Source organism: Helianthus annuus, unplaced genomic scaffold, assembly GCF_002127325.2.
Source record: "Helianthus annuus cultivar XRQ/B unplaced genomic scaffold, HanXRQr2.0-SUNRISE HanXRQChr00c010, whole genome shotgun sequence".
Taxonomy (NCBI): domain Eukaryota; kingdom Viridiplantae; phylum Streptophyta; class Magnoliopsida; order Asterales; family Asteraceae; genus Helianthus; species Helianthus annuus.
The window spans coordinates 15377-85946 of NW_023395526.1; the positions used below are offsets into that span (position 1 = coordinate 15377).

At 38.2% G+C, this 70570-nt stretch overlaps 4 protein-coding genes and 1 long non-coding RNA gene across 5 annotated transcripts; 3 read left to right on the top strand and 2 right to left on the bottom strand.

Annotated features, from left to right (window-relative positions):
* Window positions 1-10853: 10853 nt before the first annotated feature.
* On the top strand, window positions 10854-11635 carry LOC110924528. Its single transcript, XR_002584347.1, has 3 exons — window positions 10854-10982; window positions 11059-11112; window positions 11206-11635. It is a non-coding gene; the product is annotated as an uncharacterized LOC110924528 (long non-coding RNA).
* A 9572-nt stretch (window positions 11636-21207) lies between these two features.
* LOC110925755 (cation/H(+) antiporter 17) lies at window positions 21208-24838 on the bottom strand. The gene is made up of 3 exons (XM_022169605.2): window positions 24650-24838; window positions 22800-23801; window positions 21208-22722 (listed from the first exon to the last, which is right to left on the bottom strand). Exons 1-3 carry the CDS (start codon window positions 24836-24838, stop codon window positions 21535-21537), a joined length of 2379 nt encoding a protein of 792 aa, XP_022025297.1. The 3' UTR covers window positions 21208-21534.
* A 19472-nt stretch (window positions 24839-44310) lies between these two features.
* On the top strand, window positions 44311-48423 carry LOC110922067 (F-box/kelch-repeat protein At3g61590). Its single transcript, XM_022166387.2, has 2 exons — window positions 44311-44583; window positions 47032-48423. The coding sequence occupies exons 1-2, from the start codon at window positions 44581-44583 to the stop codon at window positions 48265-48267; spliced, it is 1239 nt and encodes a 412-aa protein (XP_022022079.2). The 5' UTR covers window positions 44311-44580; the 3' UTR covers window positions 48268-48423.
* A 1892-nt stretch (window positions 48424-50315) lies between these two features.
* LOC110925981 (uncharacterized protein At5g41620) lies at window positions 50316-54900 on the top strand. Its single transcript, XM_022169765.2, has 3 exons — window positions 50316-50942; window positions 52076-52201; window positions 53387-54900. The coding sequence occupies exons 1-3, from the start codon at window positions 50508-50510 to the stop codon at window positions 54734-54736; spliced, it is 1911 nt and encodes a 636-aa protein (XP_022025457.1). The 5' UTR covers window positions 50316-50507; the 3' UTR covers window positions 54737-54900.
* Window positions 54817-57039, bottom strand: LOC110925982. The gene is made up of 6 exons (XM_022169766.2): window positions 56734-57039; window positions 56474-56640; window positions 55706-55808; window positions 55514-55630; window positions 55241-55411; window positions 54817-55161 (listed from the first exon to the last, which is right to left on the bottom strand). Exons 1-6 carry the CDS (start codon window positions 57004-57006, stop codon window positions 54922-54924), a joined length of 1071 nt encoding a protein of 356 aa, XP_022025458.1. The 5' UTR covers window positions 57007-57039; the 3' UTR covers window positions 54817-54921.
* Between the last annotated feature and the right edge of the window lie 13531 nt (window positions 57040-70570).

Sequence of the window (70570 nt, forward strand, 5' to 3'; positions counted from 1 at the left end):
GATGGGTGCACTTGCCCATATGTGTGTTTAGTGTTAGTGAATATCGTGTTTTATAAATTTAAAACTTGGCTAAAAGTGTAAAAAGGGCTTAAATAAACATCTAAAAATATATACACACCGACACACATCAAGTTTTTGGCGCCGCTGCCGGGGACAGAAGGATTTTAAGAAAGTTAGGAATCAACGGCCTAATCATCTTTTTATTTTTCTTTAATTTTTAGGATTTTTTTTAGATTTTTCAGCTTCTGCAGAGCTCAGCACGGGGCCGTGCCTGGTCGGACACGGGCCGTGCTCAGCAACGTTACTGGCAGTTTTTGTTTTTCAAGTTAACAGAAGGCTGACCACGGGGCCGTGTCGGTGCAACACGGGGTCGTGTCCAACTTCCAGTAACTGGGATCTGAAAAACAACCACTGTAACTCCGACCACGGGGCCGTGTTCGCTCGACACGGGGCCGTGGTGAACCTTCTGACCAACATTCTTTTCTGTTTTTATTGCAGGACTTGGAACCCGACGCCAACCTCGCGTAGTGTATGAGCTCCAGTTCCAATAAAGACATAAAGGAACCATTAGAAGAACCCGAACGCTTTCTCAGAAAAAGGTTAAAAGCCAAAAACCAAGAGAAGGTTTCGGGTGACCCACCCCCAATGGCGGACCAACGTACCCTCATGGATTACTTACGGCCCACCGTAGGTAATCTCGGCGCCGCTATCAATGCCCCGAATGTCGAAGCCAATAACTTCGAACTTCGACCGCACTTGATACAAATGCTCCAAAACTCCGCAACCTTTCACGGGCTCGCGGACGAGGATCCCCATCTACATATAACTAATTTCTTAGAAATATGTGATACATTTCGGATCAATGGAGCATCAAACGACGCCATCCGCCTTCGTATGTTTCCATTCTCACTAAAAGACCAAGCGAAAGCTTGGCTCAACACCCTCCCAGCTGGATCGGTAAACACCTGGGATGAACTAGCCCAAAAATTTCTATATAAGTATTTCCCTCCTTCTAAAACTGCTAAATTAATGGCTGAAATTAACACATACTCACAAGAGGACGGGGAATCCTTATATGAAACTTGGGAAAGGTTCAAGGAGCTATTACGCAAGTGTCCCCATCACGGCCTCGCAATATGGCAACAAGTATCCACTTTCTACAATGGGTTGTTGCCACATACTAGGCAGACACTTGATTCTAGCTCCGGGGGACTTTTAGGTAATCGACGCCCACACGAAATATATAATCAGATTGAGGAAATTGCTCAAACCAATTTTCAATGGCACACTCCCCGGGGAAATAAAACTATCGCCCCGGGCGCCCATAAGGTAGACGAAAGCACCTCTTTACAAGCCCAAATCGAGGCCCTTTCTTCAAAAATAAAAAAATTAGAAATGACAAAAACAGTCTCGGTTATGGCTTGTGAGGGGTGTGGTGGGTCACATGAAAATTGGAGTTGCATGAAAGAAACGGACGATCAACAAGAAATGGTAAACTACATTGATAATAGACCTAGGCCGTCGGGTCCTCCAACGGGGACCTTCAACCAAGGATGGCGAAACCACCCAAACCTTGGTTGGAGGGAGCCCGGCAATAGTAGTAACCAACAACCACAACGAACAAACTTTCAGCAATCAAGAAATGAGTCACAGAATTTCACTCAACAACAAAGTGGAAGAGAAAGGCTCGAAGATACTATATCTCGCCTCGTCTCTGACACTGACAAGAAAAATTCGGAAAGATTCCTACAATTAGAATCAAACTTTAGGAATCAACAGGCTAGCATTCAAAACATAGAAAAACAAATAAGTCAACTAGCTCAAAATTTTTCCGAAAGACCACAAGGCGCATTACCCAGCAATACCGAAACCAACCCGAAGGCGCAAGTTCACCTCATCACGCTACGAAACCGGACCGTAGGGCCTGCAGAAGTACCTCCAGCCGCGGAAGAATCAACGCCAACAAATCTGCAGGAGAAGGACCCTCCCCCATCAACAGAGCCTACCAAGGCTCCTCGAGTTCCGTACCCCGGTAGGTTAATTCGTCAGAAAACCAACGAGCAATTCGCAAAATTCGAAAGTTTGCTAAAACAATTGCATGTCAATATTCCTTTTATCGAAGTCCTAACCCAAATGCCCAAATACTCTAAATTTATGAGGGACTTCCTTACACATAAAAAGAAAATTGAAAATTTGCAATTAGTTAATTTAGGCGAAGAATGCTCTGCCCTCGTACTCAATAAACTACCCCAAAAAAAGATCGATCCCGGAAGTTTCACGATTCCGTGCTCAATAGGGGAATCTCCCGTTCGCAATGCCTTGGCCGACTTAGGGGCTAGCATTAACCTCATGCCCTCTTCAATGTTCAAAAGGCTTGGCTTGGGAACCACAAGCCCCACAAAAATAAGCATACAACTCGCGGATCGATCGGTCAAGTTCCCGCAAGGTTTCATCGAGAATGTCTTGGTAAGGGTAAGCAGATTCGTTTATCCTGTTGACTTTGTCATACTCGACATGGAGGAAGACACCGAGGTCCCTCTTATTCTAGGGAGGCCTTTCCTTGCCACCGCACAAGCAGTAGTGGACATGAATGACGGGACACTAACGTTAAGATATGGGGACGATGAGGTAAAGTTCGGAGTTGGGAAAAGAATAGAGGATGACGACCCGATCCACTACATGAAGGTTATCGATTCAAGCTTGGATGCCGCTCTCCGACGGTGTAACTTGGGAGGCAAGGCACCCCAATCAAAAGACGTGTGACCGGGAATTGGGTCTAGCCAAGGACCCTTATAAACGTGGCGCACCACGGAGGCATTCCGCGGACCTATCCTTAGTTTAGTTTAATCTTTTAGTTTTTGCAGAATAAATCACACTCGTGGTGGTAATGGATGAAAAAGGGAACGAGAAAAAATGGAACCATGCAGAAGAACAGAACAAACCGACAAAAATCTCCACAACAGAAGGCTCCACACGGGCCGTGCCCAACCAACACGGCCCCGTGCTGAGCCCCCTGCAGGAAATCACCCAGTTCAGGTAACTGGACACGGGCCGTGTTCAGCGGACACGCCCCCGTGTCCAGGCTTCTGTTTCAATTCTATAATTTTTGTTACTGGCACTTGACCACGGGGCCGTGCCCGGTCAACACGGGGCCGTGTCCAGAGTGCCAGTAACACAAATCTTTGTTTTTAAACACACTTTTACATATTCTAATCAACCAAAAACTTTATTTTTGGACACATTGAGGACAATGTGTAATTTAAGTGTGGGGGGGATGCTAAAACCTTGGAATTTTGCAAAATCCTAAAACAAGCCTTACACAAAACTCTATTGGAACCGCTAAACACCCCAAATTTTTTCAAAAACTTTTTCATTTTTTATTTTATTTACTTGTCTTAGTTTAAGTTGGGAATAACAAGTTATAAAAGGGTTATATTTTTACAAACTTACAACCGATAGCGTCGTGATAAAAAGAACTAACATAAGAAAATTATGAAACGGTATAACAAGTCTAGCTAAAATTCGATTATATATGCTTGGTCACATTAAAAAAACCCATTCCCACAAAAAGTGAGTTTTGAGCCTTTATTGAGCATAAAAATACACATATTTAGATTAAATGCTCATTTTTCGTTTCTTGTGTGAATAGCCGCTCGGTCTTTACAAATCTAGAACTTGCCACGACGATACATTCCCGGTCCTTACCAACTTAAACCCAAGTAAGTAAATGATGGAGGCATTAGGACTAACTATTTTTCTTTCAAAACCATTATTTTTCATTTTTTTTTACCTACCCAAAATCCCCCTAGAAAACCCCCTTTGAGCCTAAACCTTTCATTTCATTACCCCCAAAACAAAATTTTTTTACCCACCAAAAACCTTTTTCATTTTTTTCACCTTTATTTTAGTAACAAACTCGGTTTTTCATAAATATACCCTTTACGTGACAAAAAAAAAAAAAAAAAAAATGATGAAGTCAAAAACAAACATAAGCTACAAAAAGCTTGTTTGGAGAAATACTTCAAAAATAAATGTCACCAAAAATAAGGTATTTCACGAAAACCGACACTTGTTACGATTTTCGCCCTTTTTTTTACTAACCACTAACCAACCACCCACCTTCAAACCCAAGCCTTCACCCCAAAAGACCTCTTGATATTTACAAAGGTAAAAAGTTAAAAAGGAGGAGGATTGATCGCTTGGCAAGCATATGGAGAATGTAAATCCGTGCCGCTCTCGAGCGATTCACTTAAATATACACCTTCGGCCGAGTGATTGAGTGATCTCCCGTGAGGTATGTGAACTTGTATATAAATGGAATTTTAATAAGGCATGCTATGCCCAAATAAGTAGTTTATCTTATGAAAAGTTCAAAATAAACCATGACGAATAAGATTGTAAATAAAATAAAAATAGAACCTATACAAACCTTGGATTCCCGACACTCTAGGACAAGTTAAAAAACTTCTCTTCTACCTATTCCATTTGGGAGTGTAAGCCACATTAAAAGAGTTTTGCTTGAGGACAAGCAAAAGTTCAAGTGTGGGGGTATTTGATGTGTGTAAAATGCAACATATAAAACACATCAATTAAGGCATAAAACTAACCCTTTTTAAGTACTAATGTTGGAAAAAGAGTGTTTTTGTCTTCCTTTTGTATTTTCAGGATGAAATGAGCTCAAAATCACAAAAGAAGCAAAAAGGCCACTAATTCTACCATAAATACAAGAAAAGGAACAAAAGTAAACTGCCCGGACCCTCAACGGCACCTCCCAAGACAAAGAGAAGAGAACAGAGTCTGAACACGCCCCGTGTCCAGTGAACACGGGGGCGTGCCCAGGAAGCAGCAGAAAAGACAAACCAGTAGAAGCTTCCATTGCTCACCACGGGGCCGTGCCCAGCGGGCACGGGGGCGTGTTGAAAGTACAGCAGGCGCATTAATTGTAATTCGCAATTACAATTAATGAAGAGAGAGAATGTCAGACGGGCACGGGGCCGTGTCCAGCGGACACGGGGCCGTGTCCAGCGTTCTGTTCAGCCTATAAATAGAGGAGCTTGGTTTCATTCTCTCTCATCCCTTGGCACACCACCTCTCTCACACTTCATCCACCACCCATCACCACCATAACACCACCATCCACCACCATCATCCATTGTCCATCGTAGAGTGTGTGAGTCGTCTCGGGATCCAAGATTGATCGTAACAGTTCTTGACAATCAAGGCCATGTTTGCCTAAGTCTCTTACATCACTTGGTGAAGACAAGTGTTTAGTATAATACTTTTTATTTTTAATCTTTTGCACTTTTTATTTGGTTTTGTATTAATGACTTTAATAACTAGTTACTTATGTTGAAGGTGATCTTTCCTTATCGTTTGTCCGTGGTGTCTTGGCGTTATTTTACTGTCTATATAAAATAAAAGATTTTCACCATTCATATCTCCACGGTCTATATGGAGGTATGTTGGCTACCTGGTCGGGGGTTAAGGGAACGGTTTGGTAAGGGTCTTGCCCTTGTTCAGCGTTTAGAGGTCCTGCTTGGGACCTGGGTCAAATTTAGTAAGATCTCCTTCAATGCCCATAGGTATTGGATGGCGGGGATCCAAACTCTTTGACCCCCTCATAAGCTAACTACTATTAATACTATAACCCGGCTATTTAGGACTGTATCCCTGCTGACTCAGACTACTTAGCCGAGGGTAACGTCACCGCCAAAAGCGGGGCCTACCATAATTTGCATTAATAACTTAATTCATTATCTTTCAATAATCCGACCCTTTAGGATTGTATCCTTGCTGACTCAAACTACTGGGTTGAGGGTAACGTCGCCTTCAAAAGAGGGGCCTACTACAATAACTAAGATAATCTCTTAAACAAGTGCAAAAGTGCGAAAATAATCAAAGGTTATACTAATACACGTGTCGGATCCAAGTGATTCATCTTGTCTATCTGTTTTTATTTTATTTTCTTTTTCAGCATTTAGTTAGTTTTTATTTTTCTTAGTTTAAAATATTTTTCTAACTTTTTGATTTGATTAGACGTTGAGGATAAACCGGTATTAAAAGCTCTTGTGTCCTTGGACGACCTCGGTATCTTACCAACACTATACTACGTCCACGATGGGTGCACTTGCCCATATGTGTGTTTAGTGTTAGTGAATATCGTGTTTTATAAATTTAAAACTTGGCTAAAAGTGTAAAAAGGGCTTAAATAAACATCTAAAAATATATACACACCGACACACATCACTCCTCATAGTAGTTGTATGAATTGGATGGTTGATATGAGTTATTATATTGAACCGAGCGTGCGTTACGACAATTAGTGCAATAATTACCCCTATAATCATCCTCATCATAGGTGTAGTTGTAACCTCTTGAGTATTGATCCATAAGAATCACTCAACAGATCACAACTGAGTCTCGGGACCAGAAAACAAAAATAAGACGGAAACAGAAGCTGGACACGGCCCCGTGTTGAGTGAACACGGCCCCGTGGTCAGGATCTGTATCTGGGCGTTTTAATTAAATTTACTGGTCACGTTGAGCACGGGGGCGTGTTCAGTGAGCACGGCCCCGTGTTCAGACTCTGTATCTGGGTGTCTACTCTAAAAATATGCAGCACGGGGGCGTGTTCAGCGAGCACGGCCCCGTGTTCAGGCTACTGTAAATGCAAAACTAAACTAAAATGCAGAAAAATGCGCGCGTTTTGAAAAGGTTTTGAAAAACTGATTAGGCCGTCGATTTTAAGCTTTCTTAAAATCCTTGTGTCCCCGGCAACGGCGCCAAAAACTTGATGTATGTTGGTGTGTATATAATTTAGATGAATATTTAAGCCCCTTTTTACACTTTTAGCCAAGTTTTAAATTTATAAAACACGATATTCACTAACACTAAACACACATATGGGCAAGTGCACCCATCGTGGACGTAGTATAGTGTGGGTAAGATACCGAGGTCGTCCAAGGACACAAGAGCTTTTAATACCGGTTTATCCTCAACGTCTAATCAAATCAAAAAGTGAGAAAAATGTTTTAAACTAAGAAAAATAAAAACTAACTAAATGCTGAAAATAAAAATAAAATAAAAACAGATAGACAAGATGAATCACTTGGATCCGACACGTGTATTAGTATAACCTTTGATTATTTTCGCACTTTTGCACTTGTTTAAGAGATTATCTTAGTTATTGTAGTAGGCCCCTCTTTTGAAGGCGACGTTACCCTCAACTCAGTAGTTTGAGTCAGCAAGGATACAATCCTAAAGGGTCGGATTATTGAAAGATAATGAATTAAGTTATTAATGCAAATTGTGGTAGGCCCCGCTTTTGGCGGTGACGTTACCCTCGGCTAAGTAGTCCGAGTCAGCAGGGATACAGTCCTAAATAGCCGGGTTATAGTATTAATAGTAGTTAACTTATGAGGGGGTCAAAGAGTTTGGATCCCCGCCATCCAATACCTATGGGCATTGAAGGAGATCCTACTAAATTTGACCCAGGTCCCAAGCAGGACCTCTAAACGCTGAACAAGGGCAAGACCTTTACCAAACCGTTCCCTTAACCCCCGACCAGGTAGCCAACATACCTCCATATAGACCGTGGAGATATGAATGGTGAAAATCTTTTATTTTATATAGACAGTAAAATAATGCCAAGACACCACGGACAAACGATAAGGAAAGATCACCTTCAACATAAGTAACTAGTTATTAAAGTCATTAATACAAAACCAAATAAAAAGTGCAAAAGATTAAAAATAAAAAGTATTATACTAAACACTTGTCTTCACCAAGTGATGTAAGAGACTTAGGCAAACATGGCCTTGATTGTCAAGAACTCTTACGATCAATCTTGGATCCCGAGACGACTCACACACTCTACGATAGACAATGGATGATGGTGGTGGATGATGGTGTTATGGTGGTGGTGGGTGGTGGATGAGGTGTGAGAGAGGTGGTGTGCCAAGGGATGAGTTGAAATGAAGCCAAGCACTCCTATTTATAGGCTGAACAGAAGCCTGGGCACGGCCCCGTGTCCGCTGGACACGCCCCCGTGCCCGTCTGACACTCTCTCTCTTCATTAATTGTAATTCGCAATTACAATAAATGAACCTGCAGCACTCTGACCACGCCCCCGTGTCCGCTGGGCACGACCCCGTGGTGGGCAATAGAAGCTTCTATCACTTTTGTCTTTTCTGCCAGGGCTGACCATCCTGGACACGCCCCCGTGCTCGCTGAGCACGGCCCCGTGTTGAGCTGGACACGCCCCGTGTCCGCTGGACACAGCCCCGTGTTCAGCTGGGCACAACCCCATGCTCAGCTGGGCACAGCCCCATGCTCAGCTTTCTTCTTGTTTTTGCTTTGGGAGATGCTGTCGAGGAGTCGGGCATGCCACGTTTCTTCCTTTTCTTTGTATTTATGTTGGATTTGGCTGCATTTTTGCTTCTTTTGTTCATTTAAGCTCTTTTAACCCTGAAAATACAAAAGGAAGACAAAAGCACACTTTTTCCAACATTAGTACTTAAAAAGGGTTAGTTTTATGCCTCATTTGATGTAATTTATATGTTGCATTTTACTCACATCAAATACCCCCACACTTGAATCTTTGCTTGTCCTCAAGCAAAACTCTTTAATATGTGGCTTACACTCCCAAATGGAATGGGTGGAAGAGAAGGTTTTGGGCTTGTCTTGAGTGTCGGGAATCCAAGATCTTTATTGGGTTTTATTTTTATACTATTTACAATCCTATTCGTTATGATTTATTTAGAATGTTTCATAAGAGAAATTACTTATTTTGGCATAACATGCCTTTTTAAAATTTTATTAAAATTTTTTTTTCCGTTACGTTTACATTTCCATAATTTTATTAAAAAATTTAATTGCCCCCGTTGCAAGAATAGCATAACCCACTAGTTGTATATTATATAAGACCGTGGGGTATGATGAGGCTTGGGTTGAGGCATTGGTTGATACGTGGTATTTCAAAACTCAAGTCTTCAACCCTCTTTGAAGGGGGTATGGTGGGTGTGGCTTGGATGGCGTGACCAAGCCACATCAGCTTTTTATTTTTTTTAATATATATATATATATATATATATATATATATATATATATATATATATATATATATATATATATATATATATATATATAGGGCATGGATGTATAGAAAACTTATTTGTACTAAGAAAACCTAGGAAACTCAATCTATGACCATTGATCAAGATCATCCAATGGCTCATAAAATTTGAAACCTTTTTGAATTAAATTAAATACATGATAAAGTCAATAAAGTTAGTTCAAGGGCATATGGGTAAAATTACATATGATATGATTACATTTGTCCAAAAGAAGTCAAAGTAAGTACAAACCATATATTAAAATATCTCTTTCTCTCTCTTCTTTAATTTTCACCATCACCATCAAACCATCATCATTCTCTCTCTTTCTTCTTTCTTCTTTTTGAGAATTCAAAATATCTCATTCTCTCTCTTCCTTCTTCTTCTTCTTCTTCTTCTTCTTCTTCTGTAAATTCACCATCATCATCATCCATTCTCTCTCTCTCTCTCCATGTTTCAAAATAAACACCAAGAACACACACAAGTGTGTGTATGAGAGTTCAGGAGGTAGAGAGAGATTTAAGAGAGAAGTCTCGCCGGAGAAGAAGAAGTCTCGCCGGAGAAGAAGAAGTCACCACCACCATCATCATCATCATCATCATCCATTCGCCGGAGAAGAAGAAGTCTCGCCGGAGAAGAAGAAAAAGGTGCTACGGTGAATCGCGAAACAAGATAAAAACAAGGTGCGACGGTGATCGAAATCCCTAGATATGAGAGCAAAATTTCAGTTGTTATCATCCGGTAAAAGTCACCGGAAAATGGAAGAAAGCAAGAAGCAAGTGCAGAAGCAGATTTGAAGATGAACATGAGAGAGAAGCAGATTTGAAGATGAACATGAGAGAGAAGCAGATTTAGAGAGAGGAACAACAATCTTCATCGTGTTCATCTCGAACACCAAGAACACACGCACAAGTATGTGAGAGAGAAGTATGTTTGAACCTAATTTACCTTGATTTTAGATAGAGAGACAACAATCTTCATCGTGTTCTCGAACACCAAGAACACACACACAAGTGTGTGAGAGAGAAGCAGGTTTGAACTAATTTACCTTGATTTTTTTTTGTTAAGGTTGTTGTTAATATGTTTTTGTGTGCTCAAAGTGGTCTAGTAATGGTAAATGTTTAATAGTTACAGGTTTTTGTTTTTTGTATTAAAATCATGTTTATGTAGTAATGATCTCGTTCATTTTATATATAAAAAGTAGTTCTTTTTGCTGCTACATATGTTGTAACAATGTTACACATGTTACTTATGTTAAAATCAGCCCTTTCTTGGACACAAAAGGAGCTACACATATGTAACACATGTTTGTAACGTGTGTTACACTAGAGGTTTTACTTAGTAACCTTTTTTTGTTAAGGTTGTTGTTAATATGTTTTTGTGTGCACAAAATGGTCTACTAATGGGTAAATGTTTATGTAGTTTACAGGTTTTTATTTTTGTATTAAAATCATTTTTATTTTTTTTGATATTATCAGTTGTTCTTAGCTTACAAGTTGAAATGTTGAAATGTAATTTTAAATGGGTTGAAATTTATTTTAAATGGGTTGCTAGTTGAAATGTCTTGCTAGCATAATTAGCCACATATGTTGTAATAATGTTACACGTGTTACTTATGTTAAAACCAGCCCTTTCTTGGACACAAAAAGGAGCTACACATATGTAACACATGTTTGTAATGTGTGTTACACTTAAGGGTAACACATCTAAAACAATTGTTGTGGGGAGCACAACTGTCCAGTCTAGAAAACAAAAACAAAAGCTATACGACGTCAAACAAATACGAAAGGTTGTGCTAACATATGTTACATGTTTGTTTAGTGCTTGCAGCGAGGGAGTTGGTTCTACCGGATAGTAGTTGTTTGAAGTGTATGGTAACTGTTTACATATGTAACTTTTTTTTGGGTGGTTTTGCTTAGTTTTTTTTATGTGTGAAATGATGCAGATAAAAACTCAAAATTTGGGGAGTCTTCAAGTTCAGGGCATAATTGGGTAGAAGGTAACTAGTGTTAGTTATGTTACTACTATTGTTTTTTAATTAGTAAATTAAAAATACTGGACTGTAACTTGTGTTATTATGACTTGACCATAGCAGTTGCAGCCAAACGAGAAGGGATCTTGGCAGGAAGATGGAGAAACCGATGAAGAAGGGGAACAAGAAGTCGATGAAGGGCAGGTGGTGGGTACATTTGACGTTGTACAGAAGTTACCCTCTAGTGTAACACATGTTACAAACATGTGTTACATATGTTCAACCCCTTTGTTACCAAAAATCGGGGCTGCACATATGTAAGACATGTTTGTAACTTATGTTACACTAGAGGGTAGCACATGTATGATCATTTTTGGATCATTTGTATATATTTAAGTCTGTATAAACCTACAACATCGAAACCCCCAAAAAGGTTACACATGTTATGACAGAATGGGAAATGTGTAGCAGCGTTCAATACTGTTGTTTCACTCTATAGTGTGTAACATGTGTGACATGGCATTTGTCAGCAAAACATATAACTTGTAAGGTGATACGGTTGTATCTTTAAAACATGTTTACCAATAAATACTTACATGTTACAGGTTGTATCTTTAAAACATGTTTAAACTGGAAACTGGAAACACTTACAAAATATAAAGCAGAGTTACACAAGACGTAACATGTGTAAACTGGAAACACTTGTGTAACATTTCGGTGTAACACATGTTACATGTTGTATCTTAAAAAACATGTTTACCTATAAGTACTTAAAAAATATAAAGCATAGTAGGAACACAACTTTTAAGGATGTTACACACGTTGTAGAGAAGATGTTACATGTGCACACACAATTAACATGTGTAACATGGCGACAAGTGTCATCTGTGATCTTTTTTTGTTACCCTAGGGTGCTAAACGTATTACAACGTTCATAACGCACGTAAAATTATACTAACATCCATCTCTATGTCCACAGATGATCTAGAACATACTCCACATTACCATCTTTGCGAGTCTTCTAATGGCACTAAATTGTGGACACCGAATGTCAACGAGCAATATCATCCTATTAATGTTAAATCATACGTCACACCGGAAGAACTTCTTGCCATGTATAAGACTTATGACCAATATGCTGGGTTCAATGTAAAAAATATACGTTAATGCAGTTTTTGTATCTACTAATAACATTGTTAATAACAACTCTAGGTACATATGTAATATGAAGTGTATCGTTTGTCCCTTTAATTCGTTACGCTAGTCTCATATACTTATAGTTACATATATTACTTGTTTGTTCATTGATATGACATTTTGGATGACGTAATGTTGTTACATATGTAATTTTACTAAGTTTAAATTGACACCAAAGGGACTGACATATGTAACACATGTTTATAACATATGTTACACTATGGGGCAACAAATGTAACACATGTATAGCTATCTTACACATGTTACATATGGTCTTCACAACAACATCCATCTTCACAACACATAGCAGCCAACCAAAAAACACACCATCGTCACCATGAAAACTTGATGATGCGTTTTAATCCCTCGGCGGGCTTCGCTTCTTGATAACCAACTTCATCTTGAACACAAAACATCTTTTCACCTGTGAACAAAAACAAGTAAACAAGTGTTACAAAGTTGATGTTTAAAAAAAACTGTTTTCATCCATTTGCAATAGAGACGTGTAAGTAGGTAAAAACCTGCTGTAACACGTGTTACATTTGATGTATCTTTACGTTGAGGAGGGGATTATAAAAAGAAAATGCATGTCTGAGTAAAAAGTTGTAACACGTGTTACAACGGTTGTTTACAGAACTTTCAAATAAGTGACAAGCCGGACGATAGCCAGTGGTACAAATGGATGTTTTGAAAAATCTAACACGTGTTGCGTTGGATGTATCTTCAAGCTGAAGATGGGATTATAAAATGGAAAATGCACAACATTAAAAAAGTTGTAACACGTGTTACAACGGTTGTTTTAAGAACTTTTAAATAAACAAGTGTTGCAAAGTGGATGTTTTTAAATATCTGTTTAAATCAACGTAATAGAGACGTGTAAGTAGGTAATTTCCTTTTGTAACATATGTTACATTGGATGTATCTTTACGTTGAGGATGGGATTATAATAAGGAAAATGCACAGCTGTGTAAAAAGATGTAACACGTGTTACAACGGTTGTTTTAAGAACTTTCAAATAAACAAGTGTTACAACGTGGATGTTTTAAAAAAACTGTTTTCATCCATTTGTAATAGAGACATGTAAGTAGGTAAAAACAATTAGTATTCGGATCAAAAGCCCCAAACAAGCAATCAAACTAACAAAAACAATTACTGTTCAGATCAAAAGCCTCAAACAAGCAACCAAACCAACCATAATTTTTTTTTTCTGTAAAATAAACGAGATCATCAACGATTATATTATGGACTTTTTAAATGTAACTAATATATAACAACAACAACAACAACAACAAGAATCATTATCTCAATTCTAAATTTTTTTAATACATTTAAAATAAAAAAAATACCCAACAAACTATCAAATCTATTTTACTAATACACACACAAAATCATTCAACTTTTACCAAATAAATAACATTAAGACATGGAACCAGCCCATGTCATACTTGTGAGTATGTTCTTTGTGTTCTAACAAGTTTTTTTCTCAACTAAAACCCATGTAACCAAACGATTTCTGACCTGCTTCTCTCTCACACAATTGTGTGTGTTCTTGGTGTTCTAACAACTTTCTCTCTCTAAAACCCATGAACCAAATGATTTCTGACCTTCTTCTCACTCACACACTTGTGTGTGTTTTTGGTCTTGGTGTTCCAATAACTTTCCCTCTCTAGAAACTCATGCAACCAAACGATTTCAGCCTGCTTCTCTCGCACACACTTATGTGTGTGTTCTTGGTGTTCTTCATGAACATGATGGAGAATCTTGTTTCTCTTTCTCTCACACGCTTATGTGTGTGTTTTTGGTGTTTCTCTTTCTTTAACAATAACGATTCAGGCTTGCTTCTCTCACACACACTTGTGTGTGTGTTCTTGGTGTTTATATTGAATCATGAAGATAGAGAGAGAATGGATGATGATGATGGTGGTGGTGAATGTACAGAAGAAGAAGATAGAGAGAGAATGAGATATTTTGAATTCTCAAAGGTGTTATTTTAGAGAGAGAATGGATGATGATGGTTTGAAAAAGGTGATGGATGATGGGTTGAAAAAGGTGAAAAGTACAAAGCACAATCTTCAAAGAAAAAACAAAAAGACCAAAATACCTTTAAAGCATGGGTTTGGATGAGGTGATGTGGATGAATGTGGTCCACATATAATTATTAAAATAAACATACAAAATAATTATCAAAATAAAAAACTATCATTCTTCGTCATCTTCGTCGTCTTCGTCGGTTTCGAACCTAGGAATCGTTGAAACATGTTCCACCAAATCAGATCGAAGGTTGTGATGTACATCCCTTGACTTTATAAAAAATTCATTTGCTGCTTTATCTTCGTCTGTTACGTTATCTGGTTGGGGGTCATCATCATCATAGTAGGTTACGACCGCTCTACCTTCATCCTCCAAAATCATGTTGTGAAGAATGATACATGTGTACATCACGTCTTTACGTGCAGTCATCTGGACCCTGTTAAACTTTAATCTCTTTGGATCTGCGGTACCGTGTCTTGTGAACGATTTTACGAAAACCCCCCACTCTGGGTAAATCCCATCAACTAGGTAGTACCCGTACACGTACTCAACCTCGTTTACAAAGAAAGTTCCTTTGGGTCCTATCCCATTTACCCGATCATTGAAAAAAGGCGAGTGGTTTATGATGGTAGTATCATTATGTGAACCTGGCATACCGAAGAACGCATGCCATATCCAAAGATCTTGGGACGCAACCGCTTCAAGCATGATAGCTGGCACCCCGTGAAATCCACTAGTGTGAGCGCCTTGCCATTGGGTAGGACAAAGTTCCCAAGGCCATTTCATACAATCTAAACTACCTAGCATCCCGGGTAGCCCATGATAATCTGCTTGATGTTCTAATATTTGTTGCATGTCACTGAAGGAGGGCTTTCTCAAATATCTTTTCCTATAAAGTTCTAGAATACATGAACAAAAGTTGTGAAGAGTTTCTCTAGCTACACGTGCAGACATCTTTAAATAGTCATCCATAATGTCCGAACTATTGCCGTACGCTAACTGCCTAAGTGCGGTCGTGACCTTTTGCCACGTACTAAATCCTAATTGCCCGGTTACATCGGGTTTTTGTTGGAAATAAACATATTTCTCCTCAAGATCTCTAGATATCCTTAAAAATAAGTTTCTACTCATACGAAAACGATGCCTAAACATTTTTTCATCATGCTTAGGTTCCGCAGAGAAGTAATCGCTTACCAACAAATCGTTAGCGTTGTGCCGTTCACGAGCAATGTACCTTCTTCTCCGTTTAGGTTGTTGAGTCTCTTCCTCATCGTCTTCGTCTTCCACGATAGCTTTCACCACCGCCGCTATCGTTTGTAGAAATATTTCCGCACCATCGTCAGATGATCATGACGATTCACTATAAGTTGAAGAACTCATGGCAAGATTGTGTTTTATGTGTTTGATATTGTGTGAGAAAAATGTTAAATGTGGTAAGTATTTATAAAGGAATTTTTTTTTAAAAGTAGCCCCCAACGGCTAGTTTGAATGGGCCATTCACAACCCGCCATGTCAGCTTGCTCCCCCTCCCCACGCCCGGCTTGAAACCCAAGCCCCAAGGGCCACGCCCCAACCTAAGCCCACCCGGGATGGTGGCTTGGCGTTTTCCCCCAACCCAAGCCCCATACCCATGGCCTAAGGCTTGAAAGTTACGTGCTATGTGTTGAGAGGTTGGTGAATTCATTTTTTCATTGAATCCGAATAGCATTTTTTATCCTATTAAATTCTCTAATTCTACTATTAAATTATACCATCATATTCATTACGAAGATTGAATCCTAACTACTTGAAAAGAAAAGGAATATTGGATTTTAATAATCTCAACCATTTGCTCTTGGCCGTCAACAGTCCTAACTTTAAAAATAACCCTCCTAATTTTTAATATATTGGCCTCCAATGGACCCTGACTAACAGAACCTTACGTCGTTAATCTCCGGTCGCTGGAGAATACGTTTTTTGGCCGGAAAACTCAACATTTTCGTCCCGAACCTCTTTGTAATCTTATTATGGACATTTGGGAACCTTTTTCTAGTAAAATCCCCAAATATTAAAGTCGCCGAAAAACTCATTTTTCGCCGGAAAACTCAACTTTTTGGCCGGAAAACTCAACATTTTCATTCCAAACCTCTTTGTAACCTTAGATTGGACATTTAGAAACCTTTTTATGGACAAAAACGGTCTTTCGGTGACCGGAGACTAACGGCGTTAGGGTTCTGTTAGTCAGGGTCCATTGGTGGCCAATATGTCAATAGTTGGGACTGCCAGTGGTTATTTTTGAAATTAATACTGTTGGCGGCTAATGGCGAATAGTTGGATTATTAAAATCCAATATTCCAAAAGAAAAATATTTATCTAACACTTGGTAGCACTAAACTAAAGGCGATTTGATAATAACCTACAGGGGTTGTTTGGCAACATCTGAATGGTTAAGTGTTGAACCAGTAAGGTCTGAATTATTAAGTGCTGAACTTGTAAGAGGTCTGAACCATTAAGAGCTTGTATAATGTTTAACCGTTCAGAGGCAAATGTCTGACCAATTCAAATTAGTGGTTTTAACCATTCAAACTCTGTATAAATCTTAACCATCCAGGGGCAAATGTCTGAACCATTCAGACATCTGTTCATGAAACAAACAGTCTGAACCATTAAGTGCTGAACCAATAAGAGGTCTAAACCATTAAGACTCTCATTAAGAGGTAAACAAACAACCCCTTATTGTGTGACTTCCCTATGGGATGTTTGTACTAAAATGGGCCAAACCCCGTGTATATTAGGGCTGTAAACGAGCCGAGCTAGACCTAGCTCGAGCTCGAATTTCAAATAGAGCTGAGATTTGAGGCTCGAGCTCGACTCGATTAGAATTCTAGCTAGCTCGGCTCGGCTCGATCTAGCTCGAACTAACAAAAAACCGAAAATTTACTACTTAAAAATGAATTTCTTCATAGTCTAAGGACCATAATTGCCATTTAATTTAACCATATGGCTAAATATGCAACTATAAATAGTTAATTCACTTTGTACATTGTCTTTACCTTCTTTTATAGGGAAAATAATCCCTTAGTTTTTGTTTTCTAAGCGATGTGGGACAAAAAAATGAAGTATGTAAACCTTATCGAGCCAGCTCACGAGCCGAGCCAGACCAAGCTCGAGCTCGACTCTTTTACAAACCGAGCCGAGCCGAGCCGAGCTGGCTCGTTAACAACCGAGCCAATTTCGAGCCGAGCTTTCTTCAAGCTTTTTTCGAACGAGTTTCGAGCAAGCTGCGAGCCACGAGTTTTTTGAACACCCCTAGTGTATATAGAGTCCAGGGGATACGTTAACGTCATCATATATAGAAAAATCCATGGTGAGATGGTGCTTCATCCATTTCATAGACCAGTCACTCATTAAAATTGAAAGTCCACGAAAGAGAATAAAGTCCAAGCATATAGACTAAACTAAAGGTTTATTCTTGTACATCAACTACTACATTTAAATTTTAATGTGACCATTTTATAGTTTTTTTTTTTTATTGAAAGTATTGTTTTGTTTTATATAACCTTTTATATGTGTGTGTTTATGTAAAATTAAATACACACTTCTGATGTGTTTATTTTTTTCTACATCATTAAGTGACTTAGTTTTTAAAATACAAAATAATTTGTAACAGTGTATTCAAATCTATAGGAAATATTGTATTTTAAAAATAATAAAAGAAAAACAAAATTATACATCAAGTAAATACAAAAACATTAAAATTAAAATAAAAATGGTTGTAAGGGTGAAGGGGGTGCTCACCTAATAGGTGAGTCCCCTCTCTTACGCCAAACCAATCCCCGTGTGCCACGTCAACTCCCCTCTTAAACTCCCCTAACACCCCCATTTGATGGCGCCACTCCCCTCTTTAACTCCCCTTATTTTTTTATTCAAAAAAAAAAAAAAAAACAAAGAAAATCTATGATTGGTTGATGCTCAGCTGGCCCACCAAACTTCCCCCCTCCTCCATCGGTGAGTCCATGCCCAAGTTCAACCCCGAATCGGGACCCCGCAGTGATGGCGGCGGTGTTCCCGATCGGGGAAACCCCTCACCGAAGCCACTCCCCGACTACGCCCCGGACACCCTAATGTAATATTTTAGATGCAAATAGGACTCACAGAAAGTGGGTGGGTGGCGTCTAAAAGCGAACCATTTTTGAGTTATCATAAAAAAACTAGTATTTGTTTTTTAGTGCTCATTTGTTGAGTTAGCATAAAAAAACTAGTATTTGTTTTTTAGTGCTCATTTGTTTATAAAATAAGGGGTTAGGTCAATTACAACGAGGAAATTTCATACAAATGACTAAGAATTTCATGGTTGGGGTTAAGTACCAAAAATATATAATCGCCTAATGAAAGGGAAAAAAGAATAATTACAATTGTTGATTTTTAAATTGAGTTTAATTTTTAAATGTCCGTAACATTTTCATACGTTAACTTTCTTTTGAAAAAAAAAAATCACTAAAAATCAAACATTTTATTCTCTTTAATTCAATATGGTATTGCTATATTTTTTTAATTAAAAATAAAGTTAACATATTACGTTATTACAAAACGCTACATAATTACATAGTATACCTTATACTCTGAACAATTATAACGTTACGTGATTTTGTATATACTACGTGATTACTTACCACAATGTCATTACGTACTCCTGTTACGTGATTACGTATGGATGATTATACCCCTGACTTGAAGTACAAGTGCCATATTATTGTAGTTCCCTATCTTCGCAGAAAATTTCCCTTTTGTAGATGCCCCATATAAAACGCATATATGAAAGTAAATTACATGGGTCGTCCCTGTGTTTTGATAAAATTTTTAATTTTCATTCTTAGGTTTGAGAAAATATGTCTATAGTCCTACAACTCAGTCGATCATTTCACTTTTCATCCTTCGGATGAACGACGTTTAAATTTTATTTTATTTTGTTAAGTTCATGTGAAATAGTTCGGATGAATGACGTTTAAATTTTATTTTATTTTGTTAAGTTCGTGTGAAATGGCGATATTTTACCATTTTACTTCTTTTACTGGCATTGACATATGCCAAGCCCAATGGGTAGCAAAGGCAACCCTCAAAAATAAAAAATGATTCATTAGCATAAATTCTTGTAAGACAAATCAGACCCCTTCTTGTTTTATTTTCAGGCCCCTTTAACGAGCCCAATATTAAATCTGCAACCAACAAGACCATTCACACTTCACAGCTTCGAGTGTCGAGCAACTAAATCGCATGTTCATGGTCCGAAATGGTGAGGTTTTCAGTTGGGTTTTTGCGGGTTTAAACCCATACTGTCTTCTAGCAGCGGAACTAGCCCAAAAATTTAGGGGTATCCCAATTTTTTATTTTTTAGACCAGGGGTATCCTTTGTATAACGGAGACGAAGTTGCGGGGTATTTTGACACTACGGAAACAGAGTTAAGGGATATTTTTACACTACGGAGACGAGGTTGAGGGGTAGCCCGTGCTACGCCTACTAACATTGTAAGTCCGCCACTGCCGTCTTCGTTTAGTTTAGTTTTTTTTTTTTTTTTTTTTTTTGAATTCCTTGCCACAACTATAAACTAACCTAGCATGTTATTAAAGAAGATACAACATAACAACAAGATGAATCACACATAAGCTATGTGATTTTTTTTATGATTAAGTCTATCTAGGATGATCTCACATGTCGAGAATCGCCTTTTACGAAGGAATTAATCTTTGTTTTTTTTAGTTTCAACTCATCGTCAAAAACTGTATGCACTCAAAAGTTAAATGATAAATCGAAATATCGTATTGTCATTTCTAGGGCTGTTCAAATTGCTCGGCGCTCGACGCTCGTTCGATACTCGTTCGAAAAATGCTCGGAATTTGCTCGTTTGATTCAGCTCGATTGAAAAAATGCTCGGTTCGGATCGGTTCGGTTTGTAAACGAACCGAGCACGAGCAAAGGTCCGCTCAGTTCGGTTCGGCTCGGTTGGCTCGATTTATTTTTTAATATATATATATATGTGTGTGTGTGTGTGTGTGTGTCGTTTTTAATGAAATGACTAGAGACCAACATCAACAATGTTTGGTCCAAGATCCAAATAGAGCTCATTTAAGTAAATAGAATTGAAATCCAATAACAATAGTCCATTTACTTAAATGTCCATTTGAGTAATTGAGTCAAATTTTCAAATACTAAAATATGAAACGTCGATCCATAATCAAGTCTCAACCCGCCATTCGACTCAACTAATCAAAACCCCCATTGGCCATCGTTATTCGATTTCTCCATCGCCACTCGCCAAGACAACAACTCGCTAGGCTTTTGCTTCAATCGGTTCATTCAATTTCAAACTTTCAATAAAACAAGGATATGTTTCAATTGGTCGATAATTTATCTTCCTGCTTAGCTAATCTTGATAGAACTCGTTGAGTGTTTTTGTATTCCTTGTTATTTGTTAAATTTTTTACTTGTGTTCTATTGGACGAAACATTAGGGACGAAAACTGCACTTTATTCTAATAATTAGCACTCCCATCGTCACTTTCATTGTTTGTGCTACAACGCTCGATACTCGCTCGACGTTCGTTCGAAAAATGCTCGGATCGAAAGACGCTCGCTTGACTTTGGCTCGGTTGAAAAAACGCTCAGTTCGTGCGGATCGGTTTGTAAACGAACCGAGCACGAGCAAAGGTCTGATCAGTTCGGTTCAGATCGTGAACAGCCCTAGTCATTTCCTTCTACGATATACGAATAACATGCGACATACGTGACTTTAAGTATGTATTGATGGAAAGAAAAAAATAGATACATGATGCCTCGTAAGTCACACATAATATGACTATAAAAAAGATTTTTCTCTTAGATAACAATAAGAACAAGTCACACTCACACATAATAAGGTTATGTTTTATCTCTTTCTTATTCACGGTATAAAGTTTTTACATAAAAATATACATCTTTTTGTTCATAATTACAGTTCTTTGAAAATTTAACCAAAAAAAAAAAAAAATTACATCATCCCAAAGAAACCAACATATGTAACGTGTTACACAATTCGTCCCCTGAGTTTATTTGTGTTCTAACAAACTTATAAACCTAGTCCACAACCAGTCCGATCTGTTAATAACTAAATTGTTATTAACAGATCGGATCCGTCTCGAACAACATGATCAGTTAACAACTGGTCAGGTTATATGCAAAAACAAGTTAATTGGACTCGTATTCCCATTAGTCGGTACTGGCTTCCTCCTCTTTTAAAGAGGCAAGAGCATGTACCGAAAGCTGTGGGCGGTATTGCTGGACCACCAACACCGACGCCGTGATATGGAACTCCGGCGAGATTAGAAGGTTCCCGATGGGCCCCATCTCCGGGAACTCGCTTCTTTTCCTCATCAATGCGGCTAGCTCACCTTCGGGCATCCTCCCGACTATAACCAGGTTGCATCGAGTGTTATCACGAATCACTTCGATCGCCTCGGAGGCGTTTTTGACCACTCTCTCCATATATTTGATTGTGCTTTTCTTCAATATCTTATCTTTGAATTCAGCAATCACATCATCGTCTTTAGGCGGTTCGCTTATCTCGACACTCACGGAGCCCGAGTTGGCTGCATTGTAGTCCAGAAGGATCCGGACTACAACTAGGTTGATGCCCGGATGCTCAGCCATCCGGGCTCCATAGGCTAAAGCCTCGTGGTCATCATGACCACCGAAAAACAAAACCGTCACTAGCGAGTCGACGTTACTCGCGGAAACGTGTGAAGTCCCACCAAACCCACGGTCCACTAAGATACTAACCGAACACGGGGCGTGCTCCAAAACCTTCCGGTTAACGTGCCGGTATTCATCCCGGGTTGTCTCGAGATGACCGTCGAGCCTTATGTGCTTATGAAACTGGAGGATGATCATGCTTGCCTTTTTCGCCTCAGCCTCTTCACATATATCTTCATACATGCTTGATACCGCAGAGATGGCGGTTGTGGGTCGGATCGAGACTTTACTAAGCTGCTGAAACGCCTCGAACGCCACCACGATTTGATCCGAACCCTTATTGGGATCTTTCTTCCAAAAGGGGTGCCCATTTCTCCTAGCCTTGTGAACCATGAGTATAGCCGAAGACCTCTCGGTGAGTTCCATGAGGTGCATCGCGTGGACCGTAAGGGTCTCTTTCTTTCCGGTCCCACGTGAGGCTTCGATCAGATTAATCATTGTTGGTAGGTTTCTGATTCCATGGAAAGTGATGAATATACGGAACTGGCTCGTCGCAAAACCTTTCCCGTAAACCGTCTTGTTTTTGTATTCCGATTTTGTGGCCTTTTTCGCGGGCTTGTAGACCGCAATCACTGAAGGCGTAGTGATAAATGTTGTGACAAGAGCCATCAAAACCAATATTGCAAAAGTTTGATCATTTAGCACCTGAAACCAAAAACAAGTACATATAACAATCATAGGTAAATCAATAAATGAAATAAAATGTAACAAATATTACATACTCCGCGGTCTTTTCCAATGTTGAGAACGATAAGTTCGACCAAGCCTTTCGTGTTCATCAAAAGCCCGAGAGCAAGAGCCTCCGAAAATGGAACTTTGCACCACAAAGAAACCACGACCGTGCCAGCAATCTTCCCTAAACAAGCCGCACATACGACCAAAACGAATAAACACCAAGATTCAACCCCTCTAATGGAAGCTACATTTGTTTTTAAACCACTTGACACAAAGTAAAGCGGTAAGAACAAGCCCGAAACAAGATCCTCAACTTTTTCCACTAACGCCCCAGCAAACGGGCCTTCTTTCGGGATGAGAATACCCACCACAAAAGCCCCGAAAAGTGCATGAATCCCGATAGCATCCGTCACAAACCCCGCAGCCAAAACCACCCCCAAAGTGGCACAAACGTAAACCTCGTCCACGGGCTCACCTTCGGGGCACCTCCGAGACATCCATTTAAAAATTGGTGGGATGACAAACGAACATAACATGATGAAAGCCGACCCACACATGAAAACCCAAAGAGCCACAAATGGCGAATGCCCAGAGCCCGAGAGTGCTACGGCTAGTGCAAGTAGGATCCAAGCCGCCACGTCGTTAACCGCGGCTGCTGACATGGCCATTCTACCGACATCCGTGGTTAAAAGCTTGAGTTCGGCTAGGATACGGGCTAGAACCGGGAAAGCGGTGATGGACATTGCGACGCCCATGAACACGATAAACGGGCCCGGGTTGACCCCTTTGGAGATCGTTGCGCGAAGGACAAAGGAAACACATATTCCTAAAATGAATGGTAGGGAGATACCGGCAACGGCTATGGTCAGGGCTTTTTTTCCGGTCCGTCTGAGGGAGTTTAAGTCCAGCTCCAGGCCCACTAGGAAAAGAAAGAACAGAAGCCCAAGGTTGGCTAATGTGTCCAGGACTGGTAGGCTTTTAGTAGGGAAAATGGTATGAAGGTAGGTTGTGTTACGGCCCAATGCTGATGGGCCCAGTAAAACTCCACCCTGAGAAAATTAAAAAAAAAATTGACATCAACCTTAAAATGGGCTTGGGTTAACTTGGTTCGTTTTTTTTTTTTCAAATAACTATTCACTAGTTATGATAGAAAAAAAAAATATTAATACAATAGAAATCTAAATTTTTTAATAAAAGACGCTTAACATATAATAACTTCAAAATGTAGTTAGATGTGCTTTTTATTTTCTTTTTCAAAATTGTTAGTTTGTTATTACTTTTTCTTATAATAATAAATTTAGTTTATGAAAATAAGACTACTTCAAAATGTAGTTAGATGTGCTTTTTATTTTTTTTCAAAATTGTTAGTTTGTTATTACTTTTTCTTATAATAATAAATTTAGTTTATGAAAATAAGACTACATATGTCTAAAATGAAATAAAATATAAAAAAGGCTAAACAGCATGTGGAAAATTCCAAACTGTTGGCTAGACCAGTAAACCATCAAACTGTCAAAACTGAAGCACATAAATCTCAAATCATCCAAACCGGCTAACATGCTTCGTTTTGTACAGTTTGGTCGGTTTTAATGGTTTATAAACAACCTACATCGGGTGGAAGTTCTTTTAAGTATGTAAAAGACAACACCATTGATGTCTCTTTTTTTTACTTAACTTCTTTGTGCCTTGTATTATAGGTATATCTTTATCAAGGGATCTTGTCAAATGTAAGAAAAATCTAAGAAAACTTCATTCTTTTTAAATATTCTTTTAAATAGATCTTGTTTAAAAGTATATAATTATCAATGGTTGGATTGAAAACACAAAGTCAAAGCTTATAATTGTGCACAAACTTGTTGCATACTTGCATAAACAACAAAAGATTCTAGTAACTTACAATAATTTCAGCGATGACTCGCGGTTGTCTTAACGGTTTCAAAAGGTAGGCAAGAGCGCGAGTGAGCAAGAGAACCAAGCATATTTGCACAATTACCAGAGGAAGTGCATAATCAAGAGGGTTGTTTCCTTGAAACACCCCTTCTGATGTAGCCTTCATTGGGGGTGGGCATGTCATATTGGAGGCCATTTTGCACTGCTTTAAATTAGCCACAAAAGTTCCAATTATTATCAGATTTCAATTTTCAAGTTTCAAATTCCAAAAAGACAAAAAGAGTAACCAACTAAGCCAACGGGAAGAACCATAATTTATCGAGGGGTCATCATAAGACTCTATTCTTGGCCTGCTAACTTGCTACCAATGTTTTCAGAACCGGACCGGACATTGAACCGGTCTCCTTACCGGTTCACTGGTCCGACCGGTCGGATCGGTCGGAAAGGACGTAAGAATCGGGAGGTGTCGTAAATATTATAAAAATTAATATGGTTAAATTTGAAAAGTATATAAAAAACGGTCCAACCCCTTTAAAAACCGGTTCGACCATCAGGTTTCCCAGTCCAACCGTCGAGTCACTAGTTCAACCTCCGGTTCAATGTAATTCTGGTCCGATACCATCACTCGAACCGGCCAAACCTCCGGTTCCCAGTCTGACCTGCCAGTCCGGCCCTGGTCTGACCTGCCAGTCCGGCCCTGGTCTGAAAACACTGCTTGCTACAACTATAGAGTCAAAATCAACATTTTATATATAAAAATCCAATAAATTCTCGTGACCAGGAGTCAGCAAACCCTCTATTGGGTGCATATACCAGTGGTCACCCCTCTTGCAAGTCTTATCAAACCAAGTTGCCAGAGACGGAACCAATGAGGGGTCAAGCGGGTCCGCTGACCCGTTCACTAGAATTTTTTTGGAGTTATACATATAAAATATGATTATTTATTTTTTAAGGAAAACATGAGTAGATCCTATTGTAACCCGTAGTGAAGAGAACCTTACTATAAAACCGAGTATTGACCCTATGCTCGGAATTAATTATTTATATGAATAACCCATGTAAGATAACACATACCAAGATTCGTTCTACTTGTGTTGAAATCAATGTTGATACCACACACCCAAATGAAATCAAGAACAAAAAATCTAATCTTGTTTTAGGCAATTGTTTTCAACGAGATCAACGTAATGCAGATACACACACACACACTGATTACAGAATCTTGAAACAAAACATAAATAAGTATGAAATCAAGATCAACATCATGCATGCGTATACATAAACAAGAATACCTGAAATTGACGAAAATCAAGAAAGAATCAAAAGGGTCCTTATTCCATTAACCTTTGATGTGATCTTTTTTTTTTGTGTTGTAATTTTTGGAATCGAAAAACATTTAGAGAATGTGGAGAGTGAGATGACAGAAACAAAGAAGCAAGAAGTGCCCTTGTGGCTGGGCTTCGTGTTTTAATTTTAGAAAAAATAGGCATAGGATTTTCCATGTTTATAGATCCATCAAACTACACTTGTGCTATTTTTTTATTTGTTTCAAATGTTGGGTCAACGAGGATAGAGGATCAAAACATGTTGGTTGTTAGCCAATGGATTTTAATTTTGTTATGAGAAGTAAATAAGTAATATAGTATGAAAATATAGATAAATCATATATGTTGGTTTTTTTTTTCATCTTTAAATAGATACTTCTATAGTTATGTTCGCGGGAAATAAGACTAAATGCTGAAATAATTGAAGCGGGAAAAAAGACTATTGGGTTTATAGAATTGTGATACGATGATGCAACTAGTTATTTAGGTATACCATAATCATCATTTATTCTGGTTGACATATTCTATAAATTTGTAAAGCAAAAGATTGACAAATTCTACTAATACTATACATGTGTGTATATATATTTTGTGTACGTTTGTCTTTATGCATGCATTCATGTGTAATATTTATGCCCATACGATAGGGGTGTTCAAAAAACTCGTGGCTCGCAACTCACTCGAAAAAAGTTTGAAAAAAGCTCGGCTCGAAATTGGCTTGGTTGTAAACGAGTCAGCTCGGCTCGACTCGGTTTGTAAACGAGCCGAGCTCGAGCTTGGCAGGGGGCGGATGTATAGTGTATCAAGGGGTAGCCTCCGCTACCGCTTGGTCGGAAAATTTTTGACATTTTTAGTGTAAATTTTGGAAAAATTTGACGTTTTTTCGATTTCGTTACCGCTTATTTATAAAACGTTCCCGCTTGGTCAGAATCCTAGATCCGCCACTGGTCAGCTTGGCCTGGCTCGGCTCGTGAGCCGGCTCGATAAGATTTACATCTTTCATTTTTTTGTCCCACATCGCTCAGAAGACAAAAATCAAGGGAGTATCTCCCCTATAAAAGAAGGTAAAGACAATGCACAAAGTGAGCTAACTATATATACTTGCATATTTAGCCACTTGGTTAAATTAAATTGAAATTATGGCCCTAAGTCTATGAAGAGATTCATTTTTAGGGCTTTTTAAGTAGTAAATTTTACGGTTCTTTGTTAGTTCGAGCTAGATTGAGCCGAGCCGAGCCAGCTTGAATTTTAATCGAGTCGAGCTCGAGCCTCAAATCTCAGCACGATTTGAAATTCGAGCTTGAGCCGAGTCAGCTCGAATTGAGTTCGAGCAGAGCTCGAGCCGAGCCAGCTCGAATTGAGTTCGAGCCGAGCTCGAGCTGGGTTGAGCTTGGCTCGACTTGGCTCGTTTACAGCCATATCGTACGATTGAATCACGAGGGTAAAACATGTTACATAGAGTTCATTTAGTTAACGTAATAAAAATTGGAACATATATTAAAATAAATAAAATGAAGATTCAATGTTAGAAGGGTTTATTACGAAATTACACCTTGTTGCGAGAGTTATGTGGTATTTTATGAAAACAACCTGTATAGTTATATTAAAACTTAATTCTCGTGGTCGGTTTCTACAATAATAAGGTGGCTCAATAAGAGAACCTGATGTAAAATTCTACTAATATGTGTGTGGGTATATATTTTATATACGTTAATCTTTATGTATTCCGTATGATTGAATCACGGAGGTAAAGCATGTTACATAGAGTTTCATTTAGTTAACGTAATAAAAATTAGAATATATATTAAAATAAATAAAATGAAGATTCAACGTTAAAAAGGTTTATTACGAAATTACACCTTATTGCCACAATTATGTGGTATTGTACTATCGTATGGAAACAACCTGTATTATTATATTAAGGGTTATTGGATTTTATCACCCGCAACTATCGGCCTTTGGCCGTTGCCACCCGCAACTAACACTTTGACACCCGGCACCCCCAACTTGACTTTTTGTTTGCATTGGCACCAGTCAGTTAAATCTTCACTAACTAGGTTAGTCATTTGTCTGATGTGGCACCATTTTGCTGATTGTACATTCCGACGTGGCTGATGAGGTGTAATGTCTCCTTCTTGTTTATAACACAGACATCCCCAAACGAACCCTAATCTCCATTCATCCCACATAATCACTGCTGATGCTCCGATTCCCCCCAATTCATCGATTCATCCCACAATTTCATCGATTCATACCACAGAAACCCTAATTGAGATGAGTTCATCTTCCAATTCATCGTGGAGTGTGAACCGAACCCCTAAATTGTTCAAGGTTGATTTGGATGGAAACTTGTATTGTCATCATGAAGTTGTTGCTGTTCTTCGCATCGCTGGTCCTAAAAGTATACGACATGGTCATCAATTTTATGGTTGCCCTCAATGGCCTGTAAGTTGTTTACTTATGGATTGAACTTAAATTCTTGTTGAAACTGAGTTTGGTATATTGTTTTGTAGTTATCCGATTGCAAGTTCTTTATGTGGAAACAAGATTTCGACAAATTTTTCGAAGCACATTCAAACTGTACTTCAAGTCCAGTCAGTTATCAAGAATTGAAAAATGAGAACTTGGAATTGCAGTACAAGTTGCTACTCGAAGAGAACACGATGCTGAAAAGACAAATTGTTGGGAAAAAGTCCATGTGGAAGCAACCATTTCTGTTTACTATGTGTTTTGTCATTGCATTATGGATGTACATTTTGAACAAGTGATTAAATTAGGTTGTAGCATATTGAAGTTATTAATGACTGTTGTCTAGTCTGTTTTGACCCATATGTTATGACAGTTCTTTAGTCTGTTTTGACCCATATGAAAGTGCAGCCAAACATAAGTGACCAAACAACAGTTTTGACCCATATGAAAGTGCAGGCAAACATAGTCATTTGGTAATGACCAAACACATATTAGTGCAGCCAAATATTAGTGCAGCAAACTGTTGTGTGTTTTGACCAAATGAAAGTGCAGCCAAATAACTGTTTTGACCCATATGAAAGTGCAGCCAAACATAGTCATTTGGTAATCACCAAACACATATTAGTGCAGCAAACTGTTGTGTGTTTTGACCAAATGAAAGTGCAGCCAAACAACTGATCCATATGAAAGTGCAGCCAAACAACTGATCAAATGAAACTGTTTTGACCCATATGAAAGTGCAGCCAAACAACTGATCAAATGAAACTGTTTTGACCCATATGAAAGTGCAGCCAAACAACTGTCAAATGAAACTGTTTTGATCCATATGAAAGTGCAGCCAAACAAGTGATCAAATTAAACTGTTTTGACCCATATGAAATTGCAGCCAAACAAGTGATCAAATGACCACAGCTGTTTTGACCCATTTCATAAACACCTGTTATATACACAGACCTGATATATGTATACTACAACCTGTAAAATGACCAAATTACCCCTGAAAGCTTTAAAGCTCATATAACCCACTGCATATATATACCACAACCTGTAAAATGACCAAATTACCCCTGCAAGCTTTAAAGGTCATATAACCCACTGCATATTGTCACACCCCGGTTTCCACGTGTCTCACCGGTGGGCCCGGTGGGGGATTACCGTGACGATGTTGGCAACAATATAGTCAAACCACACAATTATATAATGCACAGCGGAAGCATAAGATAAATATATAAACTTCAACCTCTGGTTGTAACATCAAATGTATTACAGGGGTTGAATATATCCACAGTGGATCGTAAATAAACATAAAGTATTGTTCCATCAGATACTGCAATCAAGCTTGCGAGACTTATCACGACACTAGGGAGCTAATACCAGCCAATTTACGTTTAGGTACCTGCACTTAATCTTTTTGGGGAAAATACGTCAGTTTACACTGGTAAATACATTCAACTGACACATTTGAAAATGTTTATTTAAAATTGATTTGAATGCACAAGGCACAAACTCTTTTATAACTTGGGAAAATTATAATAAAATCTTGTGAACGTTTTACATGTTCTTTTATGCGTTCAGTAGCCCGGGTCGTGCCGGGTTAAAGATTTATAGACACACCACGTTTGCGTAAAAACGTAGTATAAAAACCAACGGCTACGTCTTTTAAATTTAATGTCGACACTTTATACCGGGTGTACGCCTACACCGGGATGTCGATGGTCGTGGCCATTTCGTAAAATGATGCCAAGGATATCCGGGACAACGGTCATTAAACCCCCCAAAGGCTTTTAAGCAACAAAACTGTTTAAATGAGCCGATCATATTATTTAATTAACCACCTAAGCGATGGAAGAATATAATGCTCAATCAAGCGGTATTAATATACCGTAACCCAAGCCCATATAGGGGAAATAAGTCAAAGTATTTACCTTTGCAAGTATATTTCCTTAATTTGGATTAAATCACCGATAGCTTTTACTGGGGCTCCTAATCTGGAACGAAGGTTTTAATTAACCTCTTAGAATCCTAACGGGTCGTTATAATGGCCGTAGCCTAGACCGGTTGGTTCCGATATATATAGATATGGTTAAATCGCGCGAAAAGGCGAAAACCGAGAATGGAGTGTGATTCTGACCCAACAAGTTTAGAGACTTGTTTTATATGGGTTAATGGTTCACACTCCGGATTTTGGGGTTCAAATGATATTATTTGACCCGTATCGGCTAATTTATGAAAACTAGTTTCATAAGCCGAACCGTGCGCGCAATAGGCGAAACGGTTAACCATGAGAGTCGTACGCTTATTTCCTAAGTCAATATGCCTTAAATGGGTTGTGGTATCAGTAGGATACCTTCCGTGACGCCCGTAACGAGTTTAAGTTAATATTATGCCCCGTAGGGGCTTTTCGGTCATTTTAAAGACTTTAAAAGGGCTTTTCGAGTTCTACAGGAAATCTGAGTTTCCCGAACAGCTTATAAAGCTTAAAATACTTTATTTATTATTTAAAACCAGTAGCAACTGGAATCGGGTCAAAAGACCTTGTAGAACTCATGTTTTGGCCGAAAAGGGCATATTCGGTATTTACCGAACCGTAGCCATAACCGCAGGTTATGAGCGAGGTAAAAATTATTAAAAATCTTTAAAATTCTCAAAATATTAATTTATAACAGTGGGTAAAAGATTTGGTGACGAAATCTTGGTTTAGATAGGTGTTATGCTAATTGCGCCGTTAATTAGCAAAGTTTACTTTAAATGCGCCATTTAGCATAACTCTCATTCTAGACCTCGGATTGACGTGAAACTTTAAGGACATGCTTATAATTTAATAAGCAAGGTTCTGGTCCGTTCACGTGTCCGAAATACTCGTTTTAATTTAAAAAGGCCGTTACGGTCAACTTTTAGGCGAATGACGGAAATATGTAAAAGACTCGGATAACTCATGAACCGATCACAGAGGTTTATACCAACATGTGACCTGGTCCTAAGAGAGTCCTAAGGTATATTTATACCTCACTAAAATGGGTCAGAACTGAAGTCAAAGCAAAAGTCAAACTTTTGCGACATTCGGCTCCGAACCGGGTCAATATAGCAAATGGTCGATTCAAACGAGCGCAAACAAGTTTATATACTTAATATCATGTTTTATAAGTGTCAAAACAGGTTTTATAACATATACATTACAGATTATGCATAAATCGCTAAAATAGCTTTCTGTTGACTTTTTAACCGCACGTTTGACTCGATATTTGACATAGTTAGAGTGGTGATCAGGGGGAACCTTTTTAGAGGTTTATTACCCACATAAATACCATCTCATAACCACTTTTGATTCGTCATAAGACTGAACCATTTGCAAGTTATTGTAATGACAACCGTTAGTTACGACGGTTGTGTTTATAGGCTATAACTATGGAAATGTATGACCAAAATGGTTGTGAACGACTTACAAAAGTGTGTTCTTGCTTATAGAGCAGAGAAAGATGCTTGGAGCTTCTTTAGAATGACCAGAGAAGTTGATTTGTGTTGTGTGAATTGTTATGAGCCAATATGGCTATTTATCAGTGTTTTAAATACCGGTATGAACCGGCCGGTTATACCGGTTAAACCGGATATCGGACACGAGTCCGGTACAATAAAGGTCGGTAAAACCCGAATACGGTGTGTCTTATGTACCGGCGGTAAATCCGGTTCTACCGGTTCAAACCATTGAACCGGTTTGCATTATCTTAAAATTTGATTTCTTAATTTTAATAAAATACAATATTAAGGTAATATTGATCTTCCATATTTTCGGTAATTAATCTAGTTCCTTCTATTCCCGTATTTCGTCATTGCTGAAATTGTTACTCACCTCATACAATGCAATATTGTTTATAACTAACAAAAATATTCTTAAAATGCTTAATAGTTTCCAATAAAAATAGTTGTTTTTAGATAAAACTATGATCAGTTACATAAATCCTAGTTGAGATTGGATTGTTTTTTCGATGAATTTGTATTTTATGGAATTTATAGGGTTAACTAGTAACCCGGTTCAACCGTCCGATACAACCCGGTTCAACCGATTGAACCATTTTAAAGCACAACCCGGTATGACTTAAAAACCGGTTTTTAAAACATTGCTATTTATAGTGAAACTTAGGCTCTAAGATCATTACAACTCATGCTACACTGAGTGTGGATGATGGGCAGATGTCCCCTAAGTGTTATGGGTCGAGCATAGAGTGCCCATGCCCCATTAATTGGTTGTTGGTCGTTCAAAGGGTCCAAAGGTCAAGTAGTTACAATGTTTCTGCATCTGGGCGTCCCACGCGGCCCGCATGGACATTCCATGCTACTTTCACTCGGGCCGCCTGAGTTTAAGAACTCAGACGCGTAATTGAGGTGGCTCGCGGCCCGCCTCAACTTATGTCTAAACCTCACGCGGGCCGCGAGAGGTAGATTTCCAGAATTTCTAAATCTTTTGAAATGATTACAGAATCTGGTAATTAATAACGAAATCTTTCGTAATGATTTACCTGACCTTTCGGGTTTGAAGGGGTAACTTTGCGGTTTGGCCCTCGGTTAATTACAATTAAGGACCTCGTGTTATTTACCCGCGTTGTTAAGTCCCCGGTTTATTTATTTATTATTCAGAAAGCCTTAACTTCTGTTATTGACGCTTTTAACCCTTCTCATACGAATTCGAGTATAACTCTTTCGTTTTAAAACGGAACTTCGCGGAATTTATACAGTATATTCTAGTGAGCGTATAATACTGTTACGAAGCTTTGGGAACGTTAAAGGGTCACTCAGAGGTAATATTAAACATGTTGACACAGTTAACCCCTGTAGCTCGTAATCTCTCACTTTCTTCCGCGTTTCGCTTCCGTATGATTTATGATTTATTCATTTGAAGGTTCAAGCGTTATTTAGGGTTACTATACAGTATATTTACCCTTGTTGACATTTATAACCCTCGAATTTATATACTTTCAAGGTTTGTCAAAATTGGTCCTTTATTTAATATCAATGCCACGTATAAACAAATGACACGTGTTAACACATTATTGGACACAAAAATTCGAGGTGTTACACATATATATACAACACCTGTAAAATGACCATATTACCCCTGCAAGCTTTAAAGCTCATATAACCCACTGAATATATATACCACAACCTGTAAAATGACCAAATTACCCATGCAAGCTTTAAAGCTCATATAACCCACTGCATATATATACCACAACCTATAAAATGACCAAATTACCCCTGCATGCTTTAAAGCTCATATAACCCACTGCATATATATACAACACCTGTAAAATGACCAAATTACCCCTGCATGCTTTAAAGCTCATATAACCCACTGAATATATATACCACAACCTGTAAAATGACCAAATTACCCCTGCAAGCTTTAAAGCTCATATAACCCACTGCATATATATACCACAACCTGTAAAATGACCAAATTACCCCTGCAAGCTTTAAAGCTCATATAACCCACTGCATATATATACCACAACCTGTAAAATGACCAAATTACCCCTGCAAGATTTAATATTAACTAACCAACACATTACATACCACATTAAGTCATTACATTACATAGATCCATTACTTAACATAAAGCCTACATGATTCTTGTCCAAAAGAGGCATTACAAAACACTAAATTGTCCAAACATAAGTCAAACATTCACCAACTAAGCACATCCTTCTCTGTTCCCCTTCCCTCTTGGTCTTCCTCTTTTAGCTGACAGTTTGCCCCCTCCTTGACTGTTGGGTTGGCTGTTCATTTGATTTGTCAGCTGACTTGCCTGCTGCTGAGTTGACTGCTGTTGAGTTGACTGTTGAGTTGACTGCTGTGTTAACTGCTGTGTTGACTTTCTCTTCCTTATGTTCCCCTTTTGTCTCTTTGATCCAGGTTCAGCTGTGAAATAAAATCACATTAGTTAGCATAATTAGAGATCTACAACAAATGAAATAAAACCCTAAATGCCCACCTGTATTCATCTTCCCTTTTTCAGCACATTTTCTCTTGTTATGACCTCTTGCCCCACAAATACCACATGTCATTATAACCCCATGCTTAGTTAGTTTTCCTGGCTTTTTAGGATCCTCACGAGGGTCTCTCTTTCTGTTCTTCTTAGGCCTACCAGGAGCAACTTTTATTGGAGGTGGATCCATTGGATAATCAACCTTTGGCCAATACTTTTCACTTGGCAATGGAGGGATTGTGAAGTCATAAATCTTCATGTATGTATCTTTGTGGTAACACTGGTCCACATAATCTTCTGCATTCTTATGTAAAAACCCAGCCACAGCACACACATGCTTACATGGATATCCCCTAAGTTCCCACTTTCTACATGTGCAGGTTCTCTTATCCAAGTCAACAGATACATCATCAAAGTCTCTTACTTGGAAAACTTGATAAGATGAGGGGTACACTTCACACCTATAAGCTGCACCCTTGGAAAACTCTAGTTTTTCCTGTATATTAGGGCAGATGACAACATCTTTGGCAGCCATTTCTGTTTTTTTTGTCACTAACCTACTCATGATCTGAATTCTGATATCCTCCTCCATGTGAATAATATGCTTTGACCTTGCATTGATGATGTAACCATTGAATGTTTCTGCCATGTTGTTCACTATTACATCACATTTAGTGTGAGTTTTCAAGTAGCATCTGTTGAAACAAGTTTTATCCTGTTTCAATAATGCTTCTACTGCATCAGGGTTGATTGATCTCATCTCATCAAGTGCTTGAATGTACTCAGGTTCACAATAAGCCCTTGTAGCTTTCCAATACAGTTCCTTCAACTCTTCATCCTTGAATGTCTTGTGCCAGTTAGCATAGATGTGCCTTGCACACTTTCTATGCTCTGCCCTTGGCCATATTAGTGCAACAGCATTCAATAGACCCTGCATATGAATATCATAAGTGTTAATACTATGCAGAATATAACAAAGGTATATATAGTAAGCAAAATGGAAAAGTGGTACCTTCTGCTGATCTGATATGAATGTCCATGCTTCTCCACCATTATTTATTCCCAAACACTTCCTGAGCTCTTCCATGAACCATTCCCAACTATCATTGTTCTCCCCTTCAACCACTGCCCATGCCAAAGGATACATTTGATCATTAGCATCCCTTCCAACAGCGGTTAATAACATTCCCCCCAAGAATGTCTTCAAAAAACAGCCATCTAAACATAACACCTTCCTGCATCCGGCTAAAAATCCTTTTTTGACACCATCAAAACATACAAATAATCTAAAGAATGTTTCACATGTGGCTGTAGGATCTAGATTGATAAAACCTGGTGGTGCAGTTACAAGAACAAACGTTGATGTTGGATTTGTTTTCTTCAAAATATCCATGTATGCACCAATTTTACTATAATGATCCCTCATTGATCCATGCAACTTCTTATGAGCACAAGATTTAGCCTTGTAAGCCAACCACTTAGTAATTATGACCTTATACTTCTGTTTTACAGCCAATACAATCTCCTTAGCTGACCAATTGGGCTTGGATCTAAACAATGGTAGGAACTCATTAGCTATAAACCCTGCTGTTAATTGTTTGTTCTTTATCATGTTCCTTTGGCAAGAATGCTTATTCTTCACTCTTTTAACCATATAACACTCCTTACCCTTATGCAGTGAGCACAATAAGAAAAATGGACACCCTTGTATACACTTGACAACTATACGACCACAGTTGCCCGTCTCACTCTTAGCAAGGTACAAATTCCTACCATTAGTCACTGAATACCTTCTCACTGCCTCTTTGAAGGCATCCCTTGATGCAAACCTTGTTCCTACCTTCCAAATGAATTTCTTCCAGTTAGTGTGTTCAGTTATAGATGGAGCAGCTTCCTTATACTTCTTACCCCTGATATCATCGTCCTCACTTTCACCGGGTGTAAGAATGTCACCATCTGATTCCTCATAGCTACTGTACCCCTCTATATGGGCACCCAATGCATCATTAGTTTCATGCAACTTTCCCTCTGTTTCTTTCTCCTGTAAGCATTCGTCAAACAACTTTTTTTTGGCTTGACAATCAACATGAGTAGCCTTTCTAACTGCATCTTGTGACTGTCTCCATTCCAAGTCCTCTCTATCTGACTCAGAACCATTTACCTCTTCCAGAACCTCATCATGATCACTGCTTGGAACTAGGTCATCAATATCAGTATCATCATCTGACTCTCCTGATCCAACTGATTGTTTATACTCACTGTCATCACTATCATGACCATATTCATTGTCTATATCCACTGAAACCCTATCATTTGACCTAGCAGGCTTTGTGGATTGGGCTTTTTGCTCATTGGGCCGGGGAGATGGGTTAGTGGGCCTGGAACAGGAGTGGGCTTCATCTGCCAGTATTGGACCTGGTTGGATCAGGACTTCCATAAATGGTTCACTCCATGTCATAACCTTACCGGCCAAATGCAACACATCTTTATCACTCTCAAAGTGATGAAGTCCCCCATCATCAGCATCCAACCCATACATATGAAATTTTCTAAAACTGTAAACACCGGATTCCATTGCATAATCTACAAGTTCGAAGTAAGAAATGTGGTCTACATCTACTCTAACAAGCTTTGAATCACCTCCTACATACTGTGCTTGACCAAATTCTACCTCAATGTGACCGCCAATCCATAGCATAACATCTATTGTTGAAGACATCTTAAAAAAATGAGTAATTTCAAGAACTCTTACCTTACGATGATGAGTGAAGGACTGATGATCGGCAGATTAGGGCTCCATTGATGATGATCGGGATGATGAGTGAAGGACTGAAGGTGATGACTGTGATTATGATGTAAAGTGGGTATATAAATGAGACATTACACCTCATCAGCCACGTCGGAATGTACAATCAGCAAAATGGTGCCACATCAGACAAATGACTAACCTAGTTAGTGAAGATTTAACTGACTGGTGCCACTGCAAACAAATAGTCAAGTTGGGGGTGCCGGGTGTCAAAGTGTTAGTTGCGGGTGGCAACGGCCAAAGGCCGATAGTTGCGGGTGATAAAATCCAATAACCCTTATATTAAAACTTAATTATGCGGTATTAGGTGGCCCAATAAGAGCCTGACACGTGGACCTATCATAGTTGGTTTCTACGGTAATCTGGTATCGTTGGTCCACATGTCAAGCTCTTACTGGCCATGTCATTTCTTCTTCTTTTTTTTTCTATGTATTCCCGGACCCGTCACAAAAAACCGTTGAAACTGTGAAACCCACATCATCATAGCTTACAAAAGCCCAGATATGAAGGGAATGTTGTTAAATGCAACACTGGAAAATCTTACCTAGAAATCCTAGCCGCCACATATTTGATTGAGAAAACCACATGCAATGGTAGATCGGGTCGCAAGAGGTCACGATTATAAACATAGAACCCACTGGCCGTAGCCAGCACACAAAGGTTTCATCATTGTAAGTGTCTGCATGGGCAGTAAGCCACTAACCGCGGGATAAACCAAAGCCGAGAATAATGGACGCCAAAATCGAAGATCTAGGGCTGTAACCGACTGGCTGACTGGTTGCCGTTGTTGTGGATGACCGAAAGATCCATTATATTATAATTATAATATATTATTATATTATATTATATTATATTATATTATATTATATTATATTATATTATATTATATTATAATACTATCAATTTGCAACAAGTTTTTTGCTTTGTTGAGTTATACCCATTGTATTATGGGTGTTTTATGCATAGCTTGGTTGTATCTTGTGGTTAATTGTGTGTACGCCTTGCGGGTATTATAATTATAATACTATCAATTTGCAACAAGTTTCTGCTTTGTTGAGGGTCATTCGGTTCACACTTTTATCTTTGCTGATTGAGGGTCATTCGGTTCACACCTACCCACCGACTCTCCACTTACACCGCCTTCTCCTCCGCCTACCACCTCCTCATCCGCCGTTCACTGTTGCCTGTGAACGCCGTTCTGCCTGTCTCTTTATCTCCGACTAACCTTTTCTAATGTTAAGGTAATGGCGGTTTGTTTGGTTTGAAGTTCGGGCTAGCGTTTTCATGTCGTTGTCTCTCCTGGATCTGTTCCTTTGTTCGGTTTGTTGCTGCATGTCGGGTGTCTATCGTTTAAGCCCTTCAGAGCTGTGTTCATAGTTTTTCTGGGGCAATTTGTATTTTTATTGCAGGATTGTGATTTGTGGTTTCTGTCCGATAATCAGGGGCGATGCTTTGAAGGGGCCGGGAGGGGCGCCCGACCCCCCGAACTTTTCGGCCAGTAGTGTTATATATGTAGTTTTCGTATAGAAATTTTTGGGTATATATGTTTTCGACCCTCCGGTTTTATAGAAAATTTTGGGTATATACGTTTTCGACCCCCCCGTAAAAAATTTCAAGCTTCGCCACTGCCGATAATGATGTAATTGTTGTTTCGTTGGAGGATTTTTGGTTAATAAAAGTTATTTTATCGGATGTTGTTCACTACTGTGTATTTTTTGTTAGTGTTTCGATGATGACGAACATGTGTTTTCGTCCGAGAATCATGTTGATGAACATTGTTTAAGTTTGTTTGCGATGATGTATATTATTCTTTTCTGGTTGGAAAATGTGTGACTGTTGCATCTGTTACTTTATTGTAATACTATCGATTTGTAGCAAGTTTCTACTTTGTTGAGTTGTACCCATTGCATTTGGGGTGTTTTAAGCATAGCTTGATTGTATATTGTGGTTATTTGTCTGTACCAGTTGTGGGTATTTAAACCCTTCTCTTTGCTGATTGAGACTCATTTAGTCAACAAATGGGTGCTTTGTGAGTTGTACCAATTGCATTTGAGTTGGGTTCAATTACTTCTTGTAAGTATGTTTTTTTGGTTATGTTATAAAGTAAATGACGTCTTAATTCCTTTGTATTAGTATGTCAACTTCCAACAATAATGTGGACGTCTTGAACAACTAGCTCGACTTTTAGAGGAGGTTCTAGAATCGGCTTGTCAAATAAATAACAAACGGAATGACCTAACTGAAAGAGTTAGGAACAAACGAGCTACACATGTTGAGTTTCAAATTGAAGTAGATGCGCTTATCGCACGTTTCGCTAGGCCTAATATTGTTAGTGGGAAGAAGTAAAACTATTTACATATTTGTAGTTAAAAACATGGGATGTGAATATCGTTGTATTGATGTGAACAATCAACATTGCTTGATATAAATTAAAAGAGTGAATTTCAAGAATCGTCCTTTATCTTTGTACACATTTTCAAGCGCTGTCCTTTATGTTTAAAATTGACGAGTTTTGTACTTTATGTTTTAAAATCTTGCAAGTTATGTCCTTTAGACCTAACCTAGTTTATATTTTCAGTTAAATATGACCATGTGCAAAGCACCTGAGGGCATTTTTGTCAATTCATGTTTACAGGGACTAATTGTATAGATAATATAAACAACCAACCTTTTTAAAAAAATTAAAATCTTACAAAAACACCCATCTTCTTCTCCAACTCTTCAACCCTAACAACCTCACTTCTTCTTCAAATCAAACTCATCCACCTGCAAATTGACACAACTCCGCCATGAGAACACGCTTCCTCACTGATGTTTTCAACTCCTCCGCCGCATCTAAACGCATACAAACCCTAGACTTCCTCTGATTTCCATCTCCTGAGCTCCCGTCCGCCGATAAATTCATCTTCAACAACCTCTCGTGCTTCGATCAACTCAATTTCATCACCGTAGCTCCTGAAATCGATACATTTTCCGTCAATGAATTGCTCTGTAAGTTTTTATCCGATGTTCTTCCTCAAGCTGTCAGTACCGAGATCGATCGGCAGATTGTAACGGCTGTAGCATCGGAGGTAATGAACTAATGATCTAGTAGATTTCCGTCAGTTTTTTAGGTTATTTGTTGTGCTTTTGTTATTGCTGTATGAACGATTTGATTTGAATCTGTTAGTGAAATGGATGTTGTTTTGATTGAATATGTTTTGTGAAGTTTAGAGATTAGGAATGCAGAATGTTGAATTTAAATTAGTTGTTATGAAGATCGTTTGCTATGATAGTGTGTGGTTGAACCACAGGAACGAGATAGATTTGAGATCTGGTTTTGTTATAATGTTATGACCACCACCCGCTGCCGCCGTACACTTTGTTTTGTAAAAACCCTGCCGTCGGATCACCAGATCTTGATCTTGAATGTGTGTTTAACAAGAGAGAGAAAGAGAGGCTGTAGTATGAACGATGAGAGAGAGAGAGAGAGAGACTTGAAGTTGTAATCTGGTTTTGGGTTAATGAGAGAGAGAGAGAGAGAGAGAGAGAGAGATGAGGTAAAGTTGTGTGTTTTACAGGGGAATTAATTTGGGGATAAATGATTAAATAGGGTTTGGGTGGGTAAAAATTGGGGGAAGATGTGAAAGGTGGAACAAATGACATATTTGCCCTCATGTGACCTGCACATGGTCATATTTAACTGAAAATATAAACTGGGTTAGGTTTAAAGGACATAACTTGCAAAATTTTAAAACATAAAGTACAAAACTCATCAATTTTAAACATAAAGGACAACACCTGAAAATGAGTATAAACATAAAGGACAGTTCTTGAAATTCACTCAAATTAAAATTTGTATGTTTTAAATTGGACACAAAATTAATGTGTTTTTTTTCTTGACATTTTATAAGTCCTCCGCATCGGGACGGGACTTAACCCGACTTTACATCAAAGTGCAAGATTTTGGATTATGAGAAAAAAGACATCTTTTTTTTATGATACTATCCATTCATGTATTTGACTATTTTCTTTTATTATAATAGCTTACATTCGTTAAGTTTTGCTAAAACCTAAGTACGTAGTTTGTTTAATTTTTTTCTCGGCATTCTGGTATAAATTTTGTTAAAAATGAATTTGTATTCAAAATGGGGTATTTATTTGGTATCGTAAAATCATACGATGCTGAACTAAACCGATTATGATGGTTGAGCTTTTTAACAACAACCTTCATTTTAAAATAACATTTGTTTTACATTATCATTCGCTCCGTTTCGCCGCAATGCACGACTTAAAAAAAAACTAGTTAAACATAGTGATTCCACGTTAAAATGGTTTAGTAGCACTTTATTACAAATATTAGGTGGTATTGTTTGGAATAGCTTATACAATTTACATCTAAATACAACATTTTTAGGATGCGGGTAAAAACGAATAATGTGTATGAATACGTAGATTCATGTGTTTTCTTGTATAAACAATGAATGCATCTAAAAGTGACATATGCCCAGGGGTGGGGGTTCTTATACACACACTAATTTCATCCCCCTCCCCCGTATTGGGGGGGGGGGGTTGAGGTGGGGAGTTGTTTAACAATTTTTTAATGTGTGTTAGCGAAAGCACCACCAAAACAAATGCATTATTGCCGAGTGCACAATGAGAACCATATATCTAATTTTTAAAATAAAGATCCAAAGTTATTAGTTGCCATCTTTCAAAAAAGGCTTTAACACATGAATAAATTTTCTAATTTACTCTGTATTATTTAGTGTTTTCAAAACTTTGGAAAATCAGACGTTGTGTGATTATTTATGTGTGATATTTAAGTCGACATGTTGAATCACGAGGTTAAGTCATGTTTCTTAAAGTTTCATTTAATTAATTTAAAAAAACTTAGAATATATTTAAATTATAATATAATGATTCGATGTTAAAAATATAAAAATCAAATCACAACTTATTACTATTATTGTGTGATACGATATGAAAACAGCCTGTAAAATTCACATCTAAATACACGATTTATTAGCACTTTATTATGAATATTAGGTGGTATTGTTTGGAAATAGCTTATACAATTTACATCTAAATACAACATTTTTAGGATGCGAGTAAAAAAGAATAATGTGTATGAATACGTAGATTCATATGTTTTCTTGTACAAACACTGAATGCATCTAAAAGTGACATATGCCCGGGGGTGGGGGTTCTTATACAAACACTGATTTTATCCCCCTCCCCCGAATGTGTGGGGTGAGGGTGGGGGGGGGGGGGGAGTGGGGGGTTGTTTAACATTTTTTTAAGGTGTGTTAGCGAAAGCACCAAAACAAATGCATTATTGCCGAGTGCACAATGACAACCATATATCTAATTTTTAAAAGAAATATCCAAAGTTATTAGTTTCCATCTTTAAAAAAAAGGCTTTAGCACATGAATAAATTTTCTAATTTACTCTATATATTATGGGTTAGGATTTAGGGAAAACGGTGAAAAGTGTGAGAATCGTGAGAACGATTTTGGTGTTGACATGTGGTATTAATGCTAAATTACATTAAGGGGTAATATTGTCAAAAAACCCACTCACATGAATTGTGAGTTCAAATAAAACGACATAAAAACACCCAATTTAGAAAAAAACGCTATGAAAATACCCAGTTAAAAACGTTATAAAACACCCCGTTTAGAGAAAAACGCCATGAAAAACTCAGTTGAAAACGCCATAAAACACTCAGTTCAGAAAAACGCCATGAAAAATACCTAGTTAAAACGCCATAAAAACACCTATTTCAGAAAAGCGTCATGAAAATATACCTAGTCTAAAACGCCATAAAGCACCTAGTTATGAAAAAATGACATGAAAATACCTAGTCTAAAACGCCATAAAACACCCGGTTCAGAAAAAAAACGCCATAAAAACCCAGTTCATTTTTTTCGAAAAGTATATCAATAGTATACTCGTTGGAAAGATAAAAAAACGCTGAGTTTTATGGTATAATTTTTTTAGAAAAATAATCACGTATAAAAAGTTATTGTCGTTTTAATATGATGGGGGAAAATGACATGTGATTAGCATGTGCACCCTTGTTTAGATATTCCAATTTTACCCCTCCTGGTAGTTATAAGGTTCCCATTATTTACAAAAATGCCACCACATCATCTTAGCCACAAATCACAAAGATCCTATGGCTGAAAATCGTTCCCACTGTTCTCACACTTCAAATCGTTTTCTCTTGATCCCATTCCTATATATTATTTAGTGTTTTCAAAACTTTGGAAAATTAGACGTTGTGTGATTATTTATGTGCGATATTTAAGCCGACATGTTGAATCACGGGGTTAAGTCATGTTTCTTAAAATTTCATTTAATTAATTAATAAAACTTAGAATTTATTTAAATTATAATATAATGATTCGATGTTAAAAATATAAAAATCAAATTACAACTTATTACTATTATTGTATGATACGATACGGAAACAGCCTGTACAATTCACATCTAAATACACGATTTTAGGATTTCAAGAAAAAAGATATCTGTGTGTGATACGGTCCATTCATGTATTTTCTTATATAAATGCTCAATTGTTGTGGAAATAACATCATTTTCCCTATCACCTTAGATACTTAACAAATATCCGCCTGATCAATATGCATCCTTCATGGAGATCAAGATACAAGGTATACACATTTTATCGTTCAATACACCTCCCTTCCTCATTTAGTCAATACATTCTCCTGTTTGCATTCATTCTCATTCTTTTATCTGTTAATCACATTTTCAACGACAAACGTAATTTTAATCAAAACTACTCGGTGGATCACTCGTTTAACATTAACAAAAACACGAATTTAACATCGAAATCTTTCTAAGATGATAAAAATTTTAAAACCAAAGATTTCAAATTAGGTTTATAAAAATTTACAAAAATTGTTAATCTTGAGGATTAATTTAGAAGATGAAGAAAGGGTTTCTTCTTATTTTGGGATATTTTCTACCCTTTTTGTCTTGTTGGCACCTTTGAGCCACGTGGACGCATCCAACCAATCGAAAACCGCCATCTGACGGCTCTGCTCGTTCTTCGAAATGCAACCCATAAATCAAACAATTCGGCTCATCATCACTCATGGCTTTTCTACTTTTCTTGCGTATGTTCAAATTGGGTGTCAAATAAACCAAATAATCAGCATTTAATATATCAATTCATCGAATCAAACAAAACCCTAGAAACCCAATTTGTGGGATCTGTTTATATTCCCTAAAAATTGTAACTTTTTGTGTTTTCTGATGAAAACAGAGAACCCCACCTGGTTATAAGCAAGTTTGGAGACCGATTAATCGCTCATCACCTCCGGTTCCGGTTGATTTCACCGTTCCCACTATGGTATGAACATTAACCCTCTTTTGGATTTGATTTGAGGTGTAAATGGAGTCTGTTTTGTGCTCAATTTGATGTTATTTTAATCGATTTATGTGGGTTTGAGTTAGATAATTTTGTGTTCATGGATTTTGATGTAATGTTGTCATTGCAATTATAGTGGAATTTTAGGTAGGGCGTCAAACGGACCGAAGGAACACGATTTGTTAAGAAATATACGTGTTCACAAATGTTTATGAACACTTACCCAATGTGATTTTATGCTATGCAGTTAATGTGACCGACGGATATTTGAAATATAGGTTATCTCGATGAGATATCAGTAATTTTAATATAATGCAGAATTTATATATATAGCAATTTAACACCAATAATTCAGTGATATATCAGTGATATATCGGTCAAATATCGCCGATAATATCGGTACCGATATTTGTCACCGATATTTTAATAAGGGACCGATATGACCGATATAACCAGTATATCACCAATATTAACTGCATAGATTTTATGTTTGTGTTTGTTTGTCTTTGTTTGTTAAATTTAGGCGGCAACGAACAAAAACGAACGTTGATGAACACAAATGAGTACAAACTAATGTTATCGAACACAAATGGAACAAACGAACACAAACAAGCGTTTATGAACAGAATATATAATACACCGACACTTGTTAAATATTTTATTTGTCGGAATTTTGAAGTATTTAAATCAATCAATCAATCGTACCCAGTATAATCCCACCCATAGCCCAACTATTGGTAGGGTGTGGGGAGGGTGGATGTAGGCAAGTTTTACCTCTATCTCGGAGGATAGAGAGACTGCTTCCGGTGAGACCCCCAGCTCCAAGATCATATCCATACCAAAGAGTCAAATAAATCAGGTATAGGCATATAACCATATAAGAGTAATGATGATATTCTAACTAAGCTACCAAATATGAGAAATAGTCGAAACGATAACACATGAAATAGACGCACATGCAAGTTATAGTATTCATAGACCACTAGAAAAAAAAGCTACAGTCCTAAATCCATAACTAATACAAAACCGTAACCTCCTCCTAGGAGTCCTTAACCTTAATCCTACTTCTCCATGAACTCCTATCCTCAACCATGTCCTCAGAAAGGTGCAAGTCTAACAAATCCTGCCTAATTCGCTCCTCCTAAGTGAATTTCGGTCTGCCTCTACTCGTCTTCCCCTCAACATTGAGAGTTCCCACGGTTCTGACCGTATTCATCACCTGCCTCCTCCTAACATGTCCAAGCCATCTCAACCTCCCCTCCCTTATCTTATTCGAAATGCTAGCTACCCCTAATCTTTTCCGAAAAACCTCATTTCTTATCTTGTTCAGCCTGGTGTGCCCACATCCATCTTAACATCCTCATCTCAGCTACCTCCAGCTTACGCGCATGTGTCTTCTTGATGGCCCAATAATCTGTTCCGTATAACATAGCAGGTCTAACTGCCACCCTATAAAACTTCCCCTTTAGTTTAGTTGGAAACCTCTTGTCGCACAATACCCTCGTGGCTGCTCTCCACCTACACCATCCAACCTGAACACGGTGGGCTACATCGCTATCTATCTCCCCATCACTTTGGAGAAACGACCCTAAATACTTGAACTTAGTTGTCTGTGGAACTACTTGGCCCTTAGTAGTAATCTACGTGTCCTCTTCTACGCCTGCACCACTGAAAATCACAATGAAGATACTCAGTCTTAGAGCGACTAATCCTTAAATCTTTACCCTCTAAAGTTGCCCGCACTCCTCCAATCTCGCATTCAGACTTTGTTTACTCTCCGCAACTAACACAATGTCATCCGCAAAAAGTAGGCACCACGGAACCGTCTCTTGGATCGACTTTGACAACTCGTCCAGGACAATCGCAAAAAGAAACGGGCTTAAAGCCGACCCTTGGTGGAGGCCTATCTCTAGAGGGAAGAAATCAGTATCCCCAACCGTGGCACGAATGCTAGTTTCAGTGCTAAAATACATATCCTTAATTATGTCTATATATTTCCCTGGAACCCCCTATCCCATATCAATCTACGTGGCACACTGTCATATGCCTTTTCAAGGTCAATGAACACCATATGCTAATGAACTATCGAACACGTTACCAAACGTTCACGAACATAAATGAACGAACGCAGCCTTTGTTCATGTTCGTTCATTTAACTAAACAAACAGACACAAACGTTCACAAACTGTTCGTCGAACGTTTGGTTCGTTTGCAGCCCTAAATTTAGGTGATTTTTTAAGCTAATTTGTCAGTTTTGGAAGTAATTGTCACAAAGTTACCTTAATTTTTTTTCGGTTTTTAGGATTATGGTACTATTTTGAATGTCTGAGTTACTGAAAATTGTAGGATTATGTGTTTTATTGGATCATAAGGCAATCTTTATTGGTTGAATTGCTTATATCTTGTTTGCATTATGTTGCTATGTTTCAGGACTCTTTAAATTTGTACGTGGATGGCGCTTCATGGTCTGACGATGAGCCCGAAGTTTACCGAAAGGGAACCGGGGTTTTTATTCCGAATCTGGAAATCATCGAGACGGATAATAATCAAACAGAAAATCCCGTCTCGATTGACGTCCTCCCAGACGATATTCACGAAAGAATTCTATCGTGCCTTCCGTTATCAGCCATATTTAAAGCGTCTTCCGTGTGTAAGAGGTGGTATCAAATCATCCACTCGAAGAAATTCACGTTAAAAGACGCGAATTTCTTGTCGGAAAAAACATGGTACTTCATGTTCACGAGCTCAGTCGAGCCTGTCGGTTATCTTTACGACTCGGGTCTTAGAAAATGGTACAACTTCGAGCTCCCGTTCATGGTCCACCACACATGGAACGTTGCTCCATCGTGTGGTCTCGTATGTTTCATGGACGATGAAACCAGTAAAGCGATCTATATTTGTAATCCCATGACTCGAGAATACGAAATTCTCAACATTCCACCGAGCCCGGGTTTCCCGGTTTATAGCGCGTTGGCATTCTCCGTTGACCAGTCAAAGTCAAAATACACCATCTCCGTCGTTAGGTCAATGCAAGCTTCCGACGATTTCTTGTTATGGAACGTTTCCATTCAGGTTTACGATTCGCAGGAAACGACATGGTTACCTCCGGTAATGGGAGCTATGCAAGGGTGGAGACCAGGGGACGTAAGCGTAATTTGCGACAACGTTTTGTACATTTTGGTCTTTTGCACAAGGTCGAATGAAGTTCAGAACTTTCACGGGATGATAACATACAATCTCGATAATATCAACCCATCCATCGGTATCTTGAAGGACGAATCGGTAATTTTAGCACCGTGCGCGCTTACTTGTGGACGGTTAATGAACGTTCAAAGAAAGCTCGTGCTTGTCGGGGGTATTGGTAGACCGAACAGACCAGGGGTAATAAAGGGAATTGGCATATGGGTGCTTAACGGGAGGGAGTGGACGGAAATTACGAGAATGCCCCACAAGTTTGTGCAGGGGTTCGGGGAATTAGATGATGTTTTCGCTAGCAGTGGTGGTGGTGATCTGATATACATACAGAGTTATGGAGGAACCGCGTTGCTTATATACGATATGAACACGAGACAGTGGTTTTGGTCGCAGAAGTGTTCGATGCATAAGAAGTTTCCTCTTGAGATCTTTTCTGGATTTTGCTTTGAACCCAGGCTGCAGTTCATGTAACAAATTGTGGTCTGGTTTCAAGGTTTTTTGGTCTTTTTTTTGATTTGGTAATCTGAAATGTTGAATTTTGCATATGTTTTTATACATGTTATTATGTTTTATTTAATGGGGAAACAAATGTGTTGGTTTTGTATGCTATGGAAGAATATTTGCCTTCTTGTGTTTTGTTCAAGGTTGGAGAACTCGTTAGTCGTTAGTCGCTAGTCGGCCGGTAAGGTGGGGACCAGCGACTACTCGTGATTACTCGGAATTAATCGGATCGGGTTTTTTATACGTAATTTTCACTTTTATGTATACATATACACATTTTTATAGGTAAATATTTGTAGTAGCTAGGTTTTAACTCTTACTCACCTCATTTTTTTAAGTATACAAGATTAATTGTTGGAATTTACATGGTTTGGTTGAAAACTGACCGAATTTAGAGGTTTTGGCCGGAATATATAGGCTTTTTTGCCGGAATCTGGCCGGAATCACTGATTTTTGGCTGCCCAACTAGGTCCGACTAGCGATTAATCACCGACTAGTCACCGTCTAGTCGAGATTTTTACAACACTGGTTTTGTTTGACTCATTGTGAGTGGACACCAAATCATATATATATGTGAAAGGTTATTTTTTCAATAATTTATAAAGATGATGATATTTATTTTTGGATAAAGATTTATTTCATTTTATATTTAAAACTTTCAAGACATAAAATTTCTCAAATTTGCCAAGCACGGAGAACTCAACATGACTCAGAAAATCTGAAGCGAAACTAACCTAAAATTGTGACAAGAACACGGGTGGAACCAGAAGGGGTCTAGAGAGTCCATTGATCTCCGAGCAAGAAAATTTGTTAGATTTTTCTATAAAAAACATGATATTGACCTTCTAATTGTAGGTGGCAGAGAAAAGTGTTTTGTGATGAATAAAAAGTTCTGGTTCTGACATTGCTAATATGACATGAAAACATTTTTTATGAGTTGACCCAAACACTATTTGTTAACATGTTTTTACTTATTTTTAATGCTACTAGTATTCCAATTACAAATTTGAATACATATAAATTAGTTACGTTAGAACTTTAAAACTTGATACTCATCTATCTTTAATATTTTAAATACCGATATAGAATACTAAAACAATGTTAGAACTTTAAAACCTGATACTCATCTATTTTTAATATTTAAATACCGATATAAAATACTAAAACAGTGAAACCATAATAACAAAAAAAAAAAAAAGCAGATTAAATGGGTCAACACACAAACCTATGGTTGACCCAAACTAGATCAATTTAGCTAAAGCTTTAGCAGATTTGACCCATAAGCCCACATGTAATGGGGCGCGAACAAGAACATGGCGCCGGTATGGAGCCCCTCCCACCGCCCCCCCCAGCGCCATAATCAAAAAAAAAATACCGGCGTGAAGGACATAGCGGCGCGAGGAAGAAGGAGGAAGAAGGGGATTTGTTCTCCATTTTCCACTTTGGTCCCTGCATTTTACAATTTGGTCCCTGCATTAAAACACTTTGGTCCCTGCATTTTACACTTTGGTCCCTGCATTTTACACTTTGGTTATGATGAGGTAGGGCTTTATGACTACGGCCTCAAGCCCCATAAAGCCCCGGGGTGACGTGGCATGCCACATGGCGCATAACGCCCCTTTGGGGGCTTTATGACTACACATGGCCTAACTAAGTTTTGCCGAGACAACGGACAACCAGACTCACGAAGTCACGATTTTCTAAAAGATTTGTGTTTTATATAAATTTATATAAAAGACAAAACAAACAAGATCTATCATTCATATCCATATCAAATTTCAAACGCACCACAATATCAAGAAAATTCAACAAAAACAATCATTAAATAATGTAAAAAGTAGAAAAAAAAAGAATGATTATAGCACAACCAAACTTCCCTTTCCCAACGGACAAATACATAGGATGGACCCAAAAAAGCTAAGCTTGGGTCCTTCTGCCATGAACACCATGGGTCCCACACATATGATTCATCCACATCCTACACACCCTGTTGAACAACAAGAAATCAAGAAAAATAATTAAAAAAAAAACACAGACAAGAAGAAAAACTACTGAAAAAGAACCCACCCCTCCAGTCCCAGTGATGATAAATTCAAACTAATAAAAAACAAATACACATGGAAGAATTCTAGTGAGAGAAAAGTTGGTGGTGGGGTGAGAGAGATAAAGTCAAAAAAAAAAAAAAAAAAAAAAAAAAAAAAAAAAGTTAGATGAAAAAGTGGAGTGAAGAAGGAGGTGGGGGCAACAAGAAGGAGCCACCACCAAAAAAGCAGCAAAATTTAGGGGAAAAGTTGAAGAAAATAGCAGGAAAAAGAGGTGGACAATTCACTCCTGTTTTGCCTTTCCTTCTTCATACTACTACCACAACAGGTGAGGCGCAAGATAGCAGCAAGGGTGGTGGTGTGCAAGATAGCAACTTGGTGGAGAACCCTGAATCTTTTTTGCCTTGTGGTGTTTCTGCAAGAAAGCTAGGTGCCACTGTGTGGGAGCTTTACCACTACAATTTCCCTTTTGCTAAAATGCACAACGGTGGTGGTACTGGTAGCCGGAGGAACCACAGGTATCTGCAGCAGCTTAACCGTCACCACCATCATCACCACCGGCAGCATCTTCTTGAAGACAACCCTGATCCTTTACCTGAACTGGTAAACAAACTTATATTTTCTTGATCTTTTTTTTCTATTTTAATAAAAAGTCTTGATTTTTTATTGTATTTAGGAAAAATTACTTGTGCTTTATCTTTATACCACTTTTCAGGCGGTGTCTTTTTTAACGAATGTTGACAGACGATGTCCTTTATTAGGTATTTTGTTGCAAGTTTAGTCTTTTACACCCAATCCAGTTAAAAACCACTGTTAATTGTTGACAGGCGGTGTCCTTAGTAGGTATTTTGTTGCAAGTTTAGTCATTTACCTAGGTATTTTGTTGCAAGTTTAGTTCTTTACACCCAACAATTAACAGGGTTTTTTAACTGGGTTGGGTTTAAAGGACTAAACTTGCAACAAAATACCTAGTAAAGGACACCGCCTGTCAACATTTGTTAAAAAGAACACCGTCTGAAAAGTGGTATAAAGATAAAAGACAAAACTTGTAATTTTTCCTTGTATTTATGATGTCTTTTTAATTATTTTTGTTGATGGATCTTGATACACACATTGGATTTTTTTTTTTTTTTTTTTTGGGGGGGGGGGGGGGGGACAGTCTTTTGTTGAGTTATGTGATTCATGAATGAGTTTATGACTTGTTGACTAATGATTATGGTAGGTGGTTGGGGGGGGGGGGGGGGTCATCTTTTATGATAATTCAAGTGTCTTATACTTATTAAGATTGTTCTGTTCTTTGGACCACATATCATGAGTTTTTACTAGTTTTAGTGATTTAGGTCATCATATTATTTGAGGAAAAGAGACTGTAGTGTCTAAGATTTCTGTAATAAGCGGAATTTAATGATAAAGTTGTGAACTTGATTCGGTTTATGTGTTCTTGATCGATGTTTCATTGCGGTTACACACGCACACTGGGGTAGCCCAGTTGGCCACCGACACCCACCTCTTCCCAGAGGTACCGGGTTCGAGTCTTGGGAGTGGCATATGTCGTCCAAGGTAAGAACTCGGCATGGGGAAGTCACCGCGGAGTTAGCTTGGTCGGGTAGTGGCTCCCGGAGTGAGATCACTCCGGCGGTTGGGAGGACCGTGCACTACCCCCCCCCCCCCCCCCCCACACACACACACACACGCACTGTTAAAATGATTCATGTGAATTTGGTTTATGAATGTAGGGGAGTGCTAGTAGTTTGAGAAGACATGTAGCAGCTTCACTGATGCAACATCAGCAGGCGATTCAGAGGAACCATAACGCTGTACGAGCGGTCTCGCCTGCAAGTTATGGTAGTAGTTCCATGGAGGTACAAATCGTCATTAATCTAGTTATTTTTGTTTCTGATCAATTAGAAATGTGTTGACTTCTTTAGTCAATCGGGTCATTTTGAGGAAAACAATAAGCCTGGCAAAAGGGGAGTTGGCCTGTAATAATCCCACCTAGACCTTATTGGCCATTAATAATCCCACCTCATAATATTCCCCCCACCAGTCCCACCTTTCACATATTTTTCCTACAATGGTCCCCCGTTAAAAAAACTTAACGGAGTTAAGCTTTTTTCCAAATCACAAACAGATTTTTTAGGGCTTTTGATCGGAACGATGATACGAGTCCATTGATGTAAAACATACTTCGAAATGGTGCTTCAAGTGACTTGATTTTGGTTAATTGGAAATTTAAACACCCGAATTGAAGCGCCATTTTCTTCGTTTGGAGCACTGTTTCGAGGCAAGTTTTACATCAATGGACTCGTATTGCCGTTCTTATGAAAAGCCCTAAAAAATCTGTTTGTAATTTGGAAAAAAGCTTAACTCCGTTAAATTTTTTTAACGGGGGATCATTGTAGGAAAAATATGTGAAAGGTGGGACTGGTGGAGGGAATATTCTGAGGTGGGATTATTAATGGCCAATAAGGTCTAGGTGGGATTATTACAAGCCAATTTCCCCAATGGACAGGTTGGGTTGGGTCGGGTAACGGGTCAAAACAGCTTTGGGTCAAAGCAGATTCTGAGCAAAATGAGTTCAGGTCAAAACAAGCCATTTTTAAAAAGTATCAATTTGGTTCGGGTCAAAACTGGACATTTTAAAAAGGATCAATTTGGTTCGGGTAAAAAATGCAAATGCAAATCAATTTGGTTCGGGTCAAAACGGTCCATTTTAAACATGCTATTTTGAGAAAGTATCAATTTGTTTCGGGCCAAAACGGGATATTTTAAAAAGGATCAATTTGATTCGGGTCAAACGGACCATTTTAAACATGCCATTTTGAAAAAAAGTATAAATTTGGTTCGGGTCAAAACCAACCAACTTAAACATGCCATTTTGAAAAAGTATCAATTTGTTTCGGGTCAAAACGGGCCATTTTAGAAAGGTTCAATTTAGTTCGGGTCAAAACGGGCCATTTTAGAAAGGTTCAATTTAGTTTTCGGGTCAAAACGGGCCATTGTATTTGAACTATCATTTGTTTGAAAATTGGATAATTTTATCATAGGTAGCACCTTACAACCCTGCCGTTACTCCTACGAGTTCTATCGAGTTTAGAGGAGGAAACGGTGAGACGGGCTATAGTCTCAAAACATCAACCGAGCTACTCAAAGTTTTGAACAGAATCTGGAGCCTCGAAGAATTACACGCAGCTAACATAACCCTGGTTCGGGATTTGAAACGCGAACTAGAACTGGCCCGTTCAAAGATCAAAGAACTGGCCCGTGACCGCCACGAGATGGAACACTTGATGAAGCAACTAACCGAAGATAAACAAGGTCATGCCACTGCCGCTATTCAATCTGTCCGGGACGAGCTTGAAGACGAAAGGAAATTACGAAAACGGTCAGAGACACTTCACCGGAAACTGGCCCGGGAGCTTTACGAGACGAAAACGACCCTCGTGAATGCTATAAAAGACTTGGAAAAAGAGAGGAGATCGAGGGTACTTTTGGAAGATCTATGTGACGAGTTTGCATGGGGGATAAAAAACTATGAACACGAATTGCACTCGTTGAAGCATGTAAATCCCGATAAAGGTAACGGTTCAAGCTATAGATCGACCCGAGATGGAATGATTCTTCATATATCAGAATCTTGGCTAGACGAACGAATGCAAATGAAACAAGACACGGCATCAACAAAGGAATCCGTAGTTGAAAAGTTAAGCTCGGAACTCGAGGCTTTTCTTGAAGCGAAACGAAAGGGTATGCAAAAAGTCGGGTCGGGCTCAAGGTCAGTGGTGGGACCCGCAGCTCGAAGACGGCATTCTCTCGAGTCCATCCCTATGAATTTGGCTACTAGTGCTCCTCCCGACGACGGTGATGACGACGACGACAATGTTTCTTCCGCTGGCGGTGATTCGCCTTGTTTCGAGCTAGATAAACATAAACCCGTGGCACATGGCAATGACGATAACGTAAGTCCGACAACGAAGCCGGACAATGGTAAGAAAAAGCTAGCGCGTGACCCCTCTAGTTTGCAGGTGAAGTTCGAAGAACAAATGGCTAAGGCGATATTAGGTCAAGAGCAGGGTAAAATGAAAGCGAGAGAAGAAAACCACACGGAAATAACGGAAGAAAACGTCGGTTTAAACTCGAAGTATTTGGATAGTTTACTCAAAAACCATCATTTACAATCGGGAAATGAATTCGACGAATCCGCTAATAAACAAGTGTGGAAAAGTCATCCAAGTCCGGTTCGAGCATGGACCACAAAGCTACCGATTGAAGATCTCAAGATTTCCGAGTCATCATCAAAAGTCAAGCCCGAGTCAAAGGAGCAAACTAGCTTAAAGTCAAAGCTACTCGAAGCAAGAACGAGGGGCCATAGATTGGTATCGCGTGTAAAAAAGTAACAAGGTCTTGTACTCTTGTTCTTAGCTTCACATTTTATCGGTTTTCTGTGTGCATAGGTTGCATGTTATCGTACCATGTCTTTCGAGTTTCAATACGTACATCTCTTGTATCGGTTTTACACGGGCTTTTAAATTATCAAAAATATGCATAATATTCCTTACAAGAATTGTGGAAATAATTATTCTTAAGCCATTGTGAAAACATAAGAAGCTTCGCCTTTTCTTGGATTAGCTTCGGTTATTGCTAGCGTTCTTTCATCCAAATCGATCACAACCGTACATAGCGTGTAAAGAGTCGGACCTTGCATAAAGATAGGATACTTATGATCATCTGTGTCTCCAAGGAGTGAAAGAAGGTCTTGCTTTGACTTTTTCGGCAGCATATCCGCTCTGTTTTGTCGGCTTATGGAGTTTTGATCATGTACCTTCATAATAAATTGCAGGAAATGAAATATATATTAAACTGTCACTTTAACCGTCATATCCGCTCTGTTAGTATGTTACCTGGTCAACTTCAAGATGAAGATACATATTGGCATGAAAGAAAGGCGTTGACTCGACTTCGTGAACTGAAAGTCGTTGACTTGAAGCAGTCTCGACATTCAGGATTCTACGTAAGTTCACGTCGATTAGATTATAGCTATGCCCAACTGAAACTAGCGATGAACGAATCCTCTAAATAACACACAAGAAAGTCAAAGCGTCATAAAAGTCAAAACCTTTAACTAAAAGACCTAAAATTGTTTTTTTTTTTTTTTTTTTTTTTTTGAATCTTACAGTAACTGCATCGTCGAGGCTTGTTGCTTCAAGAAGGTCGCGAGAAATGAAGTTTCGGCCAATCCCACCCGCCACAATCTCTGATTCGGCTGGCGGAACCGAGTTTAGTGTAAATGCCTATAATGGTTCATGTTATGGTTTGCAAATCAATGAAAAAACATGTTTTTGACATACATAAGTGAGGATCAATACCAGACCATGGTTGTTGAAACCAAATGCACAGCTCGGGAGCTCGCCCGCATAGGTGTAAGCTGTGTAAGATTGTCCATTAGATAGTGTTGCTTTAATCAGATACCTGCAATTTTAGTATTGTTTAAGCTGATCTAACAAAAGACACACAGATTTGTTTTTGGCACGTTTGTAAAAATCCTGACTAGCCTCCGATTAGTCGCTGGTTAATCGCTAGTTGGAGGTTCACCGAGTAATTTTTATCTAATCGGCCAATTAATCAGTAGGCGGTCAACAGTGGTAAAATCCAGTCCTAACTGGCAAAAAATTGGTGGTAGTCTAGCGATTCTGGCCAGATTCTTGACCAAAACCTGTAAATTCTGGTAATTAATCCTATCTACTTGAAAATATGGGTCGAAGATGTGTTAAAACATGTCTACATAGAAAAATACATATAAAAATGTGTGTATATACATATAAAATTGAAAATTACATATAAACTCCTAAATTGATTAATCCCAATTAATCGCTAGTTGGGACCCAACCGGTCACCTAGCGATTCTTACAACACTGTTTTGGTTGCGGGGGTGGAGACTTCCTAGGAGGTCCACCCATCCTCGTACTGCTCCCACCAGCGCACACTTAACTGTGGAATTCTCTTTCATCCACAACCATTGCACCAAAACACGCTGGTGGTATTTGAGGCAAGACAATCTTAAGGCTAGTATATCCATTGTAAACAAAACTAACATAACGATGTGGGATTTGCGTAAGGTGTTACATTAAGCTTACGTATGGCCAACAAGCGCGACATTAGCATCCTCATTATGAACCGCAACCGCCATTGTGTCACTAACAACAAGAACATCCGAGCAATCATCAATCGTCTCTTCATCCTCCACCTTTTCCATCTTCGGGACAAACGGGAGTATCTCTTTCCGAAAGTTCAAAAGCATAATCTATCACAACAACATCAACTGTCATCACCAGTCTTGCAAATACCGAAATACAACTTAGCACAACAACAAAAAAAAAAAAACTGAAACAGTTACATGAAGAAACGGGACGCCAGACCCATGAGCGATTCCCCGCATTTCATTCCAGTAATCCGGGAACTTGGTTTCGTTGTTTACGGATAGAGATTGAAGGAGAGAGCATGCTTGTGGGCTTTGAGCAAAAGGAAGAAGTTGGTTGTTGAAAATGGAGTCTGTTAACAGTCTGCTTTGTATAAGCTTAGAGAAATGGTTCCCAATGGAGTAACCAATCTGGTATGGATCTTCACAGGGTCCAACTTCATATATCTCTAACTTGTTTGCAGCTTCCATGGCTGTTTGTTTGTGTATGTGTGTTACTGTTTTCACCTTATCTTTTACATAAGAAGTATAAGCATAAGGCCATTCGTAGTCATAAAGTCTCTTTGTGGGCGTTATGCGATACGTCTCGTGCCACGTCACACAGAGGCTTTACGGGGCGTTATGTCACTAGAGCCCGTAGTCATAAAGCCCCTACCTATCATTACCTAATTATTAATTTTCAGTTTTATTAATTAATTATAAAAACCCTTAACTAATTTTGATTGGTCCATTTTGAAAAGAAACCTCCATACCGGCGCCATATCTATAGCGCTGCACCCTTTTTTTGCCCCATAACGCCGCCCGTCGTGGTGTTCGGGGCGTTATGGGGCGCTATGGGAGAAAAAACCCAAACATCACGCCCCACTACAGATACTCTAAGTTTAAGAGTGAGTTACAAAAATAGTCCTCTCATAATTCTTAATTTACTACATAGTTTGTCTTTTGATTTTGTTGTCACTTGTTTGGAATTTTTTATTTGTCTTGATTTTGTTAGCGTTTACCGAGATATTCTAATTCTAAAATAAAGTACAATCACAAATTTGATATATAGAATAATACTAAATTCAGGTTCCACAAAGATAAGATAAGATAATAATGGTAGTTGTGGGTTATATTCTGGGTTAACATTGGACATATATGGTTAATGATGGTTTATTAAAAATTTAAAATCAATATTGTTCAATTAGGGTATGAGAAATTAGTGTTGGTTGAGATCAATTAGGCCATCGGACGCGCCATACACGTGTGAAACAAGGCCACCTATGAGCCACATCATTTTTCACGCTTTATCATAGGGTAGGAGAAATATTTCACATATTACATGATATCACATCTTATTACTTAGTGTGACCTATGAGCTAGGTCATTTTCCATGCGTCATCACATGGTAAATGTTTTCACATATCACATGATATCGCACCCTATCACTCACTACCACCTATGAGCCAGGTACGTAATTTTCCACGCCTCATCACATGGTGGAAGAATTGTCTCACATACCACATGATTTCACACCCTATCACTCACTTCCACATGGTTCCACACCCACCATTATACCTTTTCTCCACCCCGTGGAAAATCCCATGCCAAACTTCCATGTCGTGAAACCACACTTAACTGCGGTGTTCCACGTGTGATCACGACTCCACATGATTTTCACGCGTAATGCGTGGTGACACACCCGTCATATGACCTATAGGTCTGTTAGAGCCTAATAATATAACTCATTTAGCAAGTGAGCATGATTATATTATATTATATTATATTATATTACTAGGTTAAAACCCCGTGTATTACACGGGTTGCATAAATATAATTTTATATAATAAATAATAAAAAGTTATATTTAAAAAAAACTCGTATATTGCACGTGTTGAATAAAATATAATATCATATGTTAATACAAACAATCATCAAAATTTATCTTTTAAAAATAAACATTCATGTACTATTTACTTATTATAACATTTTACTTTGTTTTTTTTTTATTTTGCATAAATGTAATTTTATATAATAAATAATAAAAAAAGATATATCTTTAAAAAAACTCATATATTGCACGTGTTTAATAAAATATAATGTCATATATTAACACATACAGTCGTCAAGATTTATCTTTTAAAAAAGAATTTAATGTACTATTTACTTATTATAACATTTTACTTTGTTAAATATATGTATTCTTAAATAATTTTTTGTTTATAATTATTATTATTATTATTATTATTATTATTATTATTTAATATGATCGTAATAAAAATAAACGTTTATATAATCTTATCTAATTTTTTGTTTAAAATTATTATTATTATTATTATTATTATTATTATTATTATTGTTATTATTATTATTATGATTATTTAATACGATAATAATAAAAACAAATGTTTATCTTTAACTAAATATTTATTCTTATCTAATATTTTTGTTTAAAATTATTATTATTATTTAATATGAGAGATAAATAGAAAAATAAGGTGAGAAAGCACCAGAAAGTTTTATCCTTATTTAAATATTTATTCTTATCTAATTTTGTTTAAAATTATTATTATTTAATATGAAAGATAAATAGGAAATAAGGTAAGAAAGCACCAGAGAGTGACACGTGTCCAAATTTTTTTTTTATTTATTAGTATAGGAAGATAATTCTTAAATAATTTTTGTTTATATTATTATTATTATTATTATTATTTAATATGATCGTAATAAAAATAAACGTTTATATTCTTATCTAATTTTCTGTTTAAAATTATTATTATTATTGTTGTTGTTGTTGTTATTATTATTATTATTATTATTATTATTATTTAATACGATCCTAATAAAAACAAATGTTTATCCTTATCTAAATATTTATTCTTATCTAATATTTTTGTTTAAAATTATTATTATTATTTAACATGAAAGATAAATAGAAAAATAAGGTGAGAAAGCACCAGAAAGTTTTATCCTAATCTAAATATTTATTCTTATCTAATACTAGGTTAAACCCCGTGTATCACACGAGGTTGCATAAATAATTTATATACTAAATATTAAGAAAATACATCTTTAAATAAAAACAGCATTACAATTATTAAGTATGTATTACATGGAAACGTTTGATTCCTAATTTACCATAATTTAAATCACCGAACTCCAAAGTATATATATCTACTCATAATATTCAAGATATAATTTTATGATTATATAAAAAAACAAACGTTTATTCTTATCTAAATTTTTGTTTAAAATTATTTATTGAAAAACAAATATTTATTCTTATCTAATTTTCTATCTAAAATTATTATTTACTTTTATTTAATTTTCTGTTAAAATTATTATTATTTAATATAAGAGATAAATAGGAAAATAAGATGAGAAAGCACCAGAAAGTGACACGTGTCAAAACAGATTTTTGTTTATTAGTATAGAAAGATTTTTGTTTAAAATTATTATTATTTAATATGAAAGATAAATAAGAAATAAGGTGAGAAAACACCAGAAAGTGACACGTGTTCAAAAAATATTTTTATTTATTAGTATTATATTATATTATATTATATTATATTATATTATATTATATTATATTATATTATATTATATTATATTATATTATATTATATTATATTATATTATATTATATTATATTATATTATATTATATTATATTATATTATATTATATTATATTATATTATATTATATTATATTATATTATATTATATTATATTATATTATTATTTATTATTTATTTATTTAAAGAAAGAACTTTCAATAGTAACAATTTTTTATTATTATTTTCTTAACTTTTATTTTTGTTAATATTTTACTATTAGGCTGTGTGGTGTGGTCTCACGTCCCTAGGGGCTTTATCACATCATGTAGGCAACACATAAGCGGGAGGCTTAATCGTTGACTTGCACGGTGTGGAATAACGCTCTTTATAAAGCCCTTTTTAACTATATTGAAAAAAGAAAAAAAAAAGATAAATAAAAACAAAATCTGATTGGTTGATGGAGGTGGACCCTATTGCTTTCTTCCTCTCACGCCCACTATTCCTTTGGCGGAGGCCAACGATAGCACCCTCATTGGCGGAGGTGGGGTGGTGTAGGGGCACCATATATAGGGTGCTAAAACCGGTGAGGCGGCAGGGGGCGCGAAACCACACCTGGTGGCCTTATAATTAATATGCGACACATTTTATTTTTCTTTTCTAACTTTTAAAATACATTATTTTCTAAAAATTTTGGGTACGTAGTTACGCCGTGCTATTTTTCTTTACATCATGATATAAACTTTTTTTCTATGAAACTGGGCTATGAGTGGTAATGCACAAGTAATCGAACCACAAGCGAACATGTTATCGAAGCTACATCACAGTTTTTTAATTTATTACAACGTTGTTTACCGTTTTCGTTATTTTATTTTCATTATTATTATTATTATTCCCCCGCCCCCCCAAAAAAAAAAACATGCAACACTAAATATGACTCCAAATATCCAAACATACATACAATCATGAAATGAGCCATATAGCTAGGTCGTAACGGGTCATGTAGGTCCCTTTTTCGCGGAGGATTACGAACCTAAACCTTGTTATACAAACCTGCTAGCGAGTGCGGAATCCAAGCTAGCAAGCAAACCGAGTTAGTAGCAAGTAGAGAAACAAACACACAAGTTCACCGATTAACACAACTTGTATTAATGCAATGAGGGTTCGGTTACAAGCTCAATGTTTACAGAAATGTTCTATAAACTCTCTAAGTGTGTGTGTGTTTCGGACAGGATGCTCTCAACTCTCTATCTCTCGGTGTGACTATCTGTGTGCATCTATCTTCTGTCCTCAACACTGCATGGGTATATATACCCATATACAGCAGGTCTTCTCGAAGGATTCGATAGATGGTCCGAAGGATCATCTTTCGGATACAATGCTTTCGAAGGATAAGCAGGGACCTCGAAAGATCATCTTTCGAGGTCTAATCATTCGAAGCATATCTTTCGAGCACCTCGAAGGATCAACATTATCCTTCGAGGTTATCCTTCGATGCAGACAAACATATCAAACATATGTTAACTGTTGGCCAAGTCAATCCGGAGGATGGTTGACTTGGTCAACTTACAGACTACCAAGGACATCGTTTACATACAGACCGAATACAGACAAAGTACAGACACAAGTGCACCAACAAACTCCCCCTTGGCTGTAGCTTTGTCTTTATCTTCTATAGTTGTAGACTCGTCTCGAACTTCGACGGTCTTTGGTCTTCGAGTTACCAAAACTCTGATGTCCTTTCAAGTCTTCAATGTCGGAGGATCTTCAAAGTCTTCACGTCTTGAAAGCAGAGAGTGTATCAACAAACTACCCGTATCATGTAGGAAGTGTGTTGACAAACTCCCCCTTAACATAAGCTCCCCCTTGAGTTATGCTCGTGAAAAGACTTTATCTTTATGAAGTGAGATCCCTGTGGTGTTGATGATGGCCAACGGCAACTCGATCATTTTCATCACTTGAGCGCCTTCTCGTTGTGTCTTCATTCCAGAGCTTGTCATCGACTATGTTCTCCCAGCCTTTAGAATCTGCACATGCAAGAAATCTAAACGCATAATGAGAACAACTGCTTGGAATATAGTTAACATACACACATGACACACGAATGACCATGTCATAATCAAACACCGTCCGACAGTTTGAAAGTTTAAATTTGTCAATTTTAGTTTTTAACTTTCAAACATGCAAATTTTTGACCGTTTATGAAGATTTAGTCAATTCGGTTTTCAGTCAGGTTTCAGGTAACGAAGACTTGAGCTCCAACATCGTACGATCGAAAATAAAGCAGAAATAAAATCTTTTTGGCTTTTATAAAGTTTATATTAAAACACACCTAAAATCTTTTTGGTATTTTTGAAAGTAAAAGACAACAATTTAAAATCCTTTGAGTGTTATCAAACGACATCACCGCTAATGTCGTGCTGATATGCACCAAACGACGAAACTGTTTAAAAGAAATAATAAAAGTTAAGCAGTAAATAAATAAATATATACAAACATTCTTTTTGCGAGTTTCGAGGGTAAGAGAATCATATCAGTGTACGGTCATGCCAAAACACTCTTGTTGTTCAGTTAGTTAACATTAAGATAAGCATCCTATAACAATTATCGGTATTGTTGTCCACTTAAGCTCACCTTATCAGATGTAATCATGGCGAGGGGATACGTTAAGGTATGATTTATACTTACCGACCGGTGTTCATCCACATCACGACACATTCCCGTATCAAGGTATGCACGAGAGTTCATCTTACCGGTGAGTATACCAATTATCATCTGTTTGACCGTATAAAATGTGAGATACTCACTTATTTTGATTTGAAAACAAGCCCTATGTGATATAATCACTTATTGATGAGGAACTTGATTTTCATATGCATGAGGGCACAGGTGCAAGTCCGTGAACAGGTCAGTACTTCCGTACAGCAGAGAGACGAACTTGACACCCGGATAGATGTGATATTTTTATCACTTATTTGTTTTGGACATGTGATTGTTTATCACTTATTGAGGTCGAATGCAGTATGCAATATGTACACGTATGTATAGTATCATGGAAGATCTAGACTTGCGTCCCCGTTATTTTTCGGTAAAAGATACAACCATGATACCCAGATGATAAGCAGCATAAAGACCGAATATCTCAGAACCTCGGCAATCTATCAAACGAAATTTCGGTACTAAGACCATATGCCAATGAATGGTTCCCACCTAGTCTTTAGTCGATTAAGATTTATATCACCCTGCACACTTTAAAATGATTGTGAGCCTACCGATACATCTTATATAGAGCTGCTTATCGTTTTGCATTTAAGGTTTAAAGAGGTTTGGATAGACCACTGATGTACTATCATTTTCTCTTTTGCTCGCCAGGAAACTCAATTTTGTTTTTCTATTGTTTTTGTGTTTTTGAAATTTTTCGATGTTTTTGGATTTTCAGATTTTTGGATTTACTCCCCCTAAAATCAATAAACTAAGACAAATTTAAAAACACACAAAGATATGTACAAAAATGATTTTCCGATGTTGGTTTTACTCTTGCTTGACCTTAATGCCGTTTACCAATAATAAAAAGTCAAATCTTGATTTGTCAAATGCTTTGGTAAATAAGTCGGCACGTTGGTCATCGGTGTGGACCTTAACAACATCGATTAGCCTTTTCTCAAAGCAATCACGTATGAAGTGATATTTGATTTCGATGTGTTTGGTCTTTGAATGCTGCACAGGATTTCTAGTGATATCTAAAGCAGCAGAATTATCAACGTAAATAGGAGTAGTTAGGAATTCAAAACCGTAGTCCCGCATTTGTTGTTGGATCCAAAGAACTTGGGAGCAACAACTTGAGGCAGCAATGTATTCAGCTTCGCATGTTGATGTAGCTACACACGTCTGCTTCTTGCACTGCCATGTAACTAGGCGATTTCCTAAAAACTGACATCCAGCCGTTGTGGACTTGCCGTCGATTTTGCATCCGCCAAAATCAGAATCACTGAAAGCTACCAATTCAAAGTTATTATCCCTAGGGTACCACAGACCGGTGTCAGGGTACGCCTTCAAATAACGAAAAATCCTTTTAACAGCAGCAAGATGTGAGGCCTTCGGATTAACTTGATATCTGGCAAGCAGGCACGTTGGGTACATTATGTCTGGCCTTGATGCTGTGAGGTACATAAGAGATCCGATCATAGCGCGATAGATTGAAGGGCTAACAGCTTCTCCCTTCAAGTCTGGAGTAATTCCGTGATTAGTTGGCAATGGGGTACCAATGGGCGTTGCATCAGACATCTGGAACCGGCTCAAGATGTCACCAACATATTTAGTCTGATGGATGAATATTCCAGACTCCGTTTGTTGAACTTGTAGGCCCAAGAAGAAAGTCATCTCCCCCATAGCACTCATCTCGAATTTATCCTGCATGATGCGCTCGAATTCCCTACACAAGACATCATTAGTAGAACCAAAAATAATGTCATCAACGTATACCTGTACCAGAAGAAGATCTCCATCTTGTTCCTTGATGAAAAGAGTACAGTCGATAAGACCTCTGCGAAAACCGTTCTCCAGCAGATAGTGTGATAAGGTTGCATACCAAGCTCGTGGTGCTTGATGAAGACCATAAAGAGCTTTGTTGAGCAACCAAACCCGATCGGGATGGATAGGATCTTCAAAACCTGGAGGCTGTTCGACGTACACCTCTTCTTCAACCACACCATGTAAAAATGCACTTTTCACGTCCATCTGATAAACCTTGAATCCTTTGAAGGACGCATAGGCTAGAAAGATTCGAATTGCTTCGAGACGTGCAACAGGTGCATAGACTTCGTTGTAGTCGATCCCTTCAATCTGACGAAAACCTTGAACGACTAAACGTGCTTTGTTTCGGATAACAACTCCGCGGTCATCCTTTTTGCATTTGAAAACCCAACGGGTACCAATCTTCTTGTATCCAGCAGGTTTCTCTACTAGTTTCCAGACACCCAGCTTCTGGAATTGTTGCAGTTCTTCCTGCATTGCTTCAACCCAAGCATTATCTTTCAAGGCTTCTTTCCACGTTCTTGGTTCTTCTTGTGAGACATAACACGCGAAGGACCAGTCGTTTTGTTGCCCGGATTCTCGAATAGCTGCATACAAGCCTGCATTGTTGTTGTTTCGCAACATGTTTCTTGTTTGTACGCCACTTTGCGCATTTCCAATGATGTTTTGTTGAGGATGGGTATTATGAATCCTTGTTTCTGGATTATCTGGAACTGGAACATTTATACCCAGGTTGTTAAGATTAAGATCAACAACCAATTCAAGACCCGGAATTGACGAAGAGGATGATGCAGTAGTCTCAGCTGTTCTATGTGTATCCACTGGAGGAGTACCCTCTGAAGTACCATGAACTGCTGTTGTAGGAGCTTCTTGATCTGCATCTAGAAATTCATCATCCTCTGAAGATTCGTTCAATTCGTTTGCATCATGAAAATCCTCATTGTTGAGAGTATTATTGTTCACCGAAGAAGATGGTTCTTGATTAACAAGAATTGGACGAACCACCGGTGAAACTGTTGCATTGTCACTCTCGAAAAACATCCTAGCCGCAGCATTTTCTTCAACGGCTTCAACATTGATCGAATTGAAGAAGTCATCGTACTCAAACATCCAAGGTTGACCCGGATTTTTGACTGGCAAGGTGTGCCTTTGTACTCTGACCTCAGACCATTCCTCGACCCTTTTGGTCTCTAGATTCCAGACTCGTAAGTTAGGGGTGGCATACCCAAGAAAGTATCCATCAATTGCTCTTGCCCCAAACTTTCCATTAGGATCGATGATTGTGCATGGAGCTCCAAACGGTTCTAGATAAGACAAATCTGGTTTCCGTTTTTGAAGAAGCTCAAAGCAGGTCTTGTTGTATCTTTTGACTGTAAGGACTCTGTTCAATGTGTAACATGCAGAGGCCACAGCTTCAGTCCAGAATGGAATGGGTAACTGTGACTCTACCAACATTGTCCTAGCAGTCTCGATCAATGTGCGGTTCTTACGTTCAGCGACACCATTCTGTTGAGGAGTATAGGCTGCACTAAACTCATGAAGAATACCCTTTGAAGTACAGAACTCCGTCATGGAATGATTTTTAAATTCAGTACCATTGTCGCTACGTATCCGCCTAACCTTCAGCTTATACAAATTCTCAATCTGAATGATTAAGTTTTTGATAATACCAAAGGTTTCACTCTTGTGTGCCATGAACGCAACCCAAGAAAATCTTGAATAATCATCAGTAACCACAAGGCAGTATTGGTCACCCCGAATACTCTTGTGCTTGACAGGACCGAACAAATCCATGTGCAAACGTTCAAGAGGAACTGCCACTGTGTTGATCTTCTTTGTAGGGTGCTTCTTCTTTGTTTGCTTTCCTTTCTGGCACGAAACACAGACGTCTTGAAGATGGAAATTTTTGAGGGGAACACCATTCACCAATTCATTTGAAACCAAATGATTCATTTTGCGTAAGTGAATGTGACCCATTCGTCTGTGCCAAGAGATAGTGTCTTTTTCTGTGGCTTTGGAGACGAAACAAGTTGCTTGTGCAGACGTAGTAATAGCCTGGCTCATGTCAAGAACGTACAAATCATTTATTCTTGGAGCCGACAAGAGAATCCATTCTTTTGGAATTTTGAAGCCGGGTTTCAGCACATAACATCCATCAGCATCAAAGTGTACTGAAAATTTCTTGTCACAAATTTGAGAAACACTAAGAAGATTGTGATCAAGTTGTTGCACAAAATTGATCTTGTCAAAGCTGACAATCCCGTTAGATATCATTCCTTCACCCGTAATGTATCCACCTTTATCTCCAGCAAAAGCAACATAACCTCCTCTAATAGATTTAACGTCGTAGAGAAGCTTCATGTCGCCTGTCATGTGCCTGGATGCTCCACTATCAACAATCCAGTGACTACTGATAGTTCCTCCTGAAGCACCCTGCACATGAACTCAAATGAATTAGTTGGAGATGGGGACCCAAGCCATTGTGGTCTTGGGTCTTCCATTTTCATCAATGACAATAACTTCTTGTCTTTGATGGTTGGTGAATTGTGATGGTCCCCCTGATTCAGTAACCGATTTAGGTTTCCAAGTCTGTTTGGTTTCACCAGTGTTTTTCTTTAAAATTTTAACTTCTTGATGATTTGAAGTTTTAGAATTTTCTGGTTTTACAACAACAGATTGTTTATGAACCACATCAGTTTTAATTGCTTTTTCAATCTTTTTGACCTGTTGGCGTTTCTGTTTCTTTTCCCTTTCTTTTACAAGGCGGGGATCTTGTTTTGTGGAAACAGTTGGCTTACGGTCAGTTTTGCCACGGGGATCATCAACCTTTCCTTTTTGTTTATGAAGATATGGACAATTACGAATAATATGTCCAATGGTTCCACATTCAAAACATGATCTTCGTTCTACAAACCCCGAAGAATCATGTGATCGCTTAGCCGATGATGTTGAACTTTGTGAACCCGAGGTACTAGGTTTTGAACTACTTGGTTCATTTCTTTTCTCGACAAAAGTTTTCTTTACAAAATCTAAGTTAGATTGATTTTCAAACTTTTCAATTTTGTCTGTTCCCGTCGATTTCACAAAGTTAACATTTTTCCTCTTCTTTTTGTTCGGCTTCTTGTTAGCTTGAGCCGGTGTTTTACCTTTGGGTTTGGTGTGATTTTGCTGTGTTGGCACTGTTGTCAGTTTCTTGTTGCCAAATTGCTTTCGGATTTCAGCTTTTGGAATAGGAGGACACTGTGTAACTGTAACTTTAGGTCCTGCCTTTCCCAAGAACTTACTCGTCGAATTCTCAAAGACTTTACAGATTAAGGATTGATTAACATTCTTAATGGGAAAATCTTTGTCTGAGTAAATTTTATCATCACCAACTAGAGTGTACAGCAAATTCACACTCTCCGGCTCTTATGCAGATGAGGACTCAGTTGCAACAGTCTTAGCGGGTTGAACAGGGGGATCACATAGAATGTGATTCTCAAGAGGTATGTCCTCATTTTTGGCTACCGCATCAGACTTTGCTGGGACAGTATCGTCAGATTCATCATCAGACGAATCACCATCCTCAATCACAACTGGAGGATCTTGATTCTGTTCAGCACTCACAAATGTATCTGCTGACACATCTGAATCTGAGGATACTTCCTTTTGGTATCCGAGTCCTGCAGCAAACTCCTTAACATCTAGAGGCACAGAAGGTTCAAAGAAAACTCTGTCCTCTTCATCAGGCATGGCGTCATAATTATGTCTCACTGGTGGTGGACACTTCTTGTAGCCTATGCATGTGACATCTCTCTTTTCCTTATGAACATCAATGATGTGATCTAACACATAGCTAGAGCTCAAATAACTGTCTAGCTTGAGTTGGATCGCATCACTTTCGGTTTTCACACAGGCCATCTCTTTTTGCATTGTTTCAAGACGAGAGATATACAAATTAATGTCCGTCTGTTTTCTTGAAACCATTTTAGTCAATTCAGTTTTATCTTTCTTTAATGTTTCAATCATTGACTTAAATTCTTTTTCATGGTTTTCATGAAACATGTTGGCTTCTGTGCATTTAGAGAGATCCACAGTCAACTTCTGATTGTGGATGAATGTCACATCATATTTCTCTTGCAAAGCGTCATGCTTACTTTGCAAGTCACTCAAATTCTCATTTACAGTAGTATGTTTGTCTTGCAAGTCAAACAGACTAGCTTGTAAAGCATCATGTTTGCCTTGCAACTCAGACATACTTTTCTCCATTTCAGCACATCTAGCATGCAACCTAGCACATTCATCACAATTAACAGCAGTGGGTTCATCGACACATACCTGACTTGATGAACCGTCGACATTAGCCATAAAGGCTGAATGGAGAGAAGACGAAGTATAAGCAGCTTGATCCACCAAAATAGATCTTCTTTGAGTTTCTGCTGCAGCTTCCTCCAAGAGTTCATCAATATCTGCATCGATTGCTGCATTCGATGTTTCACCCACATAATCATCACCAGAATTGGATGATTCCTCATCAGCACTCCTGCTATAACCAGAAGAGTCTTCATCTTCAGACGATTCACCACCACTGGCAGAAGATTCTCCACCACTGGTGTGAACTAGCTCCTTCACAATCTGAGCAAAACATGCTGTTTCATCAGGAGCATCAGCACCCAACTGGATTGACCAGTCACAACCTTCATCCACCTGAACTGCAAGTGCTCGGTTGGTTTGGTTATTTGCAGGCACCAATGAACGCTCAGTGTTTCTGTTCTGATTCTGCTGGTTGCCTCGGTTTCTGAAGGGATTTTGATTCCCGTGCTGTACTGGCTTTGTACATTCCCTTTTAAAGTGGCCCCGTTCACCACAGTTGAAGCACTTTACAGCTTGCTTATCGAACCCATACTTGGTGTCTCGCTTGCTTTCCAAGCTGGTTCTGCCAGTACTTTCCATCCAATCCTTTGCTCTTCTCACAGCACTCGCAAAGGCCCACTTGATATCCATCAAGTCCATCTCTTCCTTATCAATCTGCCTGTAATCTTCTTGTGTCAGATTAATGTTTCCAATCTGACCTTCTATCAACCCACAGTACGCGCTCACTACAGTGTTAAGTAGCTCCATGTGTTCCTTAGCTACTTCTACACTGACTTTAGAGAAGCTTGACGTGTCGAGCTGAACGGTACTAGACTTTGATTGTTGACCTGCAGATGATGTTCCTCCATAACACGCATATTGTGGTTGTTGAGCAGGAGGAGGAGGAGGTGGTTGTATTGGATTTCCATACAGATCTGTGGTTGGAGGCGGCTTTACAGGAACTTGCACTGGATTTCCATACATATCCGTGCTTGTGACAACGCCGTTTGAAGTGGAGCATGTGAACCGGCTTTTGCAGATGAAGAAGTGGAGGTGCCATAATACATCTCTGGATTCTGTGGCACTGCAACTCTCTTTGCCTTCAACGTTTCTTCCTGATCCTTGTTCTCCAGAAGCTGCACGAAATCGTTGATATTTGTAGTTTTCAACGTTCCGTTGTACTTCAAGATTTCCAGGAAGTTATTCCATTGAGGAGGCAATGCATCGGCAAACTTCTTTAACCACCTCTGTTGGAGTCGTTGTGACTTCAAAGTTGGTCAGCTCAGTAAGTAGGTGATAGAAACGGCTTGTCATATCTCCCAATGACTCCTTATCCATACATGTGAAGCCATCGAATTCTTTCTTCAGTAGATCTCGTCGTAGTTGACGTGTGGCTTCATTACCTACTCCTCTTGTCTTCAATGCATCCCACAGCTTCTTCGTAGTCTTGAAACTGACGAACTGATGATAAATATCCTTGCTCAGTGCTTGAGTGAGAATAGCGTATGCTTTCTTTTCTAAGTCATACGTCTTCTTTTGATCATCAGGAAGATCGGCAAATGTAGCTGTCGAAGAAGCAGCAATCTCGATAGATTGATCGAATTCCGTAGTGAACCGCAACCATAACTCTGTATTTT

Bases quoted from the DNA above. Each gene is read 5' to 3' on its own strand.
- LOC110925755 (XM_022169605.2), bottom strand. From the start codon at position 24,838: ATGGCCTCCAATATGACATGCCCACCCCCAATGAAGGCTACATCAGAA. The intron at 23,802-24,649 runs GTAAGTTACTAG...TAATTTTCTCAG, and splicing joins GAGTCATCGCTGAAATTATT to GGTGGAGTTTTACTGGGCCC. The intron at 22,723-22,799 runs GTATGTAATATT...TTTTGGTTTCAG, and splicing joins ACATTGGAAAAGACCGCGGA to GTGCTAAATGATCAAACTTT.
- LOC110925981 (XM_022169765.2), top strand. From the start codon at position 50,508: ATGAAAAAGTGGAGTGAAGAAGGAGGTGGGGGCAACAAGAAGGAGCCA. The intron at 50,943-52,075 runs GTAAACAAACTT...TTATGAATGTAG, and splicing joins CTGATCCTTTACCTGAACTG to GGGAGTGCTAGTAGTTTGAG. The intron at 52,202-53,386 runs GTACAAATCGTC...ATTTTATCATAG, and splicing joins ATGGTAGTAGTTCCATGGAG to GTAGCACCTTACAACCCTGC.
- LOC110925982 (XM_022169766.2), bottom strand. From the start codon at position 57,006: ATGGAAGCTGCAAACAAGTTAGAGATATATGAAGTTGGACCCTGTGAA. The intron at 55,809-56,473 runs GTAAGCTTAATG...CTAAAATTGCAG, and splicing joins GTCGCGCTTGTTGGCCATAC to GTATCTGATTAAAGCAACAC. The intron at 55,631-55,705 runs GTATTGATCCTC...GAACCATTATAG, and splicing joins GTTTCAACAACCATGGTCTG to GCATTTACACTAAACTCGGT.